This window comes from Cibotium barometz, chromosome 52 (assembly GCF_041138505.1).
Source record: "Cibotium barometz isolate CiBa-2024 chromosome 52, ASM4113850v1, whole genome shotgun sequence".
Classification (NCBI taxonomy): Eukaryota; Viridiplantae; Streptophyta; class Polypodiopsida; order Cyatheales; family Cibotiaceae; genus Cibotium; species Cibotium barometz.
The window spans coordinates 17,214,319-17,286,407 of record NC_141097.1 but is presented as its reverse complement, the minus strand read 5'-3'; the positions used below and the strand labels follow the sequence as shown (position 1 = coordinate 17,286,407).

At 42.2% G+C, this 72,089-nt stretch overlaps 2 protein-coding genes across 2 annotated transcripts; one reads left to right on the top strand and one right to left on the bottom strand.

Moving 5' to 3' along the window:
• Positions 1 to 9,028: 9,028 nt before the first annotated feature.
• LOC147608879 (pyruvate kinase, cytosolic isozyme-like) lies at positions 9,029 to 14,472 on the top strand. Its single transcript, XM_086788142.1, has 3 exons — positions 9,029 to 10,103; positions 11,047 to 11,508; positions 13,334 to 14,472. Exons 1-3 carry the CDS (start codon positions 9,843 to 9,845, stop codon positions 14,144 to 14,146), a joined length of 1,536 nt encoding a protein of 511 aa, XP_086644268.1. The 5' UTR covers positions 9,029 to 9,842; the 3' UTR covers positions 14,147 to 14,472.
• Positions 14,473 to 35,163: 20,691 nt separating this feature from the next.
• On the bottom strand, positions 35,164 to 65,156 carry LOC147608878 (EAP30/Vps36 family protein). Its single transcript, XM_086788336.1, has 8 exons — positions 64,370 to 65,156; positions 41,036 to 41,239; positions 39,852 to 39,859; positions 36,281 to 36,366; positions 36,144 to 36,201; positions 35,975 to 36,044; positions 35,750 to 35,888; positions 35,164 to 35,647 (listed from the first exon to the last, which is right to left on the bottom strand). Exons 1-8 carry the CDS (start codon positions 65,015 to 65,017, stop codon positions 35,553 to 35,555), a joined length of 1,308 nt encoding a protein of 435 aa, XP_086644462.1. The 5' UTR covers positions 65,018 to 65,156; the 3' UTR covers positions 35,164 to 35,552.
• Between the last annotated feature and the right edge of the window lie 6,933 nt (positions 65,157 to 72,089).

Here is a 72,089-nt window from a genome sequence, read left to right as displayed (position 1 = left end):
ATGTTGCATCACCAACTTGTTAAAACTTCTCCTTGGAAAGCTCTACGGCCATAGGAGAAATAAACTAGAGCCAATCTAATTATGCATCACAAGGATTAGTTCCAAAGCTGAGAGATACTCTCTTTCTCTTAGAGTAACATCTTTGCACAAGCATATGCTCTAGAATCTTGTTGAGTTTCTAACTACCATCAATCTACGGATGGTTAAACTCCACTCTAACTCAAAGTAAATGTAAGTTTTAAAAATTTCCCTTCAAATATAACAATCAAACTTCTATCTCTTATGCCATACTATATATGCGAGCAGACCATATAGTATGTGGAGATGTTTGATAAAGATTCTTGCACCACTACGGGTGTCTGGAGTTACATCCAATCACTTACAACTCTTTGTTGCTATTACCAGACACATCCCTTCAAGTATTGTCTGGACTCACACAACTATTCGAGTTTATGTGATATTTGAGGATATCCCTCCTTTCCCTCAAGAAAGTTTTTTGTTTCAAAAACTCTACTCTCAAGCGGACTACACGCTAGTGTCAAAGGTCCAAGAACAAATCTAGACCGTGTTTAATATCATATGTTATATTCTTGAGTCCTTCCAAGAAACTTTTAAACATCTTGCAACAAAGATGTGGTATAGTGTCTACGCACATATGGTGGTACTATTGATAAACTGCTTTGCAACAGATCAGTGGTTTCACACTTGTAACAAAGTGCTTCATTGTTGCATATTATTACCCTTCATAAGCGGTTACACACTTATGAATCATTTGGGTGGGTTGTACCATCTATCAAGAAAAATTCTAAACTACTAATAACCACATTATCAATCCACAGATAATGACTGAGCTTGCTGCGAAGCCATAGGTTGCTAGATAATTGATGGTAATTATACAAGCCCAATGTCTCATTACATCATACATTCAATATAAATGCAAACATCACAGTACTTCGTGATGATGAACTTAGGAATTTCATCCTATCCCTGTTTGGTGTTGGTATGAAGTATAACTATGAGAACATTATTTGCTGCCTCCTCATTATAGCGGCAAAGCTACCTACCCATCATAGGTGGCAATCTCTACCAAGCTATAACCAATGACAAGCAAATAAACGAGTACTCTTGTAAGAACTTCATAACCATATCTCACACCAAACTCATAATCACTACGGATTAAATGCCAGGGCTTGCAAAATTGAATGTTGTCTGATAGGTAGAGGGGATCATCAAACTACGGATGACCTTGACAACTCACTAGGACTAGTGATGTGTAACTTTTAAGTTACTCCACTCTCCTTGCTTATTCCATACCATCGAACAAATCGGTCCCTCGATTTGAGCAACGTCAACATATTTATGAGTACCTCGATACTTATGGATTGTGGTTCGGTAATTTAAAATGTTGATCTAGAGTATCTTTCACTCGAGGATCTTAATTTTATTAGCAGCTATGTATTAGTAGTGAGTAACTACGTACCCACTATCATCACACTAGTAACTCCATACTAGTCTGTGAGTAACTCCGTACCCAATGGCGTACCTCCCCCGAGTGGGAGTACCATATACAACCATCTATAACAAGATGCTTAAGTCACTTGCTGCTAAGAAGTGACTACACAAATTGACCCCTCCATTGCACATTACAGTACAATCTCTGGTATTACAACACGAATTTTTGGACGTCCTTATCATAGAGGTCAACTAAAAAACTAGTGCATAGGTCTTGTGGAGTCTCGGCTGACCTAACCACACCACTGGTGACTTCCTACAAAAAATGTGGCGCCGAAGTCACCACCTACGTACTTTAACTCCGTAAAGTACATGGTCTTCATCTATTATCTATGGAAAGTTGTAAAACATTCCTGCGATGGATTTTTATCACCCTAAAATTATTGTGCACTATTTTAGTGTGAAGAGCTTCTTTCCTGGGTACCATGGTTCACCCCAAGCTCATCTTTTGCTAAATTCTCCGATTTAACAAAAGATATGTCTGCCTCCGAACACTCCAGTTCAGCCCCAGACTTTGAGTTTACTTCTTAACACTCTGGTTAAGTCGAAACTCACCAGATACAGTAGGATTTACCACTAAGCTCTCCAGCTTAGCTTCCTATCCTAACTTAGCCCGAGTTTATGTACACTTCATATGTCGGATCCGATACTAACAACAACCAGGCTCCTCTGGAGTGAGTTACTACTCACTATTGCCATGTAAAACCTTATTAAATCCTAGAAATGCTCCACTCATTCTCCAGGGGTCATACGACTTATAGGGTTTACACGCACATGAACTTTGTAAGCAAAATAGCCTGTCATGCAATATTACAATTGCTTATGTAGGAAAGTAATATATTTTCCAAATTCATATGGTAGCAACTAAAATGTGCTCACAATCGCACACTTATGTTGAACATAGGCAAGACTACGCTTGCGAAATGCTATAGGGCATCCCCCATGCATGAAACTGTCCAACCAAACTAGTCTTACTGCTAACCTCTAGATTTAGATCACTCCGGAACTAAATCACTCTGTTAGCACTAGTACACCATCATGGTCTTGCTACCTAGAGCTTCTCCGAACTCTGTAACTGGGTTTTATCCCAACTTATGGCTATATTTGGTAATTTTCAAAGTTCAAATTTTATCTTGCACACTTTATCATCACTACAGACAAGTGTACATACAGACCTGCCAAAGAGTCAAGTTACATGCACAAGCCTTGGCGTCCCATTCCACCAAGACTACAATCGATTCCGTGAGAATTTGATGTCCCATGCCATCAAATTACCACCAAACCAATTGATATGACATATAAAAAGGCTCTTTCCCCCCTCGAAAGATCACCACAAACTCTCGAGCAGTGGGATGTCGACGCATGGCAATAAAAAGAAGAGAAAACCATGCTAGTAAGTTTAAGAACAGTTCTCTTCGTCGATCAACTTCTATAAGGGCATTGAGCATTACATCTCAAGAGTATATCCCTTCAGATTTACCTTTGATTTCTACAGATCAATCCTAAATCTGCTATTATTATCTAGGCGTATGCTAATCTCTCAGATTAGTACTCCTAGATAAACCATTCAATTGAGTACTGCTAGCAGCACTACTAGCCCCTTTATCCGAAGTAATACACATCTTAGGGATTACTTTGACAAGGCAATCTACGTGACTAAATCAAACTAGTCACCACTCTCTAGGCCCAAGTAGTGACACTATTTGTTACTACCAACAACGGCCAGCTTGCCTCTACGGGCCAAGGCTCTCTTGTGTTACAAACAATAAGCAACTTGTTTGGACACAAGGCATAACCACATCAAGACTACGCTTGTACATGGTTCTCATTTGCCAAAGTTTATCACAATCTTCTAGCAACTGTTAAAAGATTGTGAAGGGTTATGAGTACTACGGCTCAATTAGGCTTACCTTGATTTCTCGTGATAAGCACTTCGTCTAATTTGGGCACAACTGACGCCACTGCCGGTCCTTTTAGCCCAAGTAAAACACACCGCGGTTTTAGATTTACACTATAGCCAAACTACGTGACTTTGATGGTTAATACTAAGTCCATTCTCAGCTTAAATTTAGTCTCTCTGAACCAAATGTGTGATCACCACATGTGCTACCCTCGAGGCGCTATGGCCATAGAAGTGTTCACTAGGCACAACGGCCATAGAACGGCTCTCTCTCGAAGGACTCGGTATTCGGCCGTGGGATTTGTCTCTTTCTTAGCATGCGGCGCTACGGCCGTGTGCGGTGGGTCTCTTTCGTGGAAAACGGGCACTACGGCCACACGGCGCCGACGGCCGTGTTGGGTTTGTTTCGTGGGGTGTGCCGTTGTTTTGTGTTTCTTTAAAAAATAAAAATAAAAATAACGGGCCGGGCCGGCCCTCGCCGCTTCGGGCGTGGCCACCCGCCGTTGGGAGTGTCCACACGATTCTGGCTGGCCGCCCGTTGCCAGCTATGCGCTGGGCAGGCCCATATGTGATGGCATTAAGGGCTGGCCGCCTGGCCGGGCCTCAACAGGGCGTTCAACTCCGCCCGCCCGCCATCCACCCGCCCAGCAACACCAGCGTAGTTCTGCAGCAGCAGCTGGCGTTGTGCGTCTTCAGCTCTTCCCAGGCTTTCGCCGCAGCCAGTATTCACAGCCGAGGGAGAAAGAAATCAGCCCCAGCAGGTCGTGTTTTCGCCTACGGCCTCCCCCAAACGTTGCAAACGGGTCGGTAAGACTGTCGCCCCCCCACCACCACACACAGACGTGGTCTGCTCCAGCAGTTGTGGGGCTGGTGTCACCCCCCCACACTGGTCAGTATTAGCAACGGGCACATTTGCTTTTCTTCGCACATTTGTGCTCTTCGCCCCACTTCTCAAATGACGATTACTAGACGCAGTGGGGCTGCTCTTCGCCCCCCCACCTCCCCCACACACAGTATAGAGGCGACTTCTCTGTCTATGAAACGAATTTCAACGCAGACAATTTCAACACAGAAAAAAAACAAAAATTGCTTACCTCCAATTTGCTTGCTGTGTGTGACGGGGAGAGAGAGAGAGAGAGAGAGAGAGAGAGAGTTCTTTCCTTCCATTCTTCTTGGCCGCCTCCCTCCACACACTCCATTGGAGATAAGGATGAGAAGATGAATGGTTGAAAACCATCGAGTGGGCTTCAGTCCCCCGGTCATGCGCGGGCTCTGACAATCCCATCGAACCACGCTCTGATACCAGTGTTACATGCTCGTAACGCCGCTTCGGGCGTTACCACAGGAGGGGACGGCCTCTGGCTCACCACCCAGCCATAGAGGAAGAATGAGGATTGCCCCTCATCCCCCAGGCTATATAGTGTGTGGCCTGTTGTCCACACTAGCCTGGCTGCCCATGACTCCGCATGGGCGTCCTCTCCCACTGAACCCCGGACATGGCCATCCGGTCTGCCGTCGGCCACACAGGCATTACAGCCTACGTGACACTTGATCATTGGATATTTGAAGTATTCCATGTCCATAGAGCCTCTAAGCTATGCTTTATTATTGGACCTCTGAGTATACTTTATGGAACATACATATATGCAATTGAGGATAGTTGCTCTTCAAGAATCAAAATGGGAGGATTGTTTACGGAGTTCAAATTGTTTACACAATTAAGGACAATTACTCTTCAAAACGGGAGGACTTACATGTATGAAATTTATTATATTTTTGATGCTAGACCTACTTTCAAATCGGAACATTTATCATTCTTTTTATATCAGCCTTTTAAGACCATTTAAAGGACCTTGTTCATGATTCACCACCACATTTAGTAGATTCAACCTGAGGTCATAGTTAACCATGAGAAAACTATAACTAGGAATGGTAATGTATACATCAAATATCTTGTACCTTCAAGAACCATCCTCAAGAAGATGCTGATTGGATGCCTCAAAGGTTTTTCCATAGTTACCCACACCTCATCACCTCTTATAACCATCCTCGAGAGGATGCCTCAAAGGTTTTTCCATAGTTACCCAAACCCCATCGCCTCTTATAACCAAACGAGCAACTGAGGTCAGTTGTTAACCCATGTGGGAGGGATGTTGACCATTGGGGATGCTTGAGAAGTCATTGTGTCATGTGTATGGCTCATGGCTGATTCCGTTATTCCGAACCCATGGCATACGCATAAGAGTGGGGCCAGACTAAGTGTTTACAGGTGATACCGTGTGAAACACCATAGTTGTTTGAGCTTAAATCATTGTTAGTGTGTGATTTATACTTACAGCTTTGTGTGGCATTGTCTTGGTGTGTAATTTGACTTATTCACAACTTTGTGCAGCACTTGACATGATTATCTTTGTGAGTAGGTGAAAGAGAGGCATAGGTGATGCTGATGAGTACGTATGTGCTATGATGATGGTCTCGACAGTATACACAGAACACTTATTAGATGTCTGATGGTATTTTTGATGGTGGTGAAATCGCCACGATTATTTTGTTGGCCATGCATATTCACCTTACACTTGGATGAGGCTATTTGTATTTTTGGTGATGGTGTGACTGCCATGATTATTTTATTAGCCATGCATCATTATTTGTACATATTATTTTATCCACCTTGCACTTGTACGATGCTATTTGTAGTAGCGCATGTGAACTAGGTGTTTATTAGTTTTACACACTTTATGTACACTTTACACGTGAACAACTTTATTTTGAAAAGTGCAAGCCCAATTTTGTACGAGATAATATTTTTTTAGCTCCAAGGGCTAATTTTTGAATAGATATCCAAATAGTGATGTGGTGAAGGCAGCTATACACATGGGGAGATATTCAACCCAATCTTGAGTAGATGGTGATGTTCATTTATTTTTAATTATTGTTTATGCTATAGTTTTTGTGTTTGATTTGCTTAAGGCCTATATCTAGGCTTTTGTCTGCTGACATGTGTATGAGGTAATTTTCTCAAGTGGTACAAAGGTCATGACATTCTTTCTTTCACAATAGTTAAAAGGCAATAAGTATAGCATACTATATTATTATAAAGTGCATTTTGGTCTTACATTAAAGCTTGAAAGAGGAGATGTTTTACCACCTTTAATGGGATATGCTTCTTTTGAAGCATATGTAAAAGTAGAACAATAAGGCACAACTATGTATTGATAAACGGTAAAATTATTGTGGTTGGAGTCAAAAGGAAATGGGGGTCCTTTCCTACACTTTGATTGTTTTGTCATGGCCTACTACACACCCTTTTGAATATTTTTAAATAGAGCTTCATGTTGATAGTACACCCTTTTGTACCCTTTACTATCTACATGTGCAACACATTCAATGCTGCATAGCATAAGGGAAGGGGTTGAACCATGGATGCCTTTTGTGGCACCTCAATTGTTAAAGCTATTACAAAAGGTGACTTTGTTGTGATTTTAAGTTTAGGTAAGTGGGAGTTAGGAATCGTAGAGATTGTTTGTCCTTTTTCACTTGAGTTCCACGCTCTAACACATTCCCATTTTTATGCATGCCAATGTGCGACATGCCCCATTTGTGCATTTGATATGAGCCATTTGATATGAAGGCAAGATACACCCCATTTGATATGAAGGCAAGATACACCCCATATGTGCAATTGATACGAGCCATTTAATATGAAGGCAAGATACACCCCATATGTGCAATTGATACGAAGGTTCGTACACCCCATATGTGCAATTGATACGAAGGCTCGTACACCCCATATGTGCAATTGATACTATGAAGGCTCGTACACCCCATATGTGCAACTCTATAAAGACTAAATTATCTAAGTCTATTTCCAAACCCATGAAATGATCAAGGTTTCTTTTGCATGAGTTTTGGATCGCCATGATTCACGTAAAATGATGGGTTGCCATGCTAGTGCACCCATGAGTTTTGGGCTGCCAAAATGATGGACTGCTATGTTAGTCTATAAAAGAACACCCTAAATGGATGTGGAGAGTTCTCCCAATTGGATATAGATTGTCTAAGAGGGGAGAAAGGGCTTTCAAGTACTTAGGGGCTTTACACATTAGGTGCATGCCCAGGTGCATGCCCAATTTTTAAACAATTGTTAAAATGAGATGCCAAATTTCCCACTCAATTTGAGATTGCTTATACTTTTGTGCACCTCATCCCCCCCCAAACCCCAAGTTTGGCAAATCCTTGTTAATATCCACCTCAATTTGTGTAACATCATTAAGGGAAATTAGCTAGAAACAAATTGGACGGGACCTTTTCAACCAATCAATTGTATTTTGTCCCACAACTCATTAACTTTGTGTGTAGTCAAAGATTGGGCATGTCCAATGTGTAAGGTTGGGTTCGTTGACTGCAAGGATGGCTTTCGAAAGGACTATCCACTCCTACTTCACCAACTGTTATTAGCTTCTAAATTTTTTTCCAACTATCAACCACAATTGGCCTAAATTTACTATAAAGAGTAGTAGGTCCGAATCCTACACGTTCAAATCTTGAGCATGATGGACGCATCTTTGATAAAATTCTATTATGATGTAGAAATTTGGTGGGCATAAATCATTGACTGCCACTCATGCTCTAAACCTTGTGTTTGAGTGAACATCTTCTTCTATTTTTTTTGAATAAAAGAGCATCTTTATATTATATGATAGACACGAGGTTCTTGGCCTTTACAATAGAGGGCTTCCAATAAAAGCCCCATTTGGCCTTTACAAAAAGAGGGCTTACATAAAAGCCAGTTCTATATAAAAGTTCGGGTGAAGATCTTGTTTTACCAATACGATTTCACCACCCCAACACCACACCATCAACCTTTAGCTCATGCTCACTAGTTGGGAAAGTGTGCTTTGCATGTCTTTTGAGGCTTCCAAAATCAAATGCTACCCAAACCTCCTCCTCCTCCCCTTCCCGAACCTCCAAATTCTTGCCACGTGGCAGCTTTGTGAAACTCTTCCTTAAGATAATATAGAGATGATTTTGACACCTCAGCATTGCCCCTACTTCTCTAGTAGATTACGAACTGAGCCTAAATTCTTGCTAGATTAGGCATGTGCTGAAGCAGCCCATAAATCGGACTTCCATTATTCGGCATGGGAAAGGCCTTGGGATCACTAATGTGTAGACTAGTCATGGGAAAGGCCTCCGGATCACTCATGTGGAGACTAGTCATGACTCATGACCGAGGACTCCTTTGTTTGGGTGAGAATTTGGTGAAAACAGGAGTTGAAATGTCCTTGAGACCTTACAATTTGTCTAGGATTTGTATTATTGTATGTGTTGACTTGTGGTTAGAAGTGTGTAAGCCTCGTGGGAGGAGGGGGGAGCTAAGGAAGAATATGCGGCAAGTGGCATGAGCACTAGCACATTCAATGGGCACATGGAAAAGGCAGGAGGAGAAGGGGCATGCTTTTTGCCCAAGAATTTGTCAAGAGAGTTTGCCAAAATTTTCGTTAAAATGTCTCCACTTTGATTGAAATTTGAGGGCATCTAGACTAATTACTACTCAAGTAGGCTTAATTGGATGCCAACTCTTGATTAAGTAGGATTATGTAGAGGTCAGAAGTCAGAATTATGCCCTAATCTGTGATAAAATTCAAAGCAAAAATTGGCCGACCGTCTACTTTAATGTCTCCCTCCCTCCCTCTTGGTCTGCACACGAGCCAATCTTTGTCCATATTGCCTCGTTGATCCGGTTTCTCTCCTGTCCCACCTTCAATACTTGTCAGAAAACGTGGAGAACAAGCTTAAGAAACACGGACTCTTGGTAGCTGCACAGTGCACCATAGCTTGCTGTGCGCTTACAACCCATCAAATCAGCACAGGCTCTGCTGAAAGCACACGCACAGACAGCTTTTTAATCAACACAAGAAAACAGTGAAAAGTTTTACCTTGCCTTCTTAGCACTCTCCTCTCCTTTCCTCTCCTTTTTGTGCGAGCTTCTCCTTCCTCGTGTTGGCGGCCTGCTTTTTTTTTCCCAATTTTCCAAACCCTACAACATCGATACAACCGACTCTACCGCACTTTCGCGGAAACCCATAACCCTGTTTTCTCGATTTCGCCTCCCACAGCCTGCATTCTCCATACCTGCTCTTTTTCCCTCCTCTGAGCTCTCCATACCTTCCTAGCCATCGCTTCTGTATATGTACTGTCAGGGTCCTTCATTCGCAAATCTGACAAAACCCCATTTCATTTCACTGCCTTGTTGTGAAAACCTATATCTCCGTTTCTCGTGTTTGCTCCCCACTTTCGCTCCGTCCCCCACCAGCAATCTCTGAGGAGACTTCTTTTGGGTCTTGCGCTCCCCTGGATTTGCTCACAAAGTTGCCATTGGAGGCAACTTTTTTGCGTTTTCCTCCATTTCTTCCACTTTCAGACCCAAATGGCCACTTTGGACATGGAGGCTTTGGTGAACAGGGCCACGGAGGATGTCGGCGGGGTGCCTAAGACCAAGATTGTGTGCACTCTCGGCCCCAAGTCCAGGGATGTGCCCATCATAGAGCGCCTGCTGAGGGCTGGCATGAGCGTGGCCAGGTTCAACTTTTCGCACGGGTCGCACGAGTACCATCAGGAGACCCTGGACAACCTTAGAATCGCCCAACAGAATACTCAGATCATGTGTGCAGTCATGCTTGACACAAAGGTTGGTTGGTCACGTTGCACTTTCAAGGTTTTGCACTGTATCCGTGTGTAGTCACTCTTTATACATAGTTTGTTAGGTTGGTACGTTATCATTTTGTTGTTTCCCATTGTAGCATAACAGAGCATTCAGTGGTCCTGCAGTTTATGTTACTGTGCAGCACAACAGAGCATCTCACTCAGTAGTAGCGTCCCAAGAATGTCCCATGATATGAGAGTACAATGCCCCTACATCCCCAAGATTACACCTGTCTGTGATGAAATATATCATCCTTCCTTGTGATATTCAGACAGTTTTTCTGGGGCAAAAGTGTTGATTACAAGAGAAAATATGCTTTGATCATAAAGAGATCAAGGGAACATGGGCTTTATGTTTCACTTTCTTCATAGTAGTGTAGAGGCAGTGATAACCATTTGACCAAACAAGAGCCAAAAGGGTAACTTTACCGCCTATCCCTAGGTACTGTACCAGAGGCACTTGACCATCTTGCACCATTCTTTACTCATGATGACTAGGACATAATTTCCTGGGGGCAATAGTTGGGAACTCTTTTCAGGTCACCGAAATGGGGGATAGGGTCTCAGTTTAGCTTCTGCTGCCATCTTCCTTCCGTAGTGTTAGGATCTGTATCACCCTGGTAAACCCTAGCTCTTGTGTGTTTTAGAATCTACTCCGCAGCATCTTTTTATATATATTGTCTGAATTGGGTGGTGGATATCCTAACGTCCTCCTAAGGCCAGGTTCTTGCTTCAGGGGAAAACTTTTGACCCAGCCTAAGGGCCAGCTATTATCAGCTGTTGTCTGTTATTGCTCTATTGTTAGGTACTTGATACCACCATGTCTGAATAAAAAGTCAAATAAATGAAGTTAAACTATTTTGTCATTTCAGTGAACTTCCATACCTGGGATTGGCTTATGTATGGTTATCATTCTCTTATTTTTTCAGGGCCCTGAAATCCGAACTGGATTTTTGGAAGATGGTAAGCCTGTCCAACTAATTGAAGGTCAAGAAATAACCATCTCCACTGACTACAGTCTGAAAGGTAACTCTAAAATGATAACTATGAGCTACAAGAAGCTAGCACATGATATGGCTCCTGGAAGCACTATTCTATGTTCGGATGGCACGATCACTTTATCTGTTGTATCATGCGACACTGATGCTGGGACAGTCAAGGTTCGATGTGAAAACACAGCAGTACTGGGTGAGAGGAAGAATGTCAATCTGCCAGGTGTGGTTGTGGATCTTCCCACGTTAACTGATAAAGATGTGGATGACATTTTGAATTGGGGTGTGCCAAACAGAATAGACATCATTGCACTCTCCTTTGTTCGAAAAGGCGCTGACCTTGTTAATGTTCGAAACTTACTGGGCAAGAATTCAAAGAGTATATATCTGATGTCAAAGGTATGGTCCTCTTTTCTGTGGTTTTGTGACTGAAATGTTGGATATGCTGGTTCTCTTTTGTCAAGCTGGTAGGAGGTGCTTTTTTAGTTCTTGTCACCTTTGCAGTGGTCTTTTATCATCTCCATAGCTGCATCCAGTTTCATGTTGTTTGGCCTGGGACTACTTCCAAAAGTAGGCATAATGGCTGTTGCAGAAGTGCTGCTACTAAATACACCTTTCTTCTTGAGTTGATCTGTCTCATCAATCTTATATATTCATTAGTATGGGATAAAAGCCTAAGGCTTTACATACTTCATAGTCTCTGTGTGTGTGTGTGAGCACACATGCACATTTTCTTCAAACTCTTATTTTTACAAGGTGGCCAGTTAGCTCACATACTTTCTATGAAACTTGCTTTTCAGAAGAGTTTTTGAATTGAAGTTGGCCTTCAATCTGAGTCTGTTATCTATGTGTATCGTCTGTTTACCTTTATAAGTAGAATTAGCTGCTGCATGCCATCTTGGGACATGGATGCTTATGGTTTAGCTGTGGTTCTCTCTGAGATTTATTTTATCAGTGAAAGGCCTTTAGAGCATCCAAATTCTAAGAAGTGGTCAAGTAAAATGCCTTTGTTGTGATGAAGAGCTCTAAACAATGCCTTTAACAGTGATCAGAATTTGGGGTAACCAAGCTCTCACCTTATATATGTATAGAAGCTAGTTCAAAGAGTAAGTAAGAGTGGATTCTCCTGCTTGTCCCAACCATGTGTAAATCCAAGGCGGCTTATGGTAATCACTTGCCATGCACTCTTTTTGTAAAAGCCATTGCAGTCAAAAATCATTTCTTGCAATAACGTGACAGAGTGTTGAAGGCCCGTCAAACTTTTGTCTTCTGAGTACATGCTGCTTTACTATAAGGACGAGGTGAAGAGTGGAGTTACTCAGTCTCAAATCAGCTGCTCTCTGCTTTCTCTGGATCTCTCCATCATCACTTACTGTCATGTACGGCAAAGTTATGTAAAATCTGAGCAGGAAACCACAGTTAGAGGAGAGTAGGGTGGTGAAATTGTGCATAGCACACCCTACTGGATCCCAATGGCCTTTTCTCCTTTGCAGAGTGTTTTCTTTATGGTAACTGCAAACGTAGGAAAGGTTACAAACTATTGGCTGCTTCTGAATACATCACTGTGCACTCAGTTGGGGCTGGGTTTTAAAGCACTTTTGATGTCTGCACTTTTCTGAGGGCTGAATTTGTGAGGAAGCTTTACAAGGCTGTGGGCACTGATATTTGTTGGTTGGCTGTCCTGAAACTGAAGTCTCCTCTCTGAGAAGTTAGAACTACCGGGGTTGAATGTGTGTGCGCGCGTGTGTGTGTGTGTGTGAGAGAGAGAGAGAGAGAGAGAGAGGGAGATCAACTCCTGTATGTGCAAGGGGGTTTAGGGCTGAATTTGTGAGGAAGCTTTACAAGGCTGTGGGCACTGATATTTGTTGGTTGGCTGTCCTGAAACTGAAGTCTCCTCTCTGAGAAGTTAGAACTACCGGGGTTGAATGTGTGCGCGCGTGTGTGTGTGAGAGAGAGAGAGAGAGAGAGAGAGAGGGAGAGGGAGATCAACTCCTGTATGTGCAAGGGGGTTATTGTGGTAAGGCATATTTGGAGATCCTTCTTGAAAACATGAAAAAGAAAAGGGGGTCTTTCATTTATCAGATACTTAGAACTGTACAGTCATCTGGCTCTCTTCTTTGGCAATTTATGAATACTGGACTGCAGAGCTTTGTGTTTGAACCTTGGCTTTTATTTATAATGCTTTCAACTGATGGTGACAACCTTGACGTGTTGATTCTCGTAGATTGAAAATCAGGAAGGCCTGGTGAATTTTGATGAGATATTAAGGGAGTCGGATGCGATCATGGTTGCTCGTGGTGATCTGGGCATGGAAATACCTGTGGAGAAAATTTTCCTGGCACAGAAAATGATGATATACAAGTGTAATGCTCTGGGTAAGCCTGTGGTCACGGCCACTCAGATGTTGGAGTCAATGATCAAGTCTCCTCGTCCAACGCGAGCAGAAGCAACTGATGTGGCCAATGCCGTCCTGGATGGGACTGATGCCGTGATGCTTAGTGGGGAAAGCGCAGCTGGGGCGTACCCTGAATTGGCAGTGAAGACCATGGCCCGCATCTGCTTGGAAGCAGAGTGGTCACTAGACTACAATGCAATCTTCAAAGAGGTCATGAGAACAGTACCTCTACCCATGAGCCCACTTGAAAGTCTGGCTTCTTCAGCTGTGCGGACAGCCAACAAAGTCAAGGCTTCTCTCATTGTAGTCCTTACCCGAGGCGGGACAACAGCCAAGTTGGTGGCTAAGTATCGTCCGTCGGTTCCCATCTTAACTGTTGCCGTGCCTGTCTTAACAACTGACAGCTTATCATGGTCCTGCAGTGAAGACTCACCTGCCAGGCACAGCCTTGTTTACAGAGGGATGCTACCTATGCTTGCGGAGGGTTCGGCAAGGGCTACTGATGCTGAGTCTACGGATGCAATCCTTGATTCGGCGTTGAAGGCTGCGATTGCAAAAAGGCTTTGCAAAGTTGGTGATGCAGTTGTAGCAATTCATCGAATTGGAATTGCCTCTGTCATCAAGATCATGGAAGTGAAATGATGTATTGGGTCTCTGGATTTGAGCTGCCATTATTTGAGGTTCAGCAGTAGATTTTGTGTGGCACCACACAGAGTTTTGCTGCTTTTTGTTGCAGTTTTGCAGAGTAGGAAGTAATAATAAGAGCTAGGTTTTGCTGTTGCTGTGATAATCCACATCACTCATGGCATTCAAGATTTTCTGGCTACATTGATTAAACATTGGCTGTCAAAGTCAAGAGACAGTGGAGAGTTTGTTAAGCTCTTATTCCTTGGTGCCTATGTTGAGGCGGGATTAGGTTAGGAGTAAGAAACTTCTAATTATTTAGTTTGCTTTTTTAACTTGACTTAGCTGGCTGTGCATTTGATTGAGATATGGATAGTTAATTAAAAACAAATTTGGTGATTATTGTAAATAAAAGAATGCTTTATGTAAAGGAGATTAATGTAATATAAAGGTGATAAGACTTCTCCATAAACTTTCTTTATTGTAGATATATGATTACTTTTGTAAAGGTAAAGAGACTATGTTACCTCTTGTATTATAAAGATGATGATGAGACCGCTCCACCAACTCTGCTACTGAGGAAGAAAAGCAAAAAAGAATTTAATGGAATAAGCACTAGGTTGCTTCACCCACACTATGCTTGAGAAAGAATAAGTAATAAAGAATATGATGGATTAAGCACTAGGTTGCTTCACCCACACAATGCTTGAGAAAGAATAAAGTAATAAAGAATATGATGGATTAAGCACTAGGTTGTTAGTGGATAATTACCGATGGTGCCCAAGAGTGGTATGCATAGAAGCCTCTAGAGGATTTTTAGGAAGCATTGGAAACTGGTGGGAGTATATGCATGGTCATGATGCACTTAAGGTAGAAATCTTGGGAAGCACAACCAAGAATGGTAATTCGAATGCCATGATCAATGCCATAGTGAGTCCATTTTGCCTTGTTTATGTGGATGAAGCAAAATAGACTCCAATGAGTTTGCTACAATGGAACTGTGAAATTTGGAGATGTTGCATGAATATATAATTGAGAAGTGTAAATGCTTGTTTTACAACAACTTAGCATTGTTTTAGACATGACTACTGAAGGGGAAAATTTATACTCATTGCCAACATTTGTGTCACGCATGGAGGGAAGGCAAGTAGCCCTTGTGAATGTGTGGACACCAGAATGGTGAGTCATGGATGTGAAGAGGGCTGGATCGAGCAGAGGGCTGGATCGAGCAAGAACGAGACTCAATGAGGAATTAAATACAACATAATCAAAGGCATCCATGCAAAGTGTTAGCATGGGGCATGGATGCTATGTGCAAGAATGGGATCTAATGTCGGAGTTCCTTGATAAGGTGCGGTGGTGATCGTGGTGGATTTGATGGTTGGCGAAGGGCATGAGTCCATGGATTGGTGCTCGAAAGACCACAAGGTAGGAAAGATTGTCTCGGGCTATGTGCCTAAGTGCCAGTGTGCCGAACGGATGTGAGTGAAGAGGATTGGCTGCAAACTAGAAACTCGCAAAAGTTTCGCTATTGTAAGTGGAATCTAATTTGGTTTTGGTGATAGTGGGGCTATCTTTGGGGTTTGTGGGTGGTTTGGCAATTGGGCTATCCAATGATGTATCTACAGACAATCCCATTTGTACCAGCTCTGCCCTCATGGTTGGGGAGTGTTCTACTTAATGAGTGGGGGAAGCTAATAAACATAATAAAGGAGGGTGAAGGGGTTACTTGAACTTACCGGTTTGCCGAGAAGATGTGGATGTCAATTACTATTGCATCGTTACTTGTCAGAATAATGAAGGTAACAGCCGAATGAGGGTGTTTGCATGCCGATAGCTTCATGCCCACAGTGGTTTGGCCTTAGTGCTTTGTCTGGTTACAACCCATGGGGTTGGAATGCGCCAGTGGTTTGTATCGGGGAAGAGGATGGGGAAGCTGGCCTCTTATGGTCATGTAAAAGCTTCAGCACCACACTGACCTCAAGAATACGGCTTTAGGAAACCATTGTGCTTGCATGTGCTCAAAGATAGTGCAATGTGGGACATGCACGCCTACTCTCTCTCTCCCGCTCTTGTTTCCCAAGCTTTCCTCTTGTCCACACAATGTCTCTCTTACACAAATCAAAGGGCTAGGAGTGTGCTAATGGTGATGACGTTTGAAAAAATTATATCACCAAATAAGGCTTATGTGATAAAGTCCACACGACATCATGGGAACAAGCTAGACAAGAAGATCAATGTGGTCATAAGCTTGAGACCATGAAAGTAAAGAAAATATCACATCCCCTAATTACACACACCCACACTGAAACATGAATCTTTTCTCCAAGTATTTACATAGGCTTGCAATTCAAATGAACAATGGTGTACACATTAAATAAACACACCATAGCATAGAATAACATAAGAAAATACTCAACAACACATGAACAAGAGAATTGGGTGCAATCTCCCCTTAGATGTATGTGGCTCCTTCTCCTACACGCATTATTTATGTCATATTCATATTTTTAGCCCTTGGAGGCGATAATAGCACCTTTTCCACTTTTGGGCTTTTTCTTTACATATAAATAACCTTGTCCAAAGTTTAAAAGGTTTACACATGCTAAAACGTTTGTCCAATAATAAATCAAATGGACTTATACATACACAACTACTTGTGCACACACACACATTAAATAATATTGTGTACATATGCATATAAAATAACCTTTAGTACATGATCTTTGTCTTCACACCATTGCTCAGTCCATCGTCTGGGCACCTCAATTGGTACCCTCGTACAGTGCGACACCTCAATGGGTACCCTCACATACCTCGCTACCTATACTTATAGATGTAATCCACATTAGTTAAACAACCAATTGAACACATCAATCAATCCCAATGTTGTCATGAGAAATAGGTAACCATAAAACGTACCTACTGGGCAAGGCACACACGGACATCCTTATTATAAAATAAACAATATAATTTTTAAAAACTCAATAGTAATTTTTATAACACACACTACCTTTCCATTTATAAAGAGAAGGCAAGCATATAAATAACAAGTGATTGCATCATGTACAATCTAACACCATAAAGGAAAATATAGTGGTTTATCTTGTTATCTCACATACACATGCCTAGGCTTTTCGGCACAAGCATGCCTGCCCTCTTGTCTCATGACCGCTTGCACATACATGGACACTTACATATGCATGTTCGTTAAAGAAGGTGCAAGCGTGGAACTCTTAATTCATTACATGTAATGTGTTAAATTGGTAGACGAAAACAAATCTAGCTTTAGATCGACTAGTTGCACCTCTTCAGCTTGTGGAAGGGAGATTTCGTTAGGTATTACCCCTGGAACAAAAGTAGTCTCGGCTCCCTTCGCTTGTTACTAGTGACCAGGTATTCAAGTCTCTCTCTCTGCCTCTTCTTCTTACTCTAGAGGTACCTTGCACCTTGGGCAATAGGCGGGAGGCCTAATGCATTTAATACCTACTAGTAGCAGCTAAGCACTCTCTTCCTTTGTTGTTAGGGATCATTTTCAATCAATGGAAATAAGGAAGCTCTCAAGCCTCTTTATGAGTAAAAGTCTTAATCTTGTAACCTAATTGTGCTTGAGTCTAAAGCTTAATTATTTTAGTTCATTCATCACGATTTTTCTTAGATATCACCCACCCTAGCTTAACTTAGCACTAATCACATGTTAATTAGTATAAGATTAAGTTTTTCTTATCATCACTATCTCCATGGGAGCTTGGATCTAACAAGATTTAACATGGTATCAGGGCTAAGTTCTTGCTCCTTATAGCTTAACATTCATCACTTTCAACTCACATTGCATTAATCTCAGTCTACTAGCAATTTGCACTCATTTAAGTCCAACCTTATCTTCTACCAAAGAGAGAGGTTGAGATTGAAGAGCCTCATTCTCAACTTCCCTTGTGACCATTGTCCAAGATCTTTTAGCCACTTACTCCCCATCTCAAGACGTTTAATCTCACGAGGCAATTTCAACTAAAGTCGTCCCTAGGTTGCGTATTTTACTTTGTAGCATCGATTAGTATTTTTGCTTATTCTGCCTCGTCTCGCAACCAAAGCCCTCTTAGCTGTGGGTTAGCAATGCTATAATCTACCCACAAACCAAGTTTGAGCCCATTTCATCCACTGGGATAGTTGTGGGATCAAAAAAACTAGTCAGGCATAAACGTGGATTTGCATTGGTGAGAAATTGAGTTGATTTTTGTGAGAAATTAAGCTGATTGTGGGTCCCATCCAAAGGTACTCATCACGGGCAAGAAAGCCAAGAAAAAATCCCCATCAAAGACACCATTGGTTTGCTCAATTTTGTTCTCCAAATTTTAGCTCTGTTAATCATTATGATTAGCACTTAATCATCATCATTAGTAATCAATTAACAAAATTGAGCTTAATTAAATAAAAATTTAAAAAATTAGATTGTTATTCCACTATGGGAAACCCTCTCTTGCATTAAAATCCATCTCATCCACCTGTATTGCTCAATTTAAGTGGTTTTTTGCACCTTATATGTAGTTCAACTTTAGCACATAATTTTTATCTTAGCCACTTGTAAAAGGGATAGACATTGTCTGACACTAAAATAAAGGCTCAAGATATGACCCCCTTATCAAGATTTAATAGTGATGGGTTTTAGACATGGCAAAGCAAGACCATGTACTTGCTTTTGCGTAAGGGGCTTTGGCATCTAATTGAGAATGAACAAGTGGAGGTTGAGCCCCTCCAAAACAACAACACATTGAGCCTTATTGCTTAAAATCTTGGTGATGATGTGATTAGTCACATTTCTAGCATCAAGGATGCCAAGTTGGCATGATAGGAGCTTAACAAGATTTTCGGCACTGACTCAAAGAGCTCAAAGATCAACCTTCTCATGCAGTTTTACAAGCTCGACAAGAGGGACACTGAGACCATGGCACAACATATCAACAAGTTCAAGGGTATCAAATAACAACTTAGTGGATTAAAGAAAGTAATTGAATTGAATCTATTGTTGTGCTATTAAAGAGTGTTGACAAAGAACCATATGAATCACTTGTTGCTACACTTAAAAATGTACCCAATACTAAAATTCAAGATATAGAATCATGTTTGCTTGAACATGAATCAAAATTCAGGGATAAAGAATTATTCAAATCACATTCAAATGAGCAAGCACTCTATAAAAAGGGTGGGAGATTTCAAAGGACAAATCAATCAACATTTCAACTTCCAAGATGCTATCATTGTAGAAAACTTGGTCACACCAAGAATGAATGTCACAATAAAGATAAACCAAAGCTTATTTGTGACCACTCTGGAAAAATTAGTCACCTAGAAGAAGATTTCTATCACAAAAAGAACCACAAACTACATCGAGTTCAAAGACGCTCCAATAGAAGACACACTCTTCTAGAGAAAGAACCATTATATTTTTCACATGTCTTGTCTCTACAAAAAGTGTGATGTAATCAACCTTTGAGGCCATATGATGCACTCAAGATGAAATTCATAGCTAGCTATAATGTCAAAATAGCATAAGGGCCAAAGTAGTCTAGCACAAGGGGAGAGAGAGGAAGAGTAAAAGCCTGAAAATTGTACCCAATGAGGGGTGTTTAAATGAGTGATGCTAGAGTGCTAATTCACTTGGTCAAAGTTATCCCACATGAGCTATCAAAGCTTTGTTGTACATCCCTCATATAAAAGGGGTCATTTTCAATCAATGAAAATAAGCAAGATCTCAAGCCTCTTTATGAGTAAAAGTCTTAATCTTGTAAGCCAATTGTGCTTGAGTCTAAAGCTTAATTAGTTTAGTTCATTCATCATGATTGTTCTTAGGTATCACCCACCCTAGCTTAGCTTAGCAACACTAATCACATGTTAATTAGTATAGGATTAAGTCTTTCTTATCATCAGCATCTCCATGGGAGCTTGGATCCACAAGCTTTAACACTCTTCACTCACACCAAATATGTAAGAGACCCAGTGCTGCAAAGAGTCTCGCTTCTCTTTGCTTTGTTACGTAGCCTGTAGTGGCTACGTAACTACGGGAGGCCCGACCGGCTCTGAAAGCGTCCACCAAAGTGTGGACAACGAGCAAGCCGGGTTCATCAGGGGTGAGAACGCCTAGGATGGAGTTCCATGGGCGACCGAGCATGTGTGGGCAGTCAAGTCCCTATATATGCCTGATGGTGGGGAGGATTCCCCATTACCTCTGAGGCTGGGTGGTGATCCAGGGCTTCCCTTATCTGCGAACGTGACTACATTGGCATAACATGCTCCCTCTCTGCTTATCTCGCTGCATGCTGCATAGGCAACCAAGGGCCAAGGGCGTGAGGCACAAGGCGAAGGACGTGAGCTATGAAAACTGGGGATGCATGGTGCAGAGACGAGGGGGAGGGGGGATGCAGGCTAGGTGTAGAGGATGCAGGGTAAGGGATTCATTTTTTTGTTTTTTTAATGATAGTGAGGAGGGGCACATGGGAACCACACGTAGAGCGCATGTACATTTTTTTTCCAACACAAGATATTGTTGCGGCCCAAGCATTGAAAAAGCACTTTAATATCCATACACATTTTCTTGGATCGTGGCGATCCAACACTTGGACGATCCCACTTTCCAAATAATTTAACATTTGTAATTGTCTGCGAGCGACGATCACGATGATCTGACCACACCAATTCCACCCTCTAATCATTACCTTTAAATCGTCTTCAACTTTACAAATTGCCAAACCCCTCAAATTGTCACGATCCAACTTATGTCGATTTGACTTTAGATCACCAATCATGTGATCGAACTTTTGAGATCGCTTATTCAACTTAAGTGCCATATCCCAACACGATCACTATATATAAAAATAGTGCCGAACTCACCAACAAAGCTATTTGAAGCAGAGATTTGAGTGGCAAAGTGAAGAGAGGGAGTGTGGACACATAGGGGGTATGTGCACGCGTACATGACTGTGTACACATGGGTGTGTGTACGGGCGAATGGGAATGCGTAAGCGGGCTGTGAAGTTGTAAATGTGCATACATGTGCATGCATGAGTGGATGCGTGCACGAGAGTGTGCAATTGTGCAAAGGGGAGTGAAAACATACGTGAATGCACTTGTGCACGGGCGGGTGCAAAGATGTGCATGACTGGATGTGTGCACGAGAGTGTGCAATTGTGCAAAGGGGAGTGCACACGTACGTGAATGCACTTGTGCACGGGCGGGTGCAAAGATGTGCGTGCATGAGATGTGAACGTGCAGACACGTGCAAGAGCAAATGAGTGTGTGGGTGCACGTGCAAGTGCGATGTAAAGGGGAGGGGGTAGGTGCATGTGCATGAAGGCAAGGTGTGCATGTGCGTGCGAATGTGATGTGTGCAAATATATGTGCATGTGCATTTTTTGATGTTTCTTGATATGATTTTGGGTTTTTGAGTTTTTTAGCATTCTCAGTGAAGGAAGTAACTACATACGCTTGCATGGGGGGAAATGTTACATAAGTACACGTGAGTTAGGGTTCGTCTTGCTTACCATGTACGTGCTCAGTGGGATGAGGGTGGAGAGTTGCTTGCCCATCCACACGATGAAAGCTTGGATGTCACAACAGTTGGCTTGGGAGGTGCGCTTGTCTGAACTTTGGCCTTCCAACAATTGGTGAGAGTTGATGTTGTGGGGAGGTGCACGGGGGTTTTGTGGGACCATGGGAATCCCTTTGGGATTGGGTTACAATTGTGGGGCAAAGTGGAACACTTTGCAACCTGGGTGGCTCATTAGGATTCAAAACTATTTTGGGTGCAAGTGGCATGACGAAGGGTCAAATTCATTGGTGCGTCATCTCGCCCGCACATCAAGGGTGTTGCCACTACTCTCCTTTCTTGCTAAAGCTTTAAGGGTGGTGTCAAAGGTAGGACCTCGGGTCTCCACACCCACTTGGAGAGTTGACATTCCAGGGTGCACTTTTGGGCATCCTGGGTGCAGTTTTCTTCAGTTTTGGCACCTAGAGATGGAGGTTTCCTTCATAGAATCCTTGTGCTTCTAGCAGTTTGGTCGAGATCCAACAAGACATTGATTTTTTGGGTGGTGATGGGTGTTGAGGCCATTGCATAGATCTTTTTAACTTCCAAAATTGTGTAGATGGTGAGGTTTTTGGGACCTAGAGATGGGGGTCATCGTCCAAGGATGAAGCCGTGTTCAACCCAAAATTAACATTTGATTGGGTTTAATGAGATGATGAGGTAGCGTCTGCACCTTTTGAAGACTAGTCGAAGATGAGCAAGATGCTCCTTTCACTTGGAGTGCATGTATAGATTCGGAATATCTCTAGGATCTTCCAAGGAGATCCTTGAAGATTATACACATCGAGTGTTGGAAGGTGGTGGGGACATTGGTCAAGCTAAATGGCATGACACGATATGCATAGGTTCCCCATTCTATAATAGCAAACACCATCTTATATTAGTTGGCTGGGTCAATTGTTACTTGGTTGTTGTAGCCTAAGAAGTGATCTAAGAAGCTGTAAGCTTTTTCTCTGATGACTCTTTCTAGTATATGGTCTGTGTAGGGCAAGGGGTAGTGATCGCGAACTGTGGTGGCATTAACCAAGGTTAATGCAAACTCTAAGCTTTCCATTATTTTTGATATGATCACTCTAATCTTTCCATTCTTTTTTTGGCGGTGGCGACACCCACTTGGTGTGCTCGATCTAAGCTTTCCATTATTTTTGGGAATGATCACTCTAAGCTTTTCATTCTTTTTTCGAGAACGATTGCACACCCACTTGGTGTGCTCAATCTATATACAAATCCCACATCAATGAGCTTGTCTAGCTCTTCTTTTGACCATTTGAACATACTGGGATTCATGTGGTAGGCTTTTTGTTTGGATGGTTTTGCGCCTTCATGCAGACTTCATGTAGAGGAATGGTGTGTTTCACCACTTCCAGAGGAATCATTTTAATATATTTCCAAACCGAAAATTCTTGGAGTAAGGAAATCAATTCTCCTTCTTGCTCAGGGGTGTGGTCCTTGGCAATGAACATTGGCTAAGCTTCTTTACCTAGGCTGGCAAGGTTTATTTCCTTGACCTCGGAGGAACCGTCATATGAGGCGTGTGGCCTTTTTCTCCGGCTCCTTTTAGCCTTCTCGTAGTGTACCACTCTATTCCCATGTTATAGGTCTTGAAGGACTCTGGCACTTGCCTCAGATATTCCTCTTGAGGGCTCGGTGAGCTCTTTGAGTTTTGCTTCCTTGTCTGCCTCAGCCTTAAACCTTATTAAGCTTGCTTTCTTCTTTGCCTCCTCGGCTCTTAACTTTATTGAGCTTGTGTATGGTAGCTCGACAGATTTTAGCTTGCTCAGTTTGGCTTGTGGGCTTATCACTTTTATAGACCAATGTCTTTGTCTGAATTGTGACCTTGTTTAAGTTAGGTTCCCATTGTCAGGTGTAGGTTTCATTGGAATTCATAGCCTTGAGGTAACAAAGCCAATGAAGATTTATCTCCATGGGGAGAAGACACTTGGTAGTATTTCTATGTGGTTTCCCTTTTCTTGGCCGAGTGACTGTGGGTAACACAGAATTTGGTCCTTCTACAAAGGAATCCTCGCTAGATGAATCACTAGCTACTCCAGGCTCAAAATCATTGTTGGCTCCCAAGAGGGAACTTACGCTAAGCATGAACATGAAGGTGATTTGCATCCTATCTAGTTGTGTAAACCTTGTTCCAAGATTTTGTGGAAGAGTGTCCATGGTTTGCCAAGACATGGCCCTAGTTCTCAAAGTCATCAGGCTCTGTGAGAGGATCGTAATCCTGGTTCTCATCTTCACTCTATTCAACAACTTGTTGCAACATTTACAAATGTTGATGATGACTGAAGCAGTTTGGATAGTTGTGTTAAGACTCATTGGTAAGAATGCCTTGGCCCATGGGATGAGTCTTCCCTATTTTCATATTTATCTTTAAGACTAGTTGCCTTTACATATATAGATGTAATTAGTTTCCCAATCATGAACCAGCCTTGCTCCTCTCATGTAAGGCCTTCCAAGGACCATTGTGTAAGATCCTCTTCATTGAAAATTCATCACCACAAATGTGTGGTGGAAACTTAATTCGAAGGTCTTGATTTTTGCATCTTGTAGGATGCCTATGGCTTTGTCTGTGTTTCCATTGGGGCAACCTTCACTACAAGGCTTGTGCCTATTTTAGTGGAAGGCTAACCGAGGCCTCCCAGTAATCCTTGGTGATTATGCTAACACCAACATCACCATCAAAGATCGTGGAGACTGTAAGTCCCTTGTACACGATAGGTAACTTTGTTCATTTTGTCACTTTCAAAATAGTATTCCAGCTTGTTCACAAGCACTTTCGTCTATCCTTTGGTTTGAATTATTGGAGGGAGGGTACTCAATGGAGCATTATTCGTTCTCTTCCTTCTTCAATTCAAGTTTAGTTGTGTGGGCACTTGAATTCCCATTCATCCAATCAAATAAGTCTCTCCAAAGTTGAGAATTTCATTGTAAAAGAGAACTTATTGGAACCCAAACCTATGAGGACAAGAAGGCCTCTATTGCAATATGTTCGGTGGAGTATAAGCAATTCTTCCCTTGTATTTCAGATATCTTAAATGGTGGATTAGGTGTCAACCACTAAAGCACTCTACACTAGGTAGGGTAGACCGAAACATATTTTATCATCAACTAGGCTAACCAAGCAAGGGTGAAGCCAGTGGGTTTCCCATTGTGGTTCTTCTCCCTTGCTCCAATTTACTACCTGTCTTTTGGTGCAATCTTAAGAGAAGACCTGGCTTAGAACAATAATGGTGATCTATGATAAGGGGAAGAACTTGTTCAATTCCAAAATTGAGAAAGAGCCATAAGGATTGATTGGGCCACACACTTGGGCCACTAAGCAAGTGGGTGGTTGAGAGTGGAGATGGAGCTAGAATTGGAGCTTGAGAGTCTCGAAATTTTCGAGAGGTGAGAAGAGGGAAAGGCATGGATAAAGTTTGGAGGTGTATCAAGCTTGGACTTGAGATCAAATCAAGCCTTAAATTTCAGAACGATTGAGAAGATCAATAGTAAGGTTTAATGGAGTAGCAAAAAATGAGTGAATCAAGGCTGGACAAGATATGAAAAAGAATAAACATGGCCTAGGATTAAGGCTCAACGAGACGAGGCATCAATATGAAGCATTTTACCTTAGGATTAATTAGCCACTACTAATTAATAAGCAACAAGTGTAAGAAGACTAGTAAAAGGCTCAAGAAACCCTTAAAGTTGGTCGAGGAGGGCCGCGGGCAGCCCCCTTCCTTTGTGCGCACAAGCCACAGCCCCGCCCCGCCCCGCCCCGCCCCGCCTCGCCTCGCTTCGCAGCCGGCTTCCAAGGGCGTCGATGCCCCCAGAGCGCGTTGATAGCTCAACCCCTAAGAGAGACAGAAAGGCAAAAAAAAAAAAAAAAAAAACCACACACGCGCGCGTACACAAAACAAACAAACAAGCAATAAGACGTCATGGAGGAGGCCACACGATGCCAAACACTCCTCTTACTTCATAGGCCCTTATTTTGATTGATTGAAAAATATGTTTTTTCAATGGTATAAAAAGACAAACAAGAGAGAAGAATAAAGACAAATACAAGTAAGTAGGTTTATGAAAGTTGGCATTGGGCAAAGCGGAAATGAAGATAAAACAAAAGATAGGGGGAAAAAAAGTCGAAGAACAGAGAAAGCAAAAGACAAAATGGGCAAAGAAAAAGAGCAAGCAAGAGAACAAGAACTAAGACACGTTTATCATCAGGCGGTAGCTCAGTTGTTAAGGTGGTTGGTTGATATGCCCGAGGTTATGGATTCAAACCTTGATGGCTACCTCGAATGATGCTATCTTGTAATGTTGCCTGCGTGTGTGTGTGTGGGGTGTGGTGTTTGTAAAAGGACATGCGGGGCCCTAAGAGGAGTCCTCTCATCAACTAGGAATTAGTTGCGTAATTTTTTTTATAAAAGAACTAAGACAAGTCAACGAGAGGCAGGAGAACGTCCAAGATGGAAATACAAGCATAAGATAAGGAACCAATCGGAAGTAGCAAAAGCCAACAGCTGTGCAAAGAAATGAAGGAGCTCCCTGGTGTGAATAGTAATCGGACAAACAATTTGTTAGGATCATTGCATAGCACTAATCAAGGGGGTTTTGATGGGGAAAAAACGATGAGAGCAGCATAGAAAAAAAAACTTAATTTAGTAAAGAGAGAGCCCAAATGGTGGACTTGCTAGTTGCACATAGACCATCCTAAATGTCACATAGGTCAAGTAGGGTGAAAAAAATAATGAGACTAGCATAGAAAACAAAATCTTAGAGAGAGAGAGAGAGAGAGAGAGAGAGAGAGAGAGAGAGAGAGAGAGAGAGAGAGAGAGAGAGAGAGAGAATTATTTATATAAATAAAGAAGAAAAATTACAGAGAGAAATGATAAAGAGAATAAACTAATTAATAATACAAATCAAAGAGGAGATGAAGCTAAGGAAGTAGTTTTATGGTACATGTGACATATGCCAAGGAGGCATTTTAAGAATAAGGATACCGAATTTGGTATTGTATGTGTGTACCAATAAATTGATGTTTTAAGAATAAGGATACCAATAAATTGACATTTTAAGAATAAGGACACCCAATTTGATATTGTATCTGCATGTAAATGTGTACCAATAAATTGATATTTTATGTGGATTAATAATGCACGTGTGCATGCATGCATGTGTGTGTGTGTGTGTGTGTGTGTGTGTGTGTGTGTGTGTGAGAGAGAGAGAGAGAGAGAGAGAGAGAGAGAGAGAGAGATTAATATACAATAAAAAAGAAGACAAGAAAAAGCAAAGAATAATGACGAGATATATCCAATAAATAGATAGTATATATAATATATAGATTAACAAGGAACAAAAATATAAGTATATAGAGATAACAAATTAGAAGTTAAAGGAGTATAAAGAGATAATATGGATAATAATTAGGATGAAATAATAAAAGAGATAACTAAAATGAAAGGAATGTGAAATTAGAAAATTAATACCCATTATGATTTTTATAAGGCTAGGTGTTAAGGTAAAGGGATACCAAAATTGGTTATTAAGGTAAAGGGATACCAAAAATTGGGTGAAAGTTAAGGCATATGCCAAATTGGGTGTTAAGGTAAAGGGATACCAAAAATTATATTTTTGTGTGTATCCCTAGTAAGTGCACAACACATAGCATGAAGGTCTGTGGGTCCTCACGTACGATGTGAAGTACCACAACCCCTAAATCAAGGGTACATATTATGTTTGAGATGTATGGTTACCCTATCTAGGATGTAGTATGATGTTGAAGATGAGGTATTTGGTTTTCTAAATAAGAACATCTTTAAACAACTTGAGTAAAATAATCTTTAAATTTTTAACTACTCTAGCCGTGAATCCACTCACAAGTAATGGGGTGGGTGGACAAAAGTTTACGGTGTTATTCAAAAAAAATATAATCCCAAACAACTTTTTTTGGAACTAAAATAGAGACAAGAGAAAAACTTTTTGTGAATTCGAGTGAAAGGACAAGTAAAGTTGTTAATTATTAATGTAAACATTATAAAAATGCATCTTAGATGCATGTGGAAGGTTCCATGAAATTGATGAAGTGACTAGACTTTGAGGGAGAACCACTGACTTGCACCCATCACCTATAACAAGAATGTCATAACAGGTTAGATGTGAGGGGTAACTGCAAGTCATGCTTGGAGTTGTCCAATTATTTTGGTCAAACATTTCTCATCAAAATGCATGACATATCTATACCATACCCTTTTTAATATACACGAGCTTCTACACCACACACTTCAAAAATATACATGAGTGTGTAGTTGTGCACATACACATGAAAGTAACTGACGCATTGAATTTATTCATACGACCATCTTAAATATAGGACTGAAATTACAAAATGGGATTTTTATAGCATCATGAAGACTCAACTTCAAACCTGTCTCCATGGGAGTAGCAATAGGCTTGCAGTCTTCAAGGCCAAATCTCCGTAACAATGTCTCAATATACTTTGTCTGACACAAAGCAATACCTCCATCACACTGCTTAAATTGTATCCCCAAATAATGATGCAAATGCCCCAAATCTGACATCTCAAAAGAGGCATTCAAATCAGCCTTAAAATCAGCAATATGACTCTCATTTGGTCCTGTGAGTAGCATGTCATCGACATAGAGAGCAATGATTGGATGTACATCATCCACACGTTTAACATACAAAGTGCTTTTTGTTGGAGTATTCTGAAAACCATGTGCAGTCAAATATGCATGTATCTTTTCATATACCAAGCTCGTGGAGCTTGCTTTAAACCATACAAAGCCTTTTTCAACCTGCACACTTTGTTTTCCTGCCCTCTTTGAACAAAACCACGAGGCTACGATACATACACCTCCTCATGCAAATCTCCATTCAAGAACGTAGTCTTTATGTCCAACTGATGTACACTCTAACCATTATGAGCTACCAATGCACAAATGCTACGAATGGTAGTCATACGACAAGTGGGAGCAAAGGTCTCATCAAAATCAATGCCCTTTTCTTGAGCATAACCCTTTGCAACAAGTCTAGCCTTATAGCGATCAACACTGCCATCTGGCTTTCGTTTCAACTTAAAAACCCACTTACATCCAATGACCTTTTTACCAATAGGCAAATCACACAAAGACCATGTACCATTCTTCATTATAGCATCATATTCACTTTGCATTGCAGCCAACCAATTTTTTGATTTTTGTGCCTCATCAAATGAAAGAGGTTCTTCCTCTTCACACATACTAGACATAGCCAAAGCATAACAATCTGATGCATAAGAGGCATGCTGAAAACCTGAACGAGTACGACTAGAAATAGGTGCATCAATTTTACTATCACGCAAGGTTTGCACCAGCTATTTAGGCATACCTCTAGCCTGCTCATTTTCAGCCCTATCCTCATAAATTACATCCTGTAAATCTACATCAGAAATAGGCTGATCTATGATGTCGTTTGAAATCTGCATAGGCTGAATATTTACCTCATTAGGAATTACATTTGAATTCCCACCTGTAAACAGAGGCAACAACGTATCAAATACATCCTGTGAGCTCACACCTGTCTCTTTGGTACATGATAACAAAGGCTGCACAGCATCTTCCACAAAAACAACATCTCGACTAATCAAGATGCGCTTTGACTGCGGATGATACAATCTGTAATCCTTACTCTCAGCACTGTAACCAACAAAAATGCATTTGACAGCCTTATCATCCAATTTTCTACGTTGTTGCACACAGGCACTAAAGCATAGGCCAAGCAACCAAAGACACGCAAGTGACCAATAGAAGGCTTCCTGCTATGCCAAGCTTCGTATGGAGTAACAGACTGCAAGGCCTTACTGGGACACCTGTTGAGTACATATACAGCACACATGACAGCCTCAAGCCAAAACGCATGTGGCAAAGCTTGGCTCTTGACCATACATCGTGCCATCTCCATAAGTGACCTATTTTTCCTCTCAGCAACACCATTTTGCTGAGGGGTATACGGCACTGTACATTGGTGTTTTATCCCACGACTAGCCAGAAATGCATCAAACTCTTTAGACATGTACTCCCCCCCTTGATCAGAACGGAGGGTGCCCACAGTACAATTGGATACATTTTCAACTATAAGCAAAAACTGTTTGAAGCAAAAAAACACTTCGGACTTTGCCTTCAGTGGATATACCCATGCATGCCTTGAGTAATCATCAATGAAAGTCACGAAGTACAAGTGTTTACCAAATGACGGAGTTTGCATAGGCCCACATACATCGCTATGTACAAGTTGCAATTTGCGAGTGGCCCGCATAGAACCATCCTTTGGAAACGCAGAACGCTGCATTTTGCCCAAAATACAGCCTTCACAAACATGTTTTAATGGTGCCTCAAGAGGGGGCAATGAAGCAACCATATCAAATTTCTGCAAACGCAGCAAACTAGCAAAGTTTAGATGACCAAAACGAGCATGCCATAGTTTTGCATCTGAAACTGCCTCTTCATCAAAAACTGCATTTGCTGAATCTTCCACACACTTGTCATAAGAATTGAGCCTATACAGCCCACGAAACAAGGTGCCAGATGCAATAATCGTATCACCAGAAGTCAAATCATGAACAGTACATCTGTCATCCACAAATTTGACTACAAGTCCAAGTCTAGCAAGCGCAGAGACAGACAATAGATTCTTCTTTATCCCTAGCACATACAAAGCATCTGAAAGTGTGAAAGCGCTGCCATTTGCAGTAGAGTAAGCATAATTTTACCAATGCCCTTCACTGGAGGTAAGAAGCATTATTGGCACATGTGATAGACAAGTGAACATATCACGATGCGAGGTAATGTGCTTCGTAGCACCACTGTCAAAATACTATACATCAGAGTCAACAGAAACTGCCAAACATGCATTATGTAAAGATGGGTCATACTGGAAATACACGCTAAACGCTCATTCTGTATCTTGCACAACATTTGCAGAATCTGCATTTATAGAAGCATCCGCTATTGTGGCTGCATTTAACTCTTTCTTCTTTGCCTCTTTAGCCTTTAGCTTAGGGCAATTCTTAATGACATGATCAGTTGCCTTATAATAGTTGCACCTGATTTTTTTCTTGCCCTTTATCAAGAGCCTTCTCTCAGACCTATTGTTGCTACCTGTGGAAGGAGAAGAAGTTGCAGACCTACTAATAGGAGAAGAAACGGTGAAGAAGAAGCAAGAATGCGCACAACACACAGTGTATGAGATTGTATCAATGTACAAAGATAAGTTAGCCCTAGAATGATGGGCGTATGTATATACAAGCCAGGGGAAAAAACCTCCTAAGGAGGGAAAAAGTGCCCCGGCGGTCCTAAGTGTGTTCAGACACATCACTGCCTATATATATGGCAACAGAGACATGTTGAATGTAAAAGACATGTAAATGCCTATCTTATTGAAACTACTAAAGCCTCACCCCCTTGATATACAATGACTTGGCAAATCGGATCATTTTGCTTACAAGTGATATGAACAAATATCTTTTGTGTACTACATATGAATGTAACTGGGGTGGGTACAGGGCTGGGGACATAGGAGTTGGTATGTGTGACCAAGATATTTAGCTTCCCATGTTACTACTGCCAGAGGGATAAGGGTCATCAAATTGAGGGAGAGATTGTTGTGTGTGACCTTTTGATGAAGGTTTTGTCAAGCATCCCCACCTTTGCTTTTTTGAAGGGGGGTTTGTTAGGTATTTCGGAGTCTCGTGTGTGCATGTCCACCTCGTGTTTTTATGTGTCTTTCCACATGTGTGTGTACCCATGTCTGTATGCCCAATAGCCGTAGGGGTTAATGGGACAAAAGCCATTAGCAAAGGTTAAAGTGTAAAAGCCTACGAGTTATTGAGAATCTCCACAAAAAGCAAGTGGGAGAAGAAGATGCCAAGTATTAAATGTAGCCCATAATGTTGACTTTGGTCACATGGGATGATTGAGAGAATCTAGGGATATTGTGATGTCATCGATTATATCACAAGAAATTTACTTCAAGCCTGTATATTGAGGCTATATTGAGGCTGTCATATCAATGAAACTATCTATCATTTTCCCATCAATCCTCTTATCATTATGATTATGATTTAGCTCATGTGATTAAGTATTAATCTTAATTATTATCTTAATCCTCATGCTAATCCAATGGCCCTAATTACCTTTGATCCACCATAACTTAAATTCTTTAGGAAACATCCAAGGCAATAAAGAATAGAAAGCTCAAGCTTCGATCGACCACCTCGAAGCCAACAACCCAGGGGCCAAAGCACAAGCCTTAAAGGTTACACCAATCCCTGAAAAGGCTAATGAACCAGAATAAGAGGTCCAAAAGAAGAAGAGCTTGAAGAGCACATAAAAATACAATGCACAATCAATTATCAAGAGCAACGACATCATGATCATTGAAAGTGGTTCAAATAATAGCTCCAACGCTATCTCCCTCATGGAGACAACAAACGATCTCCCATTTAAACAAGCTCTTCCCAAAGAAAAGAAACCTATAGGCCACAAAAACCTTCCAAAGAAGCTCAACTAGTACCCCAACCTTGTGTTAAAGAGAGAGAACGAATGAATCCCAAGAGCTTTTGAGGAGGAAAGTATAGGTTGAACTAGAGCTAGTACTTGAGCAAGTGTGGTCGAGTAAAAACCATTGACCCTGCTTGACTAGATCCCAAGGCCAACCATAGAACAAAATGAGGGAACCTTAATGCATGCTAAAGGCATCAATTGATACCATGACCAATTTAAAGGGGCCGCAAAAAGAGCCAATTCAGGAGCCTTTATCATCTCTGGAACCAATCCGAGCAAATTTTGCATTGTTACATGTAAGGACTCAATGGGAGGTGAAAGTTGGCCTTCCATGGGTGAGCATAGTCGCATACTATTTTCTTTGATGTGATAGGTGACAATTTTATTTTGACCCCTTTAGAGGCACCACCTCCTAGTAGGGAAGGATCATTGCCTAGGTCCAAGCCCACCTTTGAGTGAGTACGAGCTAAGTGAGCATGAATATTTCATGAGGGACATAGCAAACCTCACAACCTCCTTATCCTTGGAAGTCTAGCGCCAATAAGTTCTCTTTTTTTTGCAAAGAAATTTACTTTGGAGAGACGTATCCAATTAGATGAATGGGAATTTAAGAGTCCACACATAGTTGAATCTAAACATGAACATGAACCTGAAGAGGACTCCTTCTATACCCAAGATAAAAGGATAGCCAAAAGTACCCATGAACAAGCTAGGACACTACTTCAAAAGCGACAAAATGAATGATATGTTACCTATTAATTTATAAAGGAATGATGGTTTCTACAATCTTGGGCACATCATCACCACCAAGAAAACTTTGGCTAGTGTTATCGAGGTGGGTAACTTTTAAGAAATTATATAGGAAATATGCATCAAAAGAAAAAGGACAACCATTGCAATGTTGTGCATGCAAAAGAGAGAGAGAGAGAGAGAGAGAGAGAGAGAAACAAAGTTATATTAAACATCTACAAAAGGCCAAATTGGCCTATGAGACCTAAGTGTTACGATGTTTTCATGATATATCTCATCCTAGATAGTACAAAATGAAATGAAGTGAATGTAAAAGGGTAAACAACTGGGTAGTACAATGATAGAGCTAAGTGATAGATGAAGTAATGTACAGAGCTACTTAGGGCTTACCTCTCCCTAGTACTAACATGGTTTCTATAAGTGTGGTCTGCCTATATGGTATTGAACCATGTTGCATTTAGTCATTCATTGATAGATTTGCTCTCAACTTACCCACTTAAAATAACAATGATCTGAGCAAACCCAATCACCTCAATTAATCCCCTAGTTGGTCAATCAGTTATCCCTAATAAACCTTCGATGGCTAAAGAGTGCTCCAAATCTTAAAGTGGGTCACTCCCTTCAGAGGAGTTTCTATGGGTAGAAACAATCCAAATAGTCCCAAGCTGCTGCTTTGGCATTGAGCTCATGTGCAGGACTTAGTGTCCTTGCTTGTTTGGAGAGGAACTCGATTTTTGGCCCACCACCATATATATTTTCCAGTCCAAAGTGTCTTATACATCAAAAAATCATATGATAAAATTTTGGAAACAAAACCAATCCAATTGATATCAATTACTTCTGAATCGAAGAATTGCCCTCTTCTCTAGGGGGATCAGCTCTTTGGCCAAAGAGCATGAAGATATGTACAAGTATGAAGATCCTAGTCTCCATCTATTTCTAATATCCTACGGTTGGCAAAGTCCATGTAGAGAGCATGCAACGGTCAATATTCATACACATTGACTTCTCATCCTTCACCTATACTATGGAGTCCAATGACCCCAATTTTGCATACAAAATTCCTCTAGAGTGAATTCATGTGCTTCAAAATGAATCAAAAGAGCACTTACCAACCATCACAAATTCTTGATTAAAGTACCAAATACCAAATTGTTCAAGATGTATGTACAAACTCCATAATCAACGACTCATATGGATGATACCATTTTAATTTTATCCATAAAGCATGCTATGGTAAAGCAATCTCAATAGGACACCATCAACACTTTATCTTTCTCTTGAAATGTCAATCCTTGTGTTTGGTACACAGTACCAACAACTGAACAAGCTCATATGAAGAGTGCCCAACCTTAGGACTTGAAACTGCCACGTGGGTTCATGAGATACATGGCTACCCTTAATAGATAAACTTTACCAAAAGTTGGTAAGAAGGCGATAGAATATCGTGGCAGATAAATACTATCTACTGGATTTTGTCTAGGATTGTCTCCTGCACCCACATTGCAGTTTCAAGTCCTAATTTTGATGAGATTATACAAATCAATCGAGTTGATGTCATGATCTTGTCTGAAGACCTATGCCAACATAACAGGCCCCTAGTCATCAACTATTCCTTAGCATATAGAGTAGTGCATAGAGAGTGGCACTAAATGGCAGTTGCAATAACTCAAGAAGAAATGAGAAATTGACAATATGATATGAACTTGGTGGTTTGGAGATGCTACCCAATCTCATCTGACAAGCGTTACATCGAACCACTTCTTCCCAAAATAAAGGGACAAATCCATCATCGACTGGCAATGAGACTATCTTGGAAACGCAGCTTGGGACTGGAATTTCCTTGTAAACCTCTGATAAGGATCCTCAAGCAACCAAGGTGAACATTGCTATCAATAAGAGATTCCCTCAAGATTGTGATGTCCACATGTACACAATCGGGGCACCATTGTTCCCACATGACGGAAGCCCTTAGAGCCAGGCTAAGTTTTAAAAGCTTAAGATATCTCACCTTCCTGCAATAATGCTCCATGTAGGACAAGTTTAAATGCATGGGTTCTCTTGGCAACCCCAATTAATGCAATCTTTATGTTCCCAGGTGGAAATAAAGATATTGCTAAAAAATGGCAACCTCAATGGATCTGCACCAAGATGTATGGACAACAATTTGTTTATCTTCCATCTTTGATGAGCTCAAACCAAAATCATGCACGTCAGAGCTTATCAATGTCCTCAACAAATTTGGCTAAATTTTGGGCTTATTTTGTTGCTACATGTTTCTTATACACTTAGGTAGAAACAAAAAATACAAAAAAAAGAACCTGAGTTGGCTTGTCCTGACTCCCCGAAAGACCAATGAAGGCTGTCAAGTGAGAAAACAGTGGACACATTGAATAATTGATTTGAGTATGTGCCACTTATACAAAGTTGATCCGTGTGCATTTTTCGATGCTAGAGACATTCAGCTCCATGGAATGCTGCTATACTCATACTTAAGAATCATAAGAACAGTATGCTGAGTAGGCCAGTGAGTAACATGAGTAATTTATAAAGAATCAAGGAATCTTTCGATTTCCACTTCTTTGAAAAAGTTGAGATAAAATCTAAGCCCATCAGGCCCATCATCACGGCAAAGATCACCTGCACAACCACAAAAATGTTGAGTACCAAAACGCGGAGCCACTATTCCTGAAAACATTGGCATACAGCAGAAAATGATACGGAAGAGAACACATAACTTGCCTTTATTCTCAGCGGCTAGGAGTTGTTCCTTGGCAAGAGCTGGTGCCATGCCCAAAGCTCTTGCAGCATCACTTGCACTGACCCCAACTCTTGTGCTATCTGCCGTCTTCATCAAGAAAGCCTTTATCCTTAAAAATACCTGCAATTTAACAAATATTCGTGAATAAGACTCTCAACGCATGATAGCAGATTAAAGGATAAACCAGCAGTCTAAGAAGACTCCACCTCTTCATCACTTTGGGACTTAGATTGAATGACCATCACACCACTGTCAAACCGCCGTAAAATTACAGGCCTGTATGTATCATATGTACCCAAAAGAATAACGAAGAAAAAATTACCAATATATACTTCACACCAATACTAACACAAAGATTGCATGCTGAGATCTTACGCATCGATTTTTCCCCAGATTGTACAGGCCCGAAGCAAGTCCTCTGGAGAAATGAGTTCTGAAAAAACCGCAGTTGACTGTTGGCAACTATAAACAGAAGAAAAACTATCAGCTATCATGGCTGTCCTGTAACATACCTGTCCCTCGGGCTCGATTAAACAAGCAGTAGACATCAACTAATGCCAACATCCCTCCAGCCTTCTGCAGAGGAACTTTCACAAATCTGCCAGCTGGGTCATACCAAGTCAACTCTAGTTTAGAGCTCTCTCTCTCTCTCTCTCTCTCTCTCTCTCTCTCCCCCCTGTGTGTGCACACACACACACAGGTACAAACTTTGTAAGAAAAGGCCAATTAGGTTGATATTATAAGAGTTTGATGGAGAGTCTTTAGCAGGTTCCACACTTTTGTTTATGATTACACTTGAGTATGTGTGAGATAAAATAATGATGATAACAGCTGTTCTTCCCTGTATGCAGCCCGGGTGTGGGTGAAAGAGCCGATGGAGACGTTGGCCTGCAGTACCATCTGTTGGTCATGACCACTCCCGACTAGTTCAGGTGTGAACACAGCTTACTCACGAGCACTTTTTCCTTGTGACTGGACACAAGTTTTTTCCCCGTGTGAACACACTTATGTGTGTTGGGCACTTTGCCCTAGGCTACTTTATGTACTCACATTGTACTTTCATATTATTATTGAGTACATCTTTTCCAGCACTCTTGAGCTTCACCAATTCTTCTCTCTTGCACTTGTTTGTGTGTGTGTCTGTGTGCAGGCTTCTTCCCCCATACCCAACATTGGTATCAGAGCTTGAGCATCAGCCTATTGGCATTAGGGTTTTGTTGTTTAGGGTTAGGGTTTCGCCCTCCCGCCGCCCTCAGCTGCCCGCTTCCGCCGCCCTCAGCCGCCTTTGTTGTCGGACCATCGGAGATCTGCCGCCGCCACTGTGCGCCACTGCCATCGCCGCCGGTCAGATCCAGATCTGCCATCGCCGCCACTTGTCAGCTCTGTGCACAGCGCCGCCGCCACCGCTTCCATCACCGCCGCCAGATCTACGTTCGCCACTGTTCGCTGACTTCAGATCTACATTCACCGCCGTGTCTTGCGCCGACTGTACCTGCAACGTATGCCGCCTGCTGTCGCCCTGCATTGTACGACGCTCCACATCTGTGCGCCGCCCTAACCTGTGTTGTGCACCGCCCTTCTCCTCGAACTCTGTGCCAACAGTAATCCGTAACCAGTTTGCTATTTTTTAAAAGTTTCTTTTAAAAAATTCAAAAATTGCTAAAAACTATTAGCAAATTGGCTGCATTAATTTTGGGGCTTTTCATCCTTGAGCTCAAAATTAACATACATTGGCACTGATTTTGCCTGATTCGGTGCGTAATTGCACTGAAATTTGGGGATTTTGCAAAAATTGACACCATTTGCATGTTCTTTATAGACACTTGCAGGCATTTTGAGTGTTACAGGCAGATTCAGTTGACATTAGGACATTTCCCCCAAATTTTTGGGTGTTACAGCATTATTGCAACATTACTACTTGTTTGTACACACTTGTGACCGCCATGTCTGGGAACACTGGTGATTTATTTGGAATGCTTTCCATTGAGGATAAGTTGGATGGCACCAACTATCCTATGTGGGCATACATGATGAAACATGTACTTCTTGCAAAGAATTTGTGGATTTATGTATCAAGGGTTGATGTCAGGCCCGTTGCTCCTGCAGAAGTAGCAAGTACTTCAGGAACCATTGATGCATGTGAAGATGTATCTTCAGGTGGTGCTACATCTTCTACACCTTTGCTACCCACTCCAGAACAGCTAAGATGGGATGCCAAGGATGCTCAGGCACATGCTTTGATTGCCCTTTCATGCAGAAGGCAAGTCATACCACACATTCGTTCATGCACTTCTTCTAAGGGTGCATGGGATGTACTTGCTTCTTTGTATCATGTTTGCAATGAGGCCCGTGTTGCCTATCTTCGCAAGAAGATTGAGTTTGAGCATATGGATGAGGGTGATTCAATGGACAAGTTCCTTACCCGCATGAAGGATTTGCCAGAGCAGCTCATCAATATTGATGAGGTCATTCCAGATGGTTCACTTGTATCTACAGTGCTTCAGGGTTTACCAGAATCCTATCAGGGTTTTGCTACTACTCTTCGTCTACTCATGAAGGGTAATCCAAATTTGTATACCTTTGATGAGTTGGTGACTCTCTTATTGCAGGAGGAGCAGTCTCGTTCTAATAGGACCACTATGCTTTCTGTTGATTAGGCATTTGGTGCCTTTGACCGAAACAAAGGTAAATCTGGGGCTGCATCTAGTGGTACACCTAAGGGCAAACCACATGCCCATTCAGATTCTACCTCATCTAAAGAGGGTGACAACAAGAAAAAGAAGAGATGCATCTATTGCAGAAAACCTCTTATTGAGGAATGTAGAAAGCGCATTGAGAGTGAAAAGAAAAAGAAGCAGCAAGGTTTGGCTGCTATTGTGGACACTAAAAAAGAGGCTAACTTTGCTCATGAGGGATATGCATTAGTGGCTGCATGCAGTTTGCCTACTTCTTGTATGTCTATCTCAGCTCGAGATTGGTACTTTGACAGTGGTGCTTCTAAGCACATCACTTCTTGCACAGATCTATTTGCCAATTTGCAGGATTCACCTCCAAGTGGCATAGTTATGTGTGCCAGAGTCTCCCCTTTCTTTGTCAACCTGCATGCATATTCTAATTTCTCTAGTGGGAAGTAGCATATTGCAATATGCATTACTCTCAAGCTAGGCCTGGCTAACCGCATCCACATAAAGTGAGCCTCCTCATCGTGTCTAACCATTGTGAGCGTGCCTCTCAAATGAGGGCGAAACAAGCATGCCACTCCTCCCAAGCCACAGTGGTGCGTGTTTGTCCTCTGAAAGCTGACTCCCATGTGTAACCCTCCACTTTGGGTAGCCCTCTCTCAGGGCTTTGATGTGTTTCTGTGTAGAAGATAATATCCCTATTTGTGTAAGTCTCTGTGAAGCCTCCTGTGCATAGAGTTCCATTGCAATTCCATACTCCCATCCTCAATGCATCTATGGTCTCATAGGCCATTTATCCGTGATGATGACTCAGTCATCACAATAAACGGCCCATTTTCCTACCTTGCGGGCTTCCATAACCTGAACCATCCCGACTTTCCTGTGTTCCACTTGTAGGGGGGTGAGGTCATCTCCAAGGTATATTTTGGTGGTTCGAGGGGTGGCCCTCTTCTTCAAGAAAGCTAAACGGGACTCCGTATCTTTGAACTTGAGGAGGAGAGGCCTCTCTCTCGTGAAGTCCTTCCTAGCTTGCTAAGCATCTACAAAAGGGGTGTCAGTGAGGCCCATCTATCTGCATAAAGTCACACCGTCCTCTTTTGGTGAATTACCCGCTTGCAAGCCTGTTGCTCGCACATGTAGTGCCCTAGATTGGGGATGCTTCTCTTCCTCAAGCATGGCCGTCATGATGGATGTGGCATTCGGGGTGTGGACTGTTTTTTGCTTTTTCACAACCTCAACCCATTTGGAGGTTTCTCCAACCTCTTCTTTGGTTGCTTCCATGTCTTTTCGGAGGCCTGCATGCTCCTCCCGGAATCCCGATTTTGCCTATTGAATCTCTGCTGTGATTGCTTTCTTAGCCTTCTCTAGTTCCGCCTCAAGTTTGGCATTGGCATCTCGCAACTGGGCAATCTCTAGAGCAAGGGCTTCTTGTGTAGCTAGCTCTCCTTTCTCTTTGCCATTCTTCTGCATCTCTTCCTTGCATAATTCCATACATTTCTCCATGCATGCAGCCAGGCATGCGTCCTTCCAGGCTTCCATCTCTTGTCGCATCTCATACTGCAGTTGTTTGTACATTTCCTCTTTGCCCTAAATCTCAGTCCTGACAGCATGAATCTCCTTTTGATGCTGGTTCACTGTCCTGTCTATCAGCTTCTTTTGGTTTAAAAGGGCCTTTTGAACCTGTTTTTCGATCTTGTTCACTCTGTCTTCAAGAGGGAGCACCATTGTCACAATCACCCAACTCAAGCTGTGGTCAAGAACACGGGAGAAGATGGGAGCCAGCCCGATGCGCGATGGGTAAAGGGCAGGAGTGGCTTCTAGTTGAGGGTTCAACCATCGGTCCGGGGCAGGGACATTCTACATTACTGGTGCCCTAAACACAGAGTGAAGCGGGAGCAGGGCGGGAGTGGCTTAAAAGGAGCAGAGGTGCAGGGCCGAATAGATATCCAGCACCCATTCTCCTATCCAATCTTGTCAACATGATCATCTCAAGATCCTTTTCAGCACAAAGATAGCAAACAGCCTACAGCCATAGGCAATGGACTGTGGCAGGAGCAATGAGGGCCCACGGTAGCACTAAGAGGCAGAGAGCTGCTGGTGAGGTGGCAAGCTCAGGGCAGGCAGGTGACTAAATAAGCAACAGGCTGATGGCAGCAATGGGCAGTGGCCACATGCTTATTATATATCTGCTCAATCCCAAGCTAAACTAAATGTTTCTTCAAAGAGAATTGAACAATTTGATAAAAAGATGTTCACAACATAACATTTAGCCTGGAGATTATTTTTAAAATCTAAGAAAATAATTATTTTGGCATGCAGCTTCACTGGAGTTTCCAAACTATTAACTAAACATGACCTTTTAAAAGCACAAGAGGACTAGCTCTAGCACAATAAATACAAAAAAAAAAGGTACTGGTACTTGCTAGAGATAATAAAAAGTATTTTTTTTAAATTGTAGTAAATCCAAAAGCGACACTACAAATTACATGCCAACTAGCTAAAACCTATAATTATCTGAATTGACACTTGGCCACACCTTAGCATACGAGTGTTGCAGGCCGGCTAGCACAGCACTAAGAGAAGCACCTGGCGGGACAGCTGCTGATGATAGAGTGCACCAGCTGTCTCCTTTGTTACAGGCGATGCTATCCCAACACTCAGCATCCAATCTTGCATTTCTTGTTTTGAACCCATCTCTTCCTCATCTGTAGAGCCCGATTGCGCATTTGGTGCTGCTAATAATTTTGCCCTCATTTTTTCAGCAAGAACCACCATCTCCTTGGCCTTACTCTGCACATATTTAACAAACCATTTGCAAGACGTCAGATGTGATGAAGCATAATATGGGCTCCAGAATCTATTAGAACTCATCAAAAGTACATTATGAATGTCAAAACAATGAACTTTCAAAGATAACAATACAACTCCTATCCTACTCTAGCAGTTTCTGGTGGTGGTTCGAAGTTAGGCTTATGGCTTATACCCATGGGTGGCCCTCAACAGGGACAAAAGGTTATAAGAGACTCGTGGGTCACTTACAGGCCTATTGTGAAAGGACCTAATTACTAATAAGTATGCCTGAGCCAAATTGAGTGAGTTATTAGCTCATAAGTAGCATCCCTCACAGAATGAATTCACCAAGGATCGAGACCCAAGCAAGGCCTAGGTCATGTTTTAGTACACTTGGATAGTGAGCTTTGGTCATATATAAATTGGGTTTTGGTGTTTGGGGGGGGGGGGGGGGGGAGTGCTAGATTTTATGCATCTCAGTGTGATTGGGTTGTACCATTTATTGGACATTTATTGTATTTTCTCCTTTATTTATGGGTCGTTGACAGTCGGCCTGTCCCTAGAGGCAGTCGGCCTGTTCACTCATGCACACTCATGCACTATATAAAGGAGGCCTCCCATTTCTCACTATTCCATCCAATTTCTTGCACAAGTTCAACATTCTCTTGCTGGCCAATTGCCATTGTAAAGCTTCAAGCTAATACAAAAGGTGATCTTGTCCACAAGCTCTCTCTACTCTCTCTCGTCTTGTTTATGCTTCCGCCTGTGTATTCTCCAACATGGTATCACTTCCTTAGGTTCAGGCTGCTCCATCTTCTACAAATCTGCCCACCTTCTCATCTGTGCCTTGCATTTTCTGCCCTAGCTCCTCCTGGCTGCAGATCAGTCCCAAATAGTGGCTGCATTTCCCTAATCTGCTGTGTTTTCTGGTCCAGCCAGCCCTTTTCTTGCTGCCGGCCCTTTTCTTGCTGCATTTCCCTAATCTGCTGTGTTTTCTGGTCCAGCCAGCCCTTTTCTCCTACAGAGGCAAGCCGGCCAGGTTCTTGGCTACGTTTTCTCCTACAGCGGCAAGCGTTGGAGTTTTGGCTCTGTTTTCTGCTCCTGCATCAGTTGTTGGTGAGTTTCCTTCATGTGGTGTTGCCAGACAAGTGGCTGTACATCTCCTTCCTCCTCCACAAGTCCCTGCCCTTCCGCTAGGAGGTTCCTGGTGGTTTCTTGGACTGTTCCAGCCTCCTCCTCTCAAGTTTGAGGGGGGGCTAATTGGTTCTGGAACCTCGCTTCGTTGGAAAGCACTTGAGAGAAGTCTTTGAGAGCTGAGATTTGTGTTTCTTGTTGCTGTGGATATGGCTCCCCCCTGCACAAACAAGGATAATATGTTGGAAGGACCCAACTATGCCCATTGGAAGCTTCAAATGTGGATCTAGTTCATCCACAAGGGTTTGTGGGATATTGTTCAGGGCACTGAGAGGAAGCCCGAGTGTCCTCAAAACTCTAGGAGGTGGACTCAGGATCAGGAGGATGAATTTGTTGCGGAATTACAAGATTGGAAGAATTGGGACTCGAAGGCGCATTATGTGCTTGTGCGGACCATCACAGAGGAGGTCTCACCAGCCGTGCAAACTCTCACCAATGCTCATCAGGTATGGTCTAAATTGGAGGATCTCGTTGCTTGAGATTCGTCCATGAGGGCAGTTACCTTGCAAGGGCAGCTCTACGGTTTGTTATTCCCTGAAGGCAGTTCCATGCACTCGTTCCTTATGAAGGCCAAGGTTATCCATGACCAGTTACTGGCTATGGGTGCTGCTTTGTCCTCTGCTCAGCTGGCTGCACTTATCCTCACCATGCTTCCCCCGGACTATGATGTGATTTCTCGATCTTTGCAGTGCCAAGTCACATCCACCTAGTTGGATTTTGATGGTCTTAGCTCCCTACTATTGGAGGAAGAGTCCGTTCTCGTTTCACAAGGTAAGTTGAAGGTGTCAGTCAACAATTCTGACCAGGCACTTTCCTCAGTTCAGAAGAAAGGTCGGAGTCGCTACTTCTCTTGCGAGAAAAGAGGACATCTATCCAAGAATTGTTTGTCCAAGAAGAAGGACAAGACCAAGGGCAAGGCTTCATCTCGGAGAAAGGGTAAAGACGCGACACACAACAGTGATACAGATTCTAGTACCACTTCTAGGTCTCCCAAGGCGCTTCCGGCTCAACAGGACCCATATGGTGTACTTCTCTAGTACACATGTAGTTTTTCCCCATGTACTTCCAGCCAGAGGAGGCTTGTGGGTGGGAGAGGGGGCTGATTGCAAGTCCACTTACTCGTGCATGGGAACCATGATTCGGAGTTCCAAGCATTAGACATCTAGCAGGACATGGTTATCTTGTGTATAGCAGAGATTATGAACTCCATCTATTCTGAGTTCATTATTCGAGGCTTTTGGGACGTGATGTGTTTTCCATCCAGTTGGGGATTATGGGTGTGGTGTGTCCAGCAGCTCATCGTCTATTTTTGGAGTTCATTGCACACTTGTGTGGGAATTCGTGGCCAAGCAAAGTTCCTTGCTGTTCGTGGTGGCATTTTGTTTCGAGGAGACAGGTTGGTGGATGCTCTCTTCGAGGTGATTCCAGTATTCGCGGTGCAGGAGGGTCCATGGTTGCATCATCATCGGCTTGTCTTCTTCCGACTCTTGCACACTATTGAGCTGCAGAGGGGGGTTGCCAGAGGATTTTATGAGGTTCTTTTTAAAGAACCTAAACACAAAGTAGCTTTGTTGGAAAAGTCGCTCCCCCAATTTGGGGACCCGAATCTGAAGGTTCAAATTTGGGCATGCCAAAATGTGAAATTGCAGATTTGGGCCTTCAATTGGAGAGCCAAAGTGCAATTTTCCCCTCCAATTTAGGGGCCCAAATCTGAAATTTCAAATTTGGGCCTTCAAACTTATTTACAATTTTACTTTAATACTTACAGACAAGAAAACAAAAGTAGTAGCAAATAATCAAACAAAGTTTAAAACTACGATACATTGTTGATTGTATCCATGGACAATTTTGAGGGATTTCCTCATTCTGAGTCATGCTGAATACCTGTTACATGAACAAAAAGTAACATGCTTCATAACTGGTGGAGCCGCAACACACATTGCAATAATGTTCAATATTGAACGCTTCTATTTCTTCCTTCTCAACTTTTGAACTGCCCTCAAACATTGGACGAAACGTCCATGACTGAAACGTTTCAATAGTGAAACACGTTTCACGTTTCAGATGTCCTACCATCATTCATAAACCACCAATTGTGGCCTAGCCCCCGATGGCATTAGCTTCTAATTCTCCTGCAAATGTCATTCTTGTGTCGCCCTCTGCTACTTTGTCTAAGCAATAAGAAAAAGTGAAAGGCTCTTTGCCTGTGGTTAATCAGCAAGCTTCTACCAGTAAGGCTACTCCACCTGCCAAGTCTAAAGGGAAATGCATAATGGATCAGGATAGTTTTACAGCCCCAAAATAAACTTTCAGGGCACCTTTGTACAAAACCTATAATTGGATCCAAACTCAAGAGAATGTAGCTCGCAGTGTGGATTCCTTAGCAACTAATGTTCTCAATGCAAAAAGCGAATCTTGTTGCTAATGCGATCGCACGTAATTGGGTTCAAATTTGTACTGGAGGTACTCATCTCTTTCACAAGCATGATGTTATTTAGAATGTGTTGCGGAATCCAGGGAGATCTGCGCATATACATGAGAGTTAAATCCTCTCATTTCTCTGTCATCATAGTTGCCTCCGGTTCGCGAACTGCCACATAAATTCGATTCGAACAATTCGGTTCGATTCAATTCGATCCGGTTCGTTCAGTTCGGTTAAGAGGTTATCGTTTTTTTTTTCTAACCGTTTTTTTTCGCCGTTTTTGCCCGTTTTTTTTGCCGTTTGGAGAGTTGTTTGATGGCCGTTTTTTGGGGCTCTTGCTTGCTTGCTTGCCTTGGCCCTTGAGGCTTGAGGCTTGGCAAATTGGCAACTTGGCCCTTTGGTTGCCAACTTGCCTTTGCTTGAGGCTTGAGTCTCTTAGCTCTAGACTCTCCCTATTATCTAGATTCTATATAATAGGCCCTCCCCAACCCCATCCTCACAAGTTCTCATTGCTAAACCCTCCCCTCACAAGTGCTCAATTCTATGATCTATCCTCTCCCTTGAGTCCCCTCTAAGCTCTCTCCCTCTTCCTCAAGGGCCAAGGCTCAAGCCTCCCCCTCAAGGCTCAAGCCTCTCCCTCCACCGTATTTTTATTTTTAAGTATTTTTTAATGGACCGTACCTCCACCGTATTTTTATTTTTAAAATTTAGCAGTGCGTTCCGAGACTGTATTTGAACGTACCGTACCGAATCGAACTTTTCGTACATGACAACTATGTTTGTCATGTATATAAGATGCTTCCAATAAAGTGTGTCCACTATCACCTATAATGTACATGGTATTTGCAATCCTCATAAATGGAGATGTTTATAGAATTATGTACATACGATGAGACTAGATATAGTTTGTTTGCAAGAACACAATCAACATGAGTATGGAGGCCAGTTTGGCCATTTTGCTGGATATGACATTTTCTATGCCAGAAGCAAACAATTCTCAAGTGTTGCTTTTCTTTTGCGATGTGAACTGGAGCCAACATTGGAATAATGATTCATTGGGCCGATGTATCATTGTGCAATGTACTTTGCAGGGTGAAATTTTTCAGTTTGCAAGAGTTTATGCATCTCAATCTTTACATGAGCGGCAAAGAATTTGAAATTTCTTCAATTCCTATCCCTAGTTGTCGAATGCTTTTGTTTGTGGAGATTTTAACGACTCTCCACAAAGGGAGGATAATACATCTGGCTTTTCTCATATGCTGCATATTGAGCGTCAGGCTCGGGACAACTTCATTCTGCAAACAGACTCCTCTGATCTTTGGCTTTCTACTATGGCTGAAACTCCAAGATTTACTTATCGCCATAATGTTCTCATTCAATATTGAGCTAGATTGGACAGATAATATTTGTTACATACTCGACAGTGTGACTCCTTTTCGTGCAAGCTTTGGGTTGATCATGCCTCGACACTCTCTGATCATTCACCACTATGGTTGGCTTTATACTTTCATATGCCCTTATGGGAACCTCCTCTACATCATCAGAGGCTTACACACAAATATAACAACTATCTTTCGCATGATGCCTTCATAGCTTTAGTACATGATGCCATTTCTTTGCTTTCTGCTCAGTTATTAGATGATGTTGATTCTGCTTGGTTTCGTTTTGTTCAACGAATGCACATAGTCATTGCTTACTATGGTAGGTATTATGTTGCAGACGCCAAGCAAAGAGTTGAAATGGCCAAGAGACAAATCCAATCGCTCACGTCACTCATCCGTCTTCAAACTCTTACACAAGATCAACAAAATGTGTTATGTGAAGCCAAAGCGTATGTGTCTCTGTGAATCAACAAAGAAAGATACATAAATGGCAAATCAAATCGAGATGTAAGAAACTCCAAGATAAAGATTGTTTATCCAAGCAATTTTTCAAAAGCTTGCATGTTGATAGACAGAAGTATAAAATAGTGCGTGTTAAGAAATGTGATGGCCATGGACATACACAAAAATGGAGCTTGCAAACTGAATGTGTCAATCATTATCATCACATATTTCAAACTTTATCTCGTGTGAATTATGATGTCCTTGATGCTCGAAAATTTTTCTTAAATTGTATACCTAGATGAATCCACGAACATGCCCAAATTCACCTTTTAGGAACATGCATGTTATATACTCATGGTAGTCAACCACAAGACTATATAACTATCAACTCCATTATGCATAGTATGGACTAGATACTACGACATCCCCACTAACGTCATCAGTGCCCAATAGTGGGTGTAGAACTCTGTATCAAGATATGCTCTCACATACGCACTCCACACACACACACACACACACACACACACACACACACACATAAGAGCATATATTCACACAAAGCCCTTCATAATGAGTTTCTGTCAAACCTCCGGAGATGCACGGCACACTCAGCCATAATGAAGCCTAGCACTAAGGGAAGTGTAAACAAGAAGAAAAATTTAATCAATTTATTTGTTAATCATTCTAGGATAAAGAAAGGCTGAATTGTAAAGAAGAGAAGGGGGGGTAGCCTTTTAGTCAAGGCATAGCATCAAAATTCAGTTTAATCAACTATAAAAAATAAGAAGATCAAGAAAACCATAGATTTAAAATTAAAAAGTAAGAAGAATTTAGCTTACATAGAGTTTGTCTTATGTGAGTATTTACTCATTTTTGGGGGACTTTATTTTATTCTTCAATTTATATCCTCCCTACATTTGGATTAATCTTATTGGTCCATAGGAACCTTAATTGGACCATAATCCAAAAATTTCTGAAAATCTGGATCCTTAGGCTAAGGTCCTTTTTTACCTTTCTACTCTAGCTTCCAAGAAGATATGGCCGCACCAACAAGACCAAAAGATGAGATTGAGTAGATATCCTTGCACAACAAGAAGGACGTAATGGTGCATGGGTGGGAGAGGCATTTCGTAAGAGCGCTTGGATTTATCTACAGCCTGCTGTAATCAGGCCTCACCGAGTTTGTAAGATTCCTCCCCAACCTCTCAAAATGTCTAGTATCTTCCCCTGTAATCAATTCCCTCTTCAGAAATATAAAGACCTTGTTTCTAATTGTTTTAACCTAGAGAGAGAAAATATTCTAGAGAGAGAATATTCAGATTTTGAATATATTTTCGGGACCCCATTGTAATCCTCAGTCCAGGATAAGTCAGGCACGAGCTACGTAGGTCATTCTCAGCCATAGCAAGTCAGTCAATCAGTCTAAGTCCCTTAACCCGCTTAAAGAGATGCATTCATGCATATGCAGTCAGTAGAAACCTTAGGGTTTGCATTAGAAAGCATTCTGCGTATTGCACATCATTCATACATTGCATCTAGACCATGGCAAACACCCCAGATATCATCTAGTATTTATCAGGATATTTACTAGGAATTTTCTGGTAGTTTCCTCATCATTTTCAGCATTTTATACATATTTTATGCATTTAATGTGGACATGAGCAGTCGGCCAGCTCAGTAGCCAGCCGACTGGCTCTTGTGATCCATATAAATAGAGCCCTAGCATATTCAGCCATTCATTCAATCATATTTCAGCATAAGCATTCAAGCACTTGGCATCTTCAACACAAGGAGCATAAGCGATTGCAGTTTCAGCCACCATCCCTCAGCGTTTGTCTCCTACAGCTTGCTGCCCTAGGCGCCTCAAACGCATGAGCATTCAGCACTTCTACATCATCAAAACGCATCAATTCAGCATTCAGCCAGCAGTTCACCTTGTGTATTCTGCATCCATACAGTTTTCAGCATTCATCTACCCATCGTTTTGCTCCAGCCAATTGGTAACTTCTAACAGATGCAAAGCTGAGGCGGAGAGAGGGGCTGTTTGGGACTGTTCTAGACTGAGTATGAATGCTGTGTTTAACCTTCCATCTCCTGTCTTAATCAGACACCAGGGCCTCTGTTGTGGGTGTGCCCGCCTTGTATAGGTGTTTAATCATTTTTCCCCATTTTTTCCATGGTGTGGATGGATGCCACATGTTGGCAGGAGCCCATGGTGCTGGCCGACTGCACCTCATGTGCTCTTGGTGACTGGCCGACTGCCTATGCTGCAGTCATGGAGGTGCTGATGCTGGCCGACCTGCTTTCTACAGTCGTGGAGACACTTACTGCTGGCCGACTGCTTTATGCAGTCGTGGAGAGCCTCTAGCGCTGGCCGACTGCATCCATGGGGCATATAAATAGGCCCCATGCTCCTCACCATTCATACATTCAGTTTTGTACGGGATCTTGTGTATAGAGAAGAGTTTACATGCCTTTCTCTCAGTGTTTCTTGTGCTGTCTATTTTCTGCACTCTACTTGCTCTTGTGGACCCAAGTTTGGTTATCATTTCCGCTGCATATTTTGACATGGTATCAGAGCCCTAGACTCTTGATAGATCTTGGGAGTTTTCTAAGCAAGAAGGGGATAGTTAGTTTGCTGATTGGTGGACTGTTTTGGACTATTCGGGAAGAGAAGTTGCAAGAGGAAGGCGGGCTAAGGTGCTAGACAGCCACTTGCAGGTTTTAGAGTTTTTTTCCCCACCCACCCACCCTTTTTCAGTTTAATCCCCGCAATGGCAGATTTACTAGAGATGGCTGAGAAGCATGTGAAGATTCCGACTCTCCCCACGTTCCCTGTGGACCGTCGATTGGACGAGAACAATTACGGCATCTGGAAGGTTATGATGGAGTCTATGCTGGAGTCATATGACCTTGCTGATTTCATCGTCATCGGGGTTCCACGGCCGGAAGCAAAGGAAGGGGAGTTACTGTCGATGAAGAAGGACCGGGAGGCACAGGCACAGATGTGGGATCGTGTCAACGCCAGGGTCCGGTCATTTATTTTCCTCAATTGCACACCACAAGTGATCAATCATATAAAGCACATGACGCTAGCCAGAGGCATATGGCAGCACTTGGCTTCTCTTTATAACAGGGTATCACCCATGAAGAGGATCTCCTTGGAAGTGCAGATGCGGGTTATGAACCCTGCAAAGTCCTCGACGATGCGGGAACACATTAACAAGCTCCAGGCCCTTGAGCAGGAAGTCCTCAAGGCTGGGAAGGAGATATTATCTGAAGACATGGCCATCACTTTGCTGTCCCACTTGCCTGCTCAGTATTCTGCTTTCTACTCCTCGTTGATTACGAGTGGCAGGCTCAGCACCATTACCTGGGAGGAGCTTGTGCCAATGGTCTTGGACCAGGAGGAACGTTTCACGAACCCTCCCCATAGCGGCGGTTTGGAGGCCTTAACTGGCCAACGGTCGAAAGGCCGGAATAACAACAACGGCAAAGGGAAGGCTTCACCGGAGAAGTCTTCTGAGAAGAAGCCTGACTCAAACGAGAGAAGCTGAAAGCCGAAAGATCCTGCAATGATTGTGGCGAGAAAGGCCACTATTGGAGGAAGTGTCCTAAGCGGACTGGGAAGAGTGCTGATTCTTCAGCCTCAGCTGCAAAGACTCCTGCATTTGTGCACTTAGAGATGATGGACTCCGACGCTTCATCATCTTCGAGCGAGGAGGCAGTTGGCTTCACCGCGAAGGATACCCGGGAATGGATTCTTGACAGTGGTGCTTCCAGGCATGCTTCCAGGCATATGACTCCGTCCCGTGACTTCTTTTTGGATCTAAAACGGCAGTCAGGTCCCATCTTTATTGGCGACGACTCCACTATTTCGATACATAGTGAGGGCCGGATGGAGATTATTCCCGATGGCAAGGGGGGCAAGCATGCTTCCCGTGTTCTTTATGTCCCTACTCTGGGTTTTCATCTTCTGTCAGTGCATGAAGTATGCAAGACTGGCTTTCGGGTGGAATTTGAGGAGCATTCAGTTGCTCTACAGGACCGTGAGACTGGCCAGATTGTTTGGGAAGGCGGTGTGGCCATGTTCCCAGGCGAAGGAGGAGGTTCTTCATCTAAAGATGTGTACCATCCTGTCATCAAAGGTGACATTGTGATGGTTTCAAATGCCATTGGAACAATAGATGGCCACAAGTTAGTAGTATCTCTATGTGAGCGTCATCATGTGATGTATAAACCATTCTATTGTTGACCGCTCCTTCTGCCACAGTTGCCACAACATCCCCAGCTCCTCCAGCCCCGCCTACTACCACCAATGCGGTTCAACTTTTATCTTCTATGCATCCTATGCCATCTGTGGTATTTGATGCTAAGCAAGAGGGTGAGAGCGATGCTACACAGAAAAGCCTCATCCAAGCTTATAGCTTTGCCAAGGATCGACAGTTTGTAGTCCTTTTCGATATGGGCAGTTCTGAAGACGCCATCTCTCCCCAGTTGGCTAACAAAATGAGCTGCACATTAGTCTCATATCATCTAGATGTGGACAGGTTCACACCTGGTCTCTGCACCCACATTTCTCAGAAGGCATAGCAATTTGCCTTTGGCGTTCAGAAGGCCTCATTCCAACGAGATTTCATCGTCTCGCCTCTATTGGGGTGGGACATGATCTTAGGAATTCAGTGGTTCCGTCAGTATGAGCCTATTCCCGATTGGGAGCAAGACACTTTTACTATCTGTAAAGGTTTTCCTGAGAATGTCATGATTCATGGGGCTAGAAGCATTCTTGGTATCCCATTGATATCGCATCTTTAGGCCCGATGAGCTATCCGCAACAAGGAAGCAGGAGCACTACTTTATGTTCGTGCTCAAACAGCCTCTACCTCTTCAGTCCCTCAGTTAGCAGACCTCCTAACCAGACATCAGGACATTATGCTCAGGGACGATCTCCCGCCCACTCTCCCACCTCTCGCCCTGAGGACTATCACGAAGCCGTATGGCTAGACGAGGAGTTCTTTCAAGAGTACCCCCAGTTGTTGGCGGACTACTTAGAAGCCATGAACCTGCCGCCTCCATTTAGGATGATATTTGTCATACGCTATGACCCCATTGTAATCCTTAGTCCAAGATAAGTCAGGCATGAGCTACGTAGGTCATTCTCAGCCATAGCAAGTCAGTCAGTCAGTCTAAGTCCCTTAACCCACTTAAAGAGACGCATTCATGCATATACAGTCAGTAGAAACCTTAGGGTTTGCATTAGAAAGCATTCTACATATTGCACATCATTCATACATTGCATCTAGACCATGGCAAACACCCCAGATATCATGTGGATATTTACTAGGAATTTTCTCGTAATTTTTCCATCATTTTCAGCATTTTATACATATTTTATGCATTTAATGTGGACATGAACAGTCCGCCAGCTTTGTAGCCAGCCGACTGGCTCTTGTGTTCCATATAAATAGAGCCCTAGCATATTCAATTATTCATTCAATCATATTTCAGCATAAGCATTCAAGCGCTTGACATCTTCAGCACAAGGAGCATTAGCGATTGCAGTTTCAGCCACCATCCCTCAGCATTTGTCTCCTACACCCCGCTATCCCAGACGCCTCAAACGCATGAGCATTCAGCACTTCTACATCAGCAAAACGTATCAGTTCAACATTTAGCCAACAGTTCACCTTGTGTTTTCTGCATCCATACAGTTTTTAGCATTCCTCATCGTTTTGCTCCAGCCACTTGGTGAAGGTAAAATGTAGCATTCATACTCATTTACAGCATTCATACTCAGTCTAGAATAGTCCCAAACAGCCCCTCTCTCAGCCTCAACTCTGCATCCCCTTCTCATTCCATTGGGAAGAGTGCATAGGCTCGAGATTGGACATCTTTGGTGATTCTATAGCAATGTACAGTTCAGCCCAACACTTGGTCTTCAGAGGTCTTACGTTTGGCTTATCGTCAGTCACACCGTCAGTCTCTTTAAAGATAATAAAGCAAATACTATCTCGGTAACGGGATAGGGGACCCTTCAGTGGGTAATTCGGGACCCCATACGGTGTACAGCTCTCATCTCTCTTTCTCATATCTCTTAAAAGTTTGAAGTCTTAAAGTGGATTGCTAAACTCGCGACACTCAAAATACAGAAGACGGTGTGAGCATTTGTGTGACAGGATCCTCCAATACGAATACTTCCGCTGCATGTTACACTTTGGTACCTAAAAAAGCATTGGGACAATCCTTTGATGATTTGAGACCAATCATATTAATGCCACTTATCTATGAATTGGCAACTAAAATACTCGCAAATCGTATTGGTGGTCTACTTTTCCATGGTTTGCTTCCACAACAATATGGTTTTGTTCCCAGAAGACAAATTATGGATAATATTGCTAATGTATATCTAGCAATGAAATATGCCAAATATACTTCTCAGGATGTTCTTGTTATGCAGGTGGATGTAGCTAAAGCTTTTGACACAGTTCAATGGGATTACATAGCTGAGGTCATGGCTGCAATGGGCTTTGGTTGTAAAATGCAACAAGCTATTTTTTTGGCTATATAGAGATAGTACTGCCCAGTGTGTTTTTGGTCGTGATCTTTCATCAAAGTGGACTCTGGAAAAATCTCTACGTCAAGGATGCCTTCTTAGTGAATCGCTCTATGGGATTGCTACGCATCCACTTTTGATGTATATGGATCTTTTGATTGCACACGGATAATTACATGGTTTGCGATTACCCAATGGTTCGCATTTTTTGGCTCAAGCCTATGCAAATGATTCTTTGTTCATGCCTCAAAATGATCCAAACGATCTCAAGTGCATCATGAAAACTTTGGAATTGTTTGGTAAAGGAGCTTAACTTCATATCAACTTTTCTAAGTCCAAACTACTTCCATTGACTTCTTGTGACTAGCATGCACTGCTATGGTCGGGACAAATTATTCCAACAGACCTACTTGATCTACATTACCATCTTTTGGCAAGAAAAGCCACCATGATTCCCACTTTCTTTCAACTTCAGGAGCCATGGGCCATAATGCTTGCAGGCATGTGTGCTTCTATCAAAACTAGGGCTTATGGCAATTGGCATATTTCTCACTCGGAAGCGCTAATTAGTAAATTTGAAGGAAAAATTCCAAGATGCCCTTATGCATCTTCTCTTCTTCGTGATTGGAAATTAACTATGTCTTCTGTTCGCTGGCATGGAAGAGATGTGAAGAGATGTGTTGACTGGGAATTCTTTTCGATTGGAAAGCATCCATTGGTCTTCAGTGTTTTCTCGACCACTTGGAGTACAGGAACCACAAAAGGCATGCTTTTTGGTCTCTATTGGAGTTACCAATGTGGCGGATGTTGTCACGGATAATGGATTTGTGATGACTTTCCCACAAGCCTGTTTGAAACATAACTTGGGTTTGCATCACAACAAGTGTGGAAAACTATTACTATGCCTTGCGGCCTTTTGAGCCCATCCCACCCTTGGATGATCAAGACACACTTCATGATTGGCAACTTGTTGGTCATACCAGCACTCTTCCATTGTATGTGCTTTCCGCAAGTAATGTGTACAAAGTGTTGCTTCCTTCACCCTGGATTCAACCTCATGTGGATGCTTTATGGGGTTTGCAAAAGACTACCAAATGGCGGAAACAAAGACTTCGAACAATTTGGGATTGTAAGTTACCTCTCAAACAGCGTCTATTCTTATGGAGATGCCTTGTCGGAATACTTCCAGTTTTGTGATATGCAGCGGAAGTCTTTGTATTGGTTGATCCTGTCACACAATATGCTCACACCGTCTTCTGTATCCTGAGTTTCGTGAGTTTAGCAATCCATTTCATTTACTTCAAACTTTAAAGAGATGAGAGAGAGATATGAACACTGTACACCAGATGGGGTCCCGAATTACCCACTGAAGGGCCCCCTATCCCGATAACGAGATAGTATTTGCTTTATTACTTTAGAGAGAATGACTTTGGACTGTAGATAAGCCAAACGCAAGATCTCGGAGGATCGGAGTATGGCTGATCTGTACACTGCTGTAGAAACACCTCGATGACTTGATCTCGAGCCTATGCACTCCTCCCAAGGGCATGAGGAAGGGCTGCACACCTGAGGCTCAAAGAAGAAGAAGGTGGACTGTTCTACACACTGTTAGAATGCTGAAAACACATATGAATGCTGTGTTACCTTCACCAGATGACTGCTGAATGTGTTGATGATGCACAGAATGCTGGACACTGCTGCAAACAACTGTTTCAAGGCTGGAAACTGCTGTAGACTGTTGCTTCAGGGCTGGATTCTGCTGTGGACAGAAATGCAGGTGTCTAGAGAGGGCTGTGGACTGAAACGCATGAGCTACAGAGGACTGTAGGTCTGCTGCTGTACGGCTGGAGCAAAACGCAGATGAACTGCTGTACGGCTGCACCAAAACGCAGGTATGAAGGCTGTTAACTGCTGGTTTTCAGGCGTGGAACTGAGCTGAAGAGTATGCTGAATCTAGGGCATGAACTGATGCTGAATTCAGGGCTGAAAGAGGCTGAGGACAGGCACCTAGGGCTGGGCTGAAGCTATGGATCTCAAGGGCTGGAGAAGAAAGCTTATGGGCACTAGGGCTGGATTAGTCTTAGGCTGAAAGCAAGAGAGAGGAGAGCTCTTAGCACAATGAAGACTGAATGAGCAAAAGAGGCTCTAGGCAAGCCTATTTATACTAACTGGAGGTTGGTCATTAAATAAAATTAATATTTATAAATGCCCAATAATGCAAATAATGATAAATAAATACTAATAAATATGGAAAAAATACCAGATAAATCCCAGTAAATTCCCTAAGGCTTTGGGGATGTTCTAAATGATGCACAGGCATATGTATGCATATTATGCAAGATGCAGAGTGCTTTTTGATGCAAACCCTAAGGCTTCTACTGACTCTACATGCATGAATGATTCTCTCCAAGTGGGTTAAGGGACTTGACTGACTGACTGACCCACTAAGGCTGAGGAATGACCTACGTAGCTCGTGCCTGACTTATCCTGGACTGAGGATGTACAATGGGGTCACGGCGTACGACAAATATCATCCTACTGGGTTCTAAAACTGTACAACTGATGCACTTCTGATGATGAGCCATCTTGTCACCATGCACTGAGTGCAGAGTGCATGTGACATTCCCTCCTGATTAGCTTGGCGGCAGGTTCATGGCTTCCAAGTAGTCCGCCAATAACTGGGGGTACTCCTGGAAGAATTCCTCGTCGAGCCATACGGCTTCGTGGGTGCCTCGATCTCGGAACTTCGTATAGAACTGACGAATCCGTCGACCGGAACCATGCTTCCATCGATAAAGAAGGATCTGTTCAGGCTCAATAACTTCTGCCTCGTCTACCACGTCTGGCTGCTGTTCATCTGAAACATCAAACACTTCTGGACCAACATATGGTTTTAGCCAAGAAACATGAAAAACATCATGCATTGTCCAACTGGCAGGCAACTTTAACTTCATTGAGACATCACTTATCTTCTTAACTATTGGAAAAGGGCCAAAACTACGGAATGAAAGCTTGGGACAACGTTTGCCCACTTGTTTCAATCTCTGCTTCATGATACGCAAATAGACCCAATCCCCTTCCTTGAAGTGGACATCTCGTCTAGATTTATTTGCCTGTCTGCTATATGCTTCCTGAGCTTTGGTCAAGCGGTCTTTGACTGACTCAATAATCTCGGAAAATGCTTCCGTGGTTTTATTAGCCTCTAAAGATGGAGACACCATTCTCGTCAAAAGAGAAGAAAAACGGCGACCAAAGGCTGCTTCATATGGAGTCCGTCCGACACTGGATGAATGAGTGTCGTTCAAGATAGCTTGGACCAACGGAAGATAGTGCTCCCATTTGGACTGCTGGTCATGACAGTATGACTTGAGGACATCAAAGGCCAACTGATTATAAATTTCTGTCCGGCCATCTGTCTGGGGATGGAATGCACTAGACAACTGCAACTTAGTTCCAAAGTTTTCAAATAATGCCCTCCAGAAATGCGAGGTAAACTTGGAATCTCTGTCTGATGTTATGGTGCTAGGCAAACCACAAATTGGATACCAATGCTTGAGAAACAGACGAGCTACGTCCTCGGCTGTGGCCGTATGCTTGCATGGGATGAGCATGCAGAACTTACTAAAGCGATCCACAATGGTAAAACGCTGAGTGTTACGGGATCCAGTGGATGCTGGTAGAGGCCCTACAAAGTCCATAGATATGTCGATAAAAGGTCCGTCGGGGATAGGCAAAGGTTAAAGTAAACCTGCCTTCTTTGTATGGGGAACCTTGACTTTTTGACAAATCTTACAGGCTTGTACATGTGCATAGACATCACGCCTCATCTTTGGCCAATAAAAGGACCGTTCTAATTTCTCGAGGGTACTGTTGATACCCCTATGTCCTCCAACTAAGGAGTCATGGGCATCGTGGAGAAGAGCGGAACGCTTTTCTCAAGTAACACAGAGACGGTTCTTGTAGAACAACCAACCGTTCTGTACTGAATAGTGGCCAGGCTCAGAAGTGAGGGCTAAACTATACTGAGTACCAAACTCAGGGGAGTCGACATATTGGTCTTTCATACTATCTAAGTCCTTCCCCGTGATTTCGAGAATGGTAGCTTCTTGAACTGCCTGGATGCTGGACTTTCGACTGAGAGCATCTGCTACTGGGTTATGCTTACCAGGGATGTATTCAATCATACCTCCAAACTGTTGGAAGATTTGACTCCACCTGGCCTGTCGATCACTCCACTGGGCACTTGGCATAGTCTGAAGCCACTTAAGTGCTTGGTGGTCTGTTTTCACTGTGAAAGCCTGTCCATAAAGAAAAGGCTTCCAATGTTTGAGCGCTGTGATCACACCCAAAAGCTCTTTGTCATATACTGAATAATTCTTTTCAGCGACATCCAACTTTCTGCTGTAATATGCCACGGGTCTATTGTCCTGCTGGAGGACTGCACCTATGGCGACATTGCTGGCATCGGTGATGACCTTGAAAGGTTCGTCCCATGATGCTAACTTTAATACAGGTGCTTCTGAGGCAGCTTTCTGGAGTGCACGGAATGCATCAAGTGCCTTACCTGTAACTGAGACTTTCTGCTTGCGAGTCTTCACCCCCTTGAGCAAGTCGGTCAGAGGACACTTTTGAATTAAAATTCAATCTTTTATGCATTTTCTTATGCATAAATTCAATTTAGATGAGAATGACACTTTTGAAATCACACCCTAACAGAGGGGAGACGATGAAATCTCGTTGAAATGAGGCCTTCTGAACTTCAAAGGCAAACTGCTGTGCCTTCTGGGAAATGTGGGTGCGAAGACCAGGTGTAAACCCGTCCACATCCAGATGATATGGGACTAAAGTACAGTTCAATTTATTAGCCAACTGGGGAGAGATGGCGTCTTCAGAACTACCCATATCGAAAAGGACTACAAACTGTCGGCCCTGGGCAGAGCCATAAGCTCGGATAAGGCTCTTCTGAGCAGTATCGCTCTCACCCTCCTGCTTAGCATCAAATACCACGGATGGTATAGGATGCATGGAAGGTAAAAGTTGAACTGCATTTGAGGTAGTAGGCGGGGCTGGAGGAGCTGGGGAAGCTGTGGCAACTGTGGCAGAAGGAGCTTTGGCAGCTTGTGCCGCTTGCCATTTGTGGCAATCCTTCTTACCATGCCCTATAATATGACAGAAAAAACATCTATTTTCTGACTGATACTTCTTTTGCTCCTTTGGAGGAAGATAACCTCCAGTAATGCCTGCTTTAGCCTTTTCATCAGGGGTTTTCTTAGGTTCTTTATCCTTCTTACCCCCTGAACTGGAGCTATTACTGCTGTCCTTCTTAGCATCTTTAGAAGATGCGTTACCTTTCCCTGACTGTGCAGCTGATTGCTGCTGCTGGGGTTTGGTACTGGACTGAGATGTCTGCTTGGGCTTGCCCCCGTTGAGCTTCATTTCTTCGTTCTGAGCGAGAGTCAGAGCCCGATCATATGTACTTGGTTCAAAGTTACGAACTGTGAACCGAATGTTGGAGTCCAATCCACGAATGAATTGCTCCATCTTGGCCTGCTCAGATAACCCTAACTGCTGTGCTAAAGTAATAACCTTACCGGAAAACTGAAGCACTGGGGAACCGTTCTGGCTGAGTCCATAGAACTCGTCTTTCAGACCGGTCATGTACTGGGGCGGGAGAAATCTGGTCTTCAGGTCATGGACAAAGATGTCCCAGTCAAAGGCTGTGACACCTGTGGCCTGGTCAGTATGAATACTAGACCAATGCTGCCACCAAGTGACTGCCTCACCAGTGAGATGGGGAGCCGCTAAGTGGACTTTGTCTTGAGGGTCTGTGATCCTAGCTAATGGAAAATGAGCATTAAATTGATGAACAAATTGATTAACTGAAGAATGATCACACTTACCATCATACTTGCTGAAATTCGGTTGACTGCGAATGATGGTGGTTGCTGCTGCGGGCTGCTGGCTGGTGACACCTATGACTGGGGAGACTGAGGAGAGCTGCTGATACCTCAAGTGTATGGCCTCCTTTTCCCGTTGGTGTTCGAGTAGCATACGTTCTCGATCAAGCTCACGTTGGTGTTCCCGAGCGGCGAGTTCAGCCTGACGCCGGTCTTCGTCGATCCTGCGTTGGGCTTCCTCATAGTCCCGTCTTTCTTCTTTTTCTCTTCTCCTTCAGGCCTCGTCCTCTCTCCTTTGTTGTTCCATCTGAAAGAAGAGGGAGATGTAGTCGGGTGCTGCTGGAGGTGTAGAAGGACGTGCTGCTGCTGCCTCCAAGAGTTGGAGACGCTCCATGAGTAGCTGGTTCTGAGCTCTTAGAAGAGCTATGGTGTCTGCTGTAGGCGGAAGAGCAAGGTCTCCTTCGGGGGAGACGTCTTCCGGCTGATGAGTACTCTCTCCTATAGACATGATGCTGAAGTCGGTGGTCGTGCCGGAACGCAATCTAACCATCCGAGGATGCCCCCACGCTAGGATACGGTGTGTGTGGACTATCTGAATCTGATACCAATGTGATATGCAGCGGAAGTCTTTGTATTGGTTAATCCTGTCACACAATATGCTCACACCGTCTTCTGTATCCTGAGTTTCGTGAGTTTAGCAATCCATTTCATTTACTTCAAACTTTAAAGAGATGAGAGAGAGATATGAACACTGTACACCAGATGGGGTCCCGAATTACCCACTGAAGGGCCCCCTATCCCGATAACAAGATAGTATTTGCTTTATTACTTTAGAGAGAATGACTTTGGACTGTAGATAAGCCAAACGCAAGATCTCGGAGGATCGGAGTATGGCTGATCTGTACACTGCTGTAGAAACACCTCGATGACTTGATCTCGAGCCTATGCACTCCTCCCAAGGGCATGAGGAAGGGCTGCACACCTGAGGCTCAAAGAAGAAGAAGGTGGACTGTTCTACACACTGTTAGAATGCTGAAAACACATATGAATGCTGTGTTACCTTCACCAGATGACTGCTGAATGTGTTGATGATGCACAGAATGCTAGACACTGATGCAAACAACTGTTTCAAGGCTAGAAACTGCTGTAGACTGTTGCTTCAGGGCTGGATTCTGCTGTGGACAGAAACGCAGGTGTCTAGAGAGGGCTGTGGACTGAAACGCATGAGCTACAGAGGACTGTAGGTCTGCTGTTGTACGGCTGGAGCAAAACGCAGATGAACTGCTGTACGGCTGCACCAAAACGCAGGTATGAAGGTTGTCAACTGCTGGTTTTCAGGCGTGGAACTGAGCTGAAGAGTATGCTGAATCTAGGGCATGAACTGATGCTGAATTCAGGGCTGAAAGAGGCTGAGGACAGGCACCTAGGGCTGGGCTGAAGCTATGGATCTCAAGGGCTGGAGAAGAAAGCTTATGGGCACTAGGGCTGGATTAGTCTTAGGCTGAAAGCAAGAGAGAGGAGAGCTCTTAGCACAATGAAGACTGAATGAGCAAAAGAGGCTCTAGGCAAGCCTATTTATACTAACTGGAGGTTGGTCATTAAATAAAATTAATATTTATAAATGCCCAATAATGCAAATAATGATAAATAAATACTAATAAATATGGGAAAAATACCAGATAAATCCCAGTAAATTCCCTAAGGCTTTGGGGATGTTCTAAATGATGCACAGGCATATGTATGCATATTATGCAAGATGCAGAGTGCTTTCTGATGCAAACCCTAAGGCTTCTACTAACTCTACATGCATGAATGATTCTCTCCAAGTGGGTTAAGGGACTTGACTGACTGACTGACCCACTAAGGCTGAGGAATGACCTACGTAGCTCGTGCCTGACTTATCCTGGACTGAGGATGTACAATGGGGTCACGGCGTACGACAAATATCATCCTACTGGGTTCTAAAACTGTACAACTGATGCACTTCTGATGATGAGCCATCTTGTCACCATGCACTGAGTGCAGAGTGCATGTGACAAGTTTCTACTTTTCTGACAAAATGACCTCTCCTGCAATAGATGTTGTGGATATGGACGACATGCAAAGTCTATTTCTGTCATATGTTTGATATGTTTAATCACCTGTGGTGTGCAATTAAGGAAGGTGAAAGAACACACACAGGCATTGACACGATCCCACAACTGTGCCTGAGCCGCCTCCCATTCTTTCCGAGTAGAGAGTAAAAGCTCCCCGTCCTCCAACTCCAGCCGTGGAACACCAACCACAATGAAATCAGCCAAGTCATAAGACTCCAAGACAGACTCCATCATTACCTTCCAGATGCCGTAGTTGGTCCCATCCAACTGTTGATCCACCGGGAATGTGGGGAGAGTAGGGATCTTCACATGCTTCTCAGCCATCTCAAGCAAATCTGCCATCTCAAGGGTTCACAAGGAGGGTGGGTGGAAAAAAATTTGAAGAGGAGGCTGCAAATAATATGCAAGGTGGCTGTCCAACGATGATGGCCGCCTTCTACCCGATCTCCAAGTCCCGAACAGCCCAAGAAATCTCCAATCAGCACCAAAAATCAGTAAACCCTCAAGCTCCCACTATCTCCAAGCTTCAAGCCACCTAGGGCTCTGATACCATGTCAAAATGCACAGCGGAAAAATGAGACAAGTGCTATGGAGAACAAAACACAGAAGTGTAGAGAGAGAGAGAAGCTATATAAACTCTGCTATATACACGAAGATCCAATACAAAAGAGTGTGGGGAACAAGGGTATACGACCCTATAGTGTTGGTCGGCCAAATCAGAAACCGCCGACAGCCTGTAGAACGACTCCACGACTGTGTAAAATACAGTCGGCTAGCATATACATAGTCGGCTGGCAGAGGACATCAGTCAACCAGTCCAGAGAGAGTCGGCCAGCAAACAGAGAGAGTTGGCGAGCACAAGACAGCCTCCCACGACTATAAAAAATAGGGAAAAAATGGAAAAATGGGGAAAAATGAGAAAAGCTCCTAGGAGGGCACACCCACAACAAAGGCTCACTGAGCAATATGTGCAGACAGGAGATGATTGCTAACATATTCCTCATCTTCTTTGGCATTGCACAAAGTCCAGAAATTTCTTGCAAGCACTAACTCACAACCTCCGAGGACGTTTTCCATCGTTCGAAGGAGGAAACCCTTCTGGATTTTTGGTGTTCTACCATCTTGTATGGCTAGATTGACACTTTCATCATCTGGATGAGATATTGGGCACTCTAGGCTATTTGGAGCCTTCTCTGGATTCTTGTGCTTTCTTTTGTGCCAATCTTCGCTAGTCCCTACATGATTGTCGACAGCCAGAGGCTATTGACATCCCACAGTTTGAAGTCTTCTACAGTTTCTAGCTTTCTTCATTGGATGACTTCTCTCTGAAGTACATCCTCCCCATGTTTTTTTTTGGGTAATACAGCACTGGTTTTTACCCAAAACAAAAAATGTGTGTGTGTGTGTGTGTGTGTGTGTGTGTACAGTGTATACTTAGGAAGTTAAAGAGCTATTTCAATAATTAGGGTTTGCATATGGTAACTTGGGTGCACAGCAAGGATGGTGTTCTGTGTATTCGTTTCTGTACAGCCAGCATTCTAATGTGAACTGCTGTACAGACAGGTTGCATCAGTAGACTGTGGATGGGGCCTGGGCCATGCCATCAAATGTACGGACTGCTTGCAATATCAACACATGAGAATGAGCAGACAGGGAACCAGAAGCTAATACAAGAAGGCATGAACACAGTTACATACTTTGATGCTTGGGGATGTGCATCGAGGCTATCATGGACAGACTTGGCAGCTTTGGGGGGCCCAAAAAATGGCCGGCCAAGTGCCCAAGGAGGACCGCCAAGGGTGTGAAAGCCCGGATGAAATATCCTTTTCTACTTATGACTGCTGGTCAAGCAGGTTGACCAGCAGTACTCTCTCTCTCTCTCTCTCTCTCTCTCTCTCTCTCTCTCTCTCTGGGCATAGATAGATAGTTTTGGTTTTCCATGAATCTCATGGATTCATTGTACTAATTTTTGGTCTCATTAACGCATTGGGTCTTTTGAAGATGTTCATATTACTCTCTTTCTTTCTCTCCCCCCAGGCCATTTCTCTCAATAGCATCATTTCAGCCTTTAGCCCCTGCTCAAGAAAAACACAGCACCCCTGCTTCTAACAGAGGCCCAAAACCAGTTGGAAACGGAGCAGCAAGTGGTGCCCTCCTTTCAGTAGGCATAACAGGACAGATGGTGACATGTTAACGTATGAAGAAGCAGACATGGGGTAAACAGTAGAAATCTTCCAGCAGCTTTGTACTTTTCATATCCACTTTTGGCCTGCAGGGTAGGGGGTTTGCTTGTTGTGTTCTGCATGCATTCCATCATAGCCCTGTTGCCTTGGCCCTCTAGGCACCTGTTGCCCTACTTTGGGGTAACAGACCAGCCTCAGACTTTCTCATGATACCTTCAGCATACTAGATCTTTTTCACGGCAGCTCCTAGGCCACCTACTAGAGTTAGAATAGATGATGTTGCTCACCATATGCGTAATGCCCCAGGCCCAAATCCAGGTGTCCACCCAGGACCCAAATAGAAAATAGAGAAGTGTACCATGATTGGAACTCAACATACTCGACTACTCGGCCTGTCCTTGATCCAAAGGAACTCATTGCAAAATCTCAAGGCCAGATGACACATGATTATATCTAGGAGATACCACTTACCCATGCACACAATTTAGGTCTCTCATGACGCACCATGGGAATTTGTAATCATGGTATCATCCCACATCATCAATACAATGAACAAAAATAGCGTGCCTTTTTATTTCTTAGTCAATCTCTTAAAATATGTAGTTTTACAAAATTTTGTTCTCTTTTTCCCCCCTAACATGTCATTGTGCATGCTGGATGTACTCTGAATTGATCACCATTGCCTCATAGACCCTCATGGTACCTTCGTTTTACAACTCACGTCTTTAGTTATTGGTGAGTGGACATGAGGACAAGCAGGTGTCACACGGTTTGAACTTATGACCTTTGGGTAGGGTGGGTCGTGAGGGCTCGCTAACATGTCTGTCTCTCTCTCACACATGCACGCACACATAAAGGTGCAATGACATGATGCTGTTTGTGATGGAAAAACAGAAAGTAAATATCAAATCTGACACGCACGCTATTGGGTCATGTTCTGATGTGAAATAAACACTCACCATCAAGGCGTTCAAATCCAAAAATGCATCATGAAGATTCTTGTCAGTCTCTTCCCATTGCTCCTGCTCCTTCCTGAGGATACCCGAGACTCCAGCCATGGCCGGCTTCAATCGACTGGGACCCGCGGAAGCCTGCACAGCCAGAGCATCATGATCACCTCCATGTCTCAAAGCCTTTTGAGAACTCTCCTCCTGTTGCAGAGTTGCCTCCCAAGCTTTCATCTGCAGAAGCTCAGCTAGTCTCGAAAAAGCCGAGTCCCCACCGGACTGATTCCGCAGGACAACAGAGATGAAGGTGAGGGAAGCAGCTGTTTTCTGGCCCTGGGGAGAGGGGGTACCTGCTGAGGTCAACCAAACCTGGAGTTTGATGCGAGGGGTAGAAAACATGGATTTGATGGTCTTTTTGGGGGGGAAGATCTGGCAGATGGCAGGGAGGGGGAGAAACCCTCCTCTACGGCTATGCTGGTCGAGCCAGAGTATGCGGTGCGTGGTGAAGGTAACCATACCGGCTTTGAGAGGGGGAAAGCCCTCTGCTTCGAGGTCCGCATTGCCAAGCAGATGGCACTCCACCTCGCCTGCCAGGAGCTCTGGCCTCCCGCTGCTGGTGAGTTTCAATGGAGCCAGAAGCTTCGACCATGCCCCTTCCATGTCCTCCCTAGCTCTTAGACCATGAGCTCTGGTAAAACTCGAATCGGCCGCCAAACCCTAATTGGCGTGTCAGGCATGAGCTCTGTCAAACCCTAATCGATCACGTAGCATCCCCCGGTTGCCGAAGAAATCCTAACGAGAGAGAGATGAAAGGAAAGGATCTTCGTCACACTTTGATCCAAATTGTTTGATCTGTCATTTTTGGTCCTTGTGATGATTATCAACTTAGTTGAAGTGTTGAAATTATTGATTACTTAGAAAGTTTAAACTTTAGCCTTTGATTAAAAAGCTTTACCTAAAGCTTTGGCAACTCCTGAGTGACATTGGAGCTCAGCAAATGCAAAGCTTGTTTTAGATATTCGATGATACAACTCTATCCCGAATATTGAGCTATTTTTGTAACTACCAAAGCATAGCAAGTTGATTAAAGAGCTTTAACTAAAATCTTTGTCAACTTCTAATTAACAGGGCAGAATTCATAAATGCAAATCTTGTTTTAGATATTCGATGATACGTCTCTATACCAAATACTGAGCTCTTTTTATAACTGCCAAATTCTTGCCTGCTTCTTGCATTTGATTCTTAATCGTTGCATGGCTTTCTGTTATGAGGAGTAAACTCATGGAATTTAATACTCTCATGTTCCTCATTATTTTTTAGACGTTTAGATTGGGATGCCTTTCTAAATCCAGGCGATCGTAGTTTACTTTATGCGTACGTGGGTGATTATGTACATGCATGAGAGTATGGGTTAATGGAGGCGAGCTAGTGGTGGTCAAAAAGATTTTGAGACACCTGACTTTAGGTGTCAGCGAAATATTATTTGATTTGTGCAACGTGTGCCATTCATTCCATTTTGGGCGGTGTCCATATTTATTGTTAGCAAACATATATATTGGGACATGTGAAAGCTCCCTTATGCATATTTTAGTCGACATCTTTATAAAAGTGAAAATTATTTTGAGCCCCACGAGTTATTTCAAGTAATATGATTAAAATACACCAAGAGGAAGTGTGGGCTCACTCTTGTGTGGGGATAAATTGGACTCAATCTTGAATTTTACACTATGTTATGTTAATTCTTATTTTTTAAATATTTTATTTACAGATCTTTGTCCTTAAACAGTGGTATCAATGCAAAGGATAATTGCAAATCTTGAAGCTGCTGAAGAACGAGAAGGCAAAGGAGAGATGGAAGCCAAGGTAAGGTAAAAATTTATTTGTAAATTAAAGAAGAAGCCTAAGGTTCAATAAGAAAAGGTTTGACACAACGACACCAATAATGAAGTTGTTAATGTTCGAGATGGTGGATTTTCCAATTCTCCACTTCCACAACCAACCTTTGAAGATTAAATTTAACTCCTTGAGCAATCACTTTAAGATGAGCAATAAAAACGCCTCGTCTCCTTAAGCAATGCCTTATTGATACTAAAGTTTCTACTCTTGTTTTTGAAGACGCATGCATCGCCAAGATGAGCAATCACTTTAAGATGAGCAATAAAAACGCCTCATCTCCTTAAGCAAATGCCTTATTGATACTAAAGTTTCTACTCTTGTTTTTGAAGACGCACGCATCGCCAAGATCATCAAGGCTACTTGCAATGCTCAAACAACTAAAAAGGAAAAGATTAGCAGTCGTACTTTTTCTTTTATCAAATTTGAAGGCAAAAAAGATGCTCCTCTTGTGCTTTCATAGTTAAGTCAACTGGATGATTACTTTTCTGGAAAGACTTTTTCAAAACGAGAAGGTTAAATGTGTTTTCAACAATATGGCTGATCATGCATCATTATGGTGGAATGTTCTTCATAATAGTCGTGATGATAAACCTACTACTTGGGAGGAATTTTAACATAAGGTAAAGGCCAGCTTTTTACCACCATAGTTTGCCCTCAAAGCTCGTCATGCATGGGACACTTATGTTCAACTGTGAGACGATATCCTAATACATTGAGAAGTTTTAGCAAACTCTACATCAACTCTGCATGCTCGAAGAAGTGCCTGAAGATACTCAACGTTGTATTATGAATCTGGTCTCAAAGAGACTATTCAAGCAGAGGTAAACATGTTCAATCCTACTTCACTTAATGATGCTATTGCTTTAGCTCATGATGCAGAACGCAAAAGAGATTTGCACAAGCCTTATTTAATGCCTATCTTTCAAATAATCAGAAAACCTTGAGCTTCAACAACAATCAATATACTTTTCCTCGTCATATGGTGCTCCTATTGGATCACATTCTTTTAATGGTTTTAATGCAAATAGGAAGCCTTCTGTAGCACCAAGTCATGCACGCACTACTTCTAATCAAAATGTAAAGGCTATTACTAATGATCAAAGCACAATGTAATTTAGTCCAAGCCTATTAGTCATAATATTAACATTGCCCTACATATGCTGCAATCAACCAGACTACTTTTGCTGCTCGATGTGGCATCAATGACGACAAGGAAGAAAGACTGAGAAAAATCAACTAATTGAAGTATTGGAGCATGTGTCAAAATATGCTTAAGCATGTCAAAGTATTTTTTGTTGGTGCTTACCCCAACAAAAAATAGTATGCTTTGAAAGAAGCATAGTTAAAAGTAAAACAATCAAAGAAAAATTACGAACAAATTTTCTATAGTAACTGCAAAGATCTAGAAAAGAACAAACCTCATTAACATTCTTAGAAGTAGGCCAAGTCTTGACCTAAATATTCTATTTCCTTTTGAAAGAAAGAGCTTTTCTCAAGATTAGTAAACAATTAGTTTTCTTTCAAAAGGTTGAAGACAAAGGTTAAATGTTGTTTGTGTTTAGTTTCATTTGACTGAAAAATAAGAATGTCATCAAACGAAATGTTGATGTTTCAAGAAAATGTAATTCATTATTCTACTAAATGTAGCAGGTGCATTCGTAAGACCGAAAGTCATAACGATAAATTCATAGTAATGCGTTTGAATGTGGAATATAGTCTTATAAATATCAGAAGTATGCATATGAACTTGATGATATCTAGATTTTAAATCAATCTAACTAAACACTAAATGAAGTCTATTGAAGTATGGTTTTAGCCTCCATCCATTTACCCTAGTTTTATGCAACTTTAACTAATAAGATCTATTCCAATATTTGTTGACTATGACAAATGGTCTCTCCCATTTTTGCAGATAATTTTGTGTCATGTCTTTGATTCAATCTATTATCATATCTCATTACAAGCACCCCTTCTTTAAGATTCTTATCCTTAAATTCTTGATCAAACTTTATCTTTTGTTGTTCCCTATCCAACATGATTTTTTCGAGTCTTCCAGCCTTTGTCTAAATTGCTGAGTGTAATGTTCCATTGCTTATTCCCTATCCAACACGATTCTTTTCGAGTCTTCCAGCCTTTGTCTGAATTGCTCTTGTTTATCTCTCTCTTGTGCTACCAAAACCCTTAAACTTGGAATCTTCACTTCAATTGGAAGAAGTACTTCTTGTCCACTAGATGAAAAGGATTAAAACCCATTGAAGCTTTAAAGGTGGTTTTGTATGCCCAAAGTGCACTATTCAGATATTTCCCAGTCCTTTAGCTTGTTCCCAACCATTTTTGTGATGATTTTGCATAAGGTTCCATTCACTTTTTCCACTAAACCATTACATTGGGGATAATAGGGTGTTGAATACCTGTGTTGTATATGAAGCTTAGCCAATAGTTCTTGAAATAAGTCCCCTCTAAAACCTAGCCCATGATCTAAAATGAATTCTAGTGGTGTGTTCCAAATCAAACATAGATGAAGTTGGAAACTACCTGAGCAGTGATTTTTTTAGTTCCAACAGCTTTACATATAATCTACAACCACCAAAATGTATACCTTGCCACTATATGTCCTTGGTAAGGGTCTTATGGAATCCACTGCCCATTTAGTAAACAGTCCTTAATTTTGAATAGAAATCCTTAGTTCTGATATCAGTTTTCTATTTCTAGCTTTTTGGCATCCCAAACATCCTTTGCACCACTATTTTACATCTCTATGTAGACTTGGCCATACATGTCTAGCTTGCAGGGTCTTTCTGACTGTAAGGTCAAATCCAAAATGTCCACCTTAAGTGTCATCATGACATGCATGCATAATATTTGAAATCTCTTTAGATAATGGAACCCTTTTAAGAATCGGATCCTTCCTTTTTTTATATAACTACTCTCTAATCATCTGAAATGATATAGCTTTCTTTGTAATTTTAATTTTCTACCCCTTTAGCATTCGGATCGGATTTTCCCCATGTAAGAAGAAGTAGATAACATTCTGTAAAGATTCAGCCCCTTGATACATCTCTAAAGTCACTTTTTGACAAATCAGATCATCCCTGAATCCTTTCTACAAGAACATCAGCTTCTTTATTGAAATCCTTGGATATATGCATGAGATTCACATTTTTGAATTACTGAATTAGCTTCTTCACTTCCCTATTCCAAGATTTTAAGGAATTAGATTTTATCCCTTAAGTACCAAGTAATTTCTTGACTATTAGTAAAAGATCTCCCTTAACCTTTAATTTTTGAATTCCAAGTTCTTACATTTTTGTAATCTCGCCTTGGGAGTAACATATTTTGTCTTATTATTAAATCCTATCCCTATCTGATGAAGTGTTTCTTCCACTATTTTTTTTCCCACTGGATTAAGGATGATAATCCCCCCTCTCTTTGTCATGTTGGCCTCCTATAAGCTCCATCCAAATACATGGTATATCATCAGGTTAATCAGATTAAAACCTCTCCTCTTTGACTTCAAATCCTCTCCTATTTGGTTCTTTATGATACCTGTATGTTAGAATGTCACTAAGGCTGGCACTTGTGTTGTCCTTCACCACCATGAAAGTATAATGAAATTCCTAAAGCTCTATGATCCATTTAGCTATTTTAGATGAAGTGTTCATGTGTTGTACCAGATAAGAAAATGTAGATTCATATGCGGTGATAACCACAAACTCTCTAGAAATAAGATAAGATCTGAATTTTCTGATTACAAAAATCAGAGATAGCATCATCTGTTACACTTCAGAATACTGTCTTTCATTAGTATGAAGTACTCTACTTGCAAAGTAGATAGGCCTCAGGTACCCTTGCTTTACATCCTTCTACATCAACACTACATCTACTAAATTAGATCATATGTAGCATATGTCATTTCAATCAGGTGGCATGATGGTAAGAAGAGCAGCTCTAACACCACTTTGACCTGCTTGAATTGATCTTCTTCATAATCTCCCCAATGAAAGCTTTTAGAATACACCATTTATTAAAGTTCAAAGATTAGTTGAGGGAGAAGATTTATGAGCCATTTTACCTTTTGAAAAAAACTCATAAACTATTTGGTATCTCTAGGAGAAGGAATGTTAATTAAAGCTCACATTTTTTGGATCAGGTTCTATCCCTTGTTCAGACACCACATGCCTAAAAGGGTAACTTTCCTCCTCTGTCCAACATGACATTTTTCAGGATTCAGCTAACCTCCTAAACTGATCCAACTTTCTGAAACCTATTTCCACTTTCTCCAAATGTGCAGACCTACGGCTATATATACAGAAAGCATCCATGAAAACCCTTATAGAAGCTCCAAAAAGGCTCAAACACATGGCTCATAAACCTATGAAAGGTAGTAGGGACATTTATCAGGTTAAAAGGCATTACTCTATACGCAAAGCATCCCCAAGGGGTCACGAAGGTTGTCTTTATTTTATTTTATTCAGCTATTCTGATTTGAAAATAGCTAGAGTATCCATCACAAACAATATAGAGTCCAGACCTACAAGCTCATTGAGTATTTCATCCTAAAATCGGAGAGGGAAATGATCCCACTTGGTTGCTGCATTCAATAGTTTAAAGTCCACACGTATTCTGCATTTTCCATTATTCTTTGGTGTTATGACAATAGGAGACACCCATTCAGAATTTTCTATAGGATAGATGAATCCAACAGCTAATAGTTTTTTCACTTCCTTCAACAAAGCCTCATACTGATGAATAACTCCCAACCTCCTCAATCTTTTAATAATTGCATATCTAAAACTATCACTATTAACATTTCTGAAAGCATCTTGCGAAAACCTTATAAGGACAAAATAGGGTTTGAGATGACTCCAGATTGCTATAAAAATGTGAGAGAGGCACGTCGATCCTATGTTACATTATACAATGTGCTTTTCCTACATCAAAGGGGCTTTTGAAAATATGATAGTTTCCCCTCTTGGTGTGCCTCCTATACCAATATCTAAGGAAAAGAGATGGAATTACCCTTACCCATGTACCGCTTCCTTTGCTTACCTCTTGCTTGCCTCTTGAGCTCTTTATATGAGCTAGTGCTCTGGTACTATGAGAAGAATGAGAGGGAGAGGGTGAGTTTAAGCTCCTTGCAAGAAATATTCTTCACAAACACATACAAGTATAGACAAGCACAAAAGAATGTGAGGGAGTGGGTGAGCTTGTGCTCCTTGAAAAAGCAAGCTTCTTCACACACACATACAAGAGTATATAAGAAAATAAGAGAGAGATGGTTGAATGTTCTTCTATCTTCTTCACTTCTCTATAATCATAACATAAAGATAAGAGTACATACTATAAGGAAAAGTTATATACTACTACTTCTCTATAATCATAACATAATATTCTTTTATCTTCTTCACTTCTCTATAATTATAACATAAAGATAAGAGTACATACTATAATTATAACATAAAGATAAGAGTACATACTATAAGGAAAAGTTCTCTACTACTAAAAAATACAAGGTCTATATTGTGAACCCAACTATATAAGTTGGTGCTATAACTATTCCATAACTCTAGTAACCAAAGTGGTTATCATCATACAACCTATAAACCATTAGATAGCATATTAACCATAATATCACCAACCATGCTAGTGGCATAAGTGCAGAGGTGTCATCCTGGTGTATCATTCATATCTGCACTCTTGATATCTGTAAGACCCCCACCCGTTACTCAAAATAACTATATGAAAAGACTAATGTAAGGGTAGAGCATCTCACTTGGGGTTTTGCATGACATTATCGTAATGTGACCTATTCCAAACAGCTTCTCCATAGGTGATC

Bases quoted from the DNA above. Each gene is read 5' to 3' on its own strand.
- LOC147608879 (XM_086788142.1), top strand. From the start codon at position 9,843: ATGGCCACTTTGGACATGGAGGCTTTGGTGAACAGGGCCACGGAGGAT. The intron at 10,104-11,046 runs GTTGGTTGGTCA...TTATTTTTTCAG, and splicing joins CAGTCATGCTTGACACAAAG to GGCCCTGAAATCCGAACTGG. The intron at 11,509-13,333 runs GTATGGTCCTCT...TGATTCTCGTAG, and splicing joins GTATATATCTGATGTCAAAG to ATTGAAAATCAGGAAGGCCT.
- LOC147608878 (XM_086788336.1), bottom strand. From the start codon at position 65,017: ATGGAAGGGGCATGGTCGAAGCTTCTGGCTCCATTGAAACTCACCAGC. The intron at 36,202-36,280 runs GTATGTTACAGG...CGGTTTTTTCAG, and splicing joins TAATCGAGCCCGAGGGACAG to AACTCATTTCTCCAGAGGAC. The intron at 35,889-35,974 runs GTGGAGTCTTCT...GTTAAATTGCAG, and splicing joins AGTCCCAAAGTGATGAAGAG to GTATTTTTAAGGATAAAGGC.